General features: G+C 39.6%; 1 protein-coding gene and 1 long non-coding RNA gene across 2 annotated transcripts; both read right to left on the reverse strand.

The window, feature by feature from the left end:
- Positions 1-4,583: 4,583 nt before the first annotated feature.
- Positions 4,584-8,118, reverse strand: LOC113098385 (uncharacterized). Its single transcript, XR_003289002.1, has 7 exons — positions 7,893-8,118; positions 7,681-7,767; positions 6,698-6,782; positions 6,513-6,599; positions 4,998-5,064; positions 4,841-4,914; positions 4,584-4,730 (listed from the first exon to the last, which is right to left on the reverse strand). It is a non-coding gene; the product is annotated as an uncharacterized LOC113098385 (long non-coding RNA).
- Positions 8,119-30,406: 22,288 nt separating this feature from the next.
- On the reverse strand, positions 30,407-59,118 carry LOC113098361 (beta-secretase 2-like). Its single transcript, XM_026263390.1, has 9 exons — positions 58,632-59,118; positions 39,915-40,003; positions 37,675-37,891; positions 37,171-37,302; positions 35,629-35,763; positions 35,179-35,280; positions 34,897-35,046; positions 34,086-34,254; positions 30,407-32,521 (listed from the first exon to the last, which is right to left on the reverse strand). The coding sequence occupies exons 1-9, from the start codon at positions 59,112-59,114 to the stop codon at positions 32,280-32,282; spliced, it is 1,719 nt and encodes a 572-aa protein (XP_026119175.1). The 5' UTR covers positions 59,115-59,118; the 3' UTR covers positions 30,407-32,279.
- Positions 59,119-72,089: the final 12,971 nt, after the last annotated feature.

The following is a 72,089-nucleotide window of genomic DNA, read 5'->3' on the forward strand; positions in this document are numbered from 1 at the left end:
ACATCTGTAGAGCTGCCGGCTGGGCGACACCTAACACGTTTGCGAGATTCTATAATCTCTATGTAGAGCCTGTGTCCTCTAGCGTACTCACCACAGATGGCCTGTAATGCTAGATCAGCTCAGTGTCAATCACGCTTGCTGCGCCATTCCCCTCTACGGACAGGATATGTGCGCTTAATTGCTTCTCAGTTCAGTTTCCCTCTTGTCGAACCCTGTTGAAGTTCCTCCCGCACCCTCTGCAGTCAGGCATGGCTGAGCGCCAGGTCCAGCACTCGTGTGTATGCCCAAGGTCAGCCCTTGTGCTGGGCCAGGTGATCATGTGTAGTGATTCCCCCTTTGGGGTGATCCCACATGTGTATTCTTCCACGTTATGGCTTCCCTCACGGTGATCCTGTGTCTTTCCCAGGTGGGCTGAGTCTACCACAGGGACTTCCATATGTAGCACTGCCCTATGGCCAGTCCATATGTGTAATTTCCACATGTTACCTCCTATGCGCAGGATGTCGTTCCGCAGCGTTCCCTTACTTGGGTACACTTTCCCAGTGTTATCCAATTCTCACTGTACGGAACTGGTGTGGGGGGAGTTTCTGGCTTTCGCAGGGCACTGGAGGGGGTCAGCAATAGTGGCGTTTTCCATACGGATCCCAATTTCATCAGTCACTGACATAACGTCTCCATTCCCTCCTTCAGGGAACAAGGGTTACATACGTAACCGAGACGTTTCATCCAGTGTCGACATAATTACGGATTATAATGATTTATATTGTCTTTTTACGTGTTGCGTTGCATCACATCGCATAAACATAAAACAATGTCTGCATTTGTGATCTGAGAATTTACAAACAAGCATTACTCTGCACTGCTCAAAGCTTTGAATCATCAGTGGCAAATCCTTTAAATAAGTAAATTCACTTACAGACTTTGAGTCAGAACTAAATGAGTCCACTCCACCAAACTACTGTTAAAAGCATAAGCCCCGTCAGACTGGTCGTGGCAGAGGTGTTGCAACAATATATAGTGATATTCTCAATGTTACCCAGAAAACAGGATAGAGGTTTAACTCATTTGAAATACTTCTGCTTAATGTTACACTGTCAGACATGCAAAAGAAATCTAATGTATCTCTTCCTCTGGCTACTGTGTATAGACCACCAGGGCCGTATACAGAATTCCTAAAATAATTTGCAGATTTCCTCTCAGACCTTCTGGTTATAGTTGATAAGGCGCCAATCATGGGAGATTTTAATATTCACGTTGATAATACAAACGATGTATTAGGACTAGCGTTTACTGACCTAATAAACTCTTTTGGAGTCAAGCAAAATGTCACATGGCCCACTCAATGTTTTAATTATACACAAGATTTAATTATATCGTATGGAATGGATCTTACTGATATAGATATCGTACCTCAAAGCGATGATGTTACAGACCATTTCCTTGTATCGTGCATGCTGCGTATCACTGATATTAACTTTATGTCTCAGCTTTACCATCTGGGCAGAACTATTGTTCCAGCCACCAAAGACAGATAACCTGCCTGATCTATCTCAACTGCTTTTTGTACCCAAAAATACACATGAATTAGATGAAATGACTAACAACATGGGCACTATTTTCTCTAATACATTAGAAGCTGTTGCCCCCATCAAATTGAAAAAGGTTAGGGAAAAACAGTATGTCCAGCTATAGACAGGCTCTAATAACTGCAGAGCATATACAGGGCAGATCATATACACAAACTAATAGAAAATAGCCAAAACAATCCAAGGTTTGGATTGGCACATTGGCTAAATTAAGAAATTACCAGGCGCCACCTGATTCAAATATTCCACCAACGTTTAATAGTAATGACTTTGAATTTCTTCACTGATAAAATAGATAACATTAGAGATACAATAGCTATTGTAGATTCTACAGCGTCTAACACTTTTTTCATCCATTGCACCCAAAGATAAACTGCAGTGCTTTACAAATATAGGACAGGAAGAGCTAAATAAACGTATCAGTGTATCTAAACCAACAACATGTTTATTAGATCCTGTACCCACTAAATTACTGAAAGCGTTGTTACCTGTAGCCGAAGAACCGCTTCTCAATATCATTAACTCGTCTTTATCTTTAGGTCACGTCCCAAAACCATTCAAGATGGCAGTTATTAAGCCTCTTATTAAGAAACCAAAACTAGATCCTAGTGAACTGGCAAATTATAGGCCTATTTTCAAACCTTCCCTTTATGTCTAAAATTTTAGAAAAAGTTGTGTCTGCTCAATTGAGCACCTTCCTGCACAAAAATGATCTGTATGAAGAATTTCAGTCAGGTTTCAGGCCCCACCATAGCACAGAAACTGCACTTGTTAAAATTACAAATGACCTGCTTCTTGCGTCAGATCAAGGCTGCATCTCATTTCTAGTTATACTTGATCTTAGCGCTGTGTTCGACACCAATAGATTATGACATACTCATAGATCGATTACAAAACTATACAGGTATTCTTGGGCAGGCTCTAAGATGGTTTAGATCCTACCTGTCCGATCGCTACCATTTTGTTTACCCTTCTGTTTTCAATATACATGTTGCTCCTTGGTAATATTATTAGAAAATACAGAATTAGCTTTCACTGTTATGCTGATGATACTCCGCTATATATCTCAACGAGACCAGATTAAACTTCTAAATTATCTAAACTAAATAAATTATCTAAGCTAACTGAGTGTGTTAAAAATCATTTTCTCCAATTAAATTCGGATAAGATAGAGATATCAATTAATGGACCAAAAAAAAATACACAGAATCTTGTAGATTACAATTTGCAATTAAACGGAAGTACTGTTACTTCCTCTAGTCAAAAATCTGGGTGTTATATTAGACAGCAACGTTTCTTTTGAAAATCATATTTCCCATGTTACAAGAACTGCATTCTTCCATCTTAGAAACATTGCCAAGCTACGAAACATGTTTCTGATGTAGAAAAGCTAGTTCATGCATTTATGACCTCTAGACTGGACTATTGTAATGCACTTCTAGGTGGTTGTCCAGCATCTTCAATAAACAAGCTACAGGTAGTCCAAAATGCAACAGCTAGAGTCCTTACCAGGTCAAGAAAATGCGCATTCTTATTCTTTAGCTTGGGTTAAACTAATTAATTTTACTTTGTTGGATCAGCACCTTTGCTAATGATGTCTCTATTTGTTTCTATGTTTTGCCACGGGAGATGATGCTGACCCTCAGAGGACCTCAGATGATGCGAACCCTGAATCAACAAACGTAACTAACAAATATTGCTACAAGTGTGACTGCATCATATAATAATTATTAATCATAAATAATATTAATAATGTTCATCATCTGGCGGACTAAAACTTGTATTAATTTTTCAAAAAATTCTGTCATACGTGCACAAACTGACAGTCACCACTGTCTTATTTATCTGGCAGTCTATGGGACAGTCACAAGCGTCCCGGTTTCCATCCAAAAAATCTTAAATTGTGTTCTGAAGATGAACAAAGCTTTTACGGGTTTGGAACAACATGGGGGTAAGCAATTAATGACAGAAATTTCATTAACCCTTTAAGAAAAGATTATGACAAAACACCTCTATAAATTAAATTACTGTGTCCGTCATTAACATCTTTCACAGATATAAAATGCTTAATAGGAACTGACAGGTGAATCTGGCATGTGCAACAGAACAGGATTACTGGAAGGACGCTCCGACAGACAGCAAGGATTAGAGGTGAGATGATGACCAGGGAAGTCGTCTCTTTAGGTAAGATTACATTCCCACCCATGACTGCATGATAATCAGCTTTGCCTGCACATACCACGGAAGATGCAAGGGGAAAGCCCTTGTCTCCCCTGCAGGGGCCTTAATTAAAGCTTAAGACAATGGGACTGAAACAATCCACCAACAATCCTCATGATACTCAGTATGATCCACAAATACATGTTTATTCATTATTTAAAATTCTGTTACAAAAATGTTAAGATTTTTTTTGTATTTAAATCAAATTTCCATGTAGCAAATACCTACATAAGACATTATTTGATAATTTCTAAAACTTTGCACAATATGAAGTTTTTGCACAAATTGTTACTATTATTATTATTAACAATAATAAAAGTATAAAAACATCCCCATTCCCTGAAGATCAACACGTACAATATTTCAGCAGTTCTGTTTGTTGGCTCTTGATACGTTTTAACACAATCACATTGCTTTAAAGGAACATCTCACCCAAAAATCTTCTACTCACTTACATGATTTACTAGATCACTGATCACCCTGAAAATGAAAGGTCACAAAGGCGGCATTGCATTGTGGAATTCTGGATTCCACACAATGTGCTATGCTGCACGTTGTATTACAACACTGTATCTTCTAAAATATAAACTGAAATCACAAAAGGGTCAAAGGAGTATAAATTCTCTCTTTTTTTCCATCTTCATATTTTATGGATTTTTTCCCCACTGCCACGGTCACCTTTGACTTGCTGAATGGGGAAACTAAAGCATACTTTCTGCTTTGCAACAACATCGCAAACAGCAGTTGACGTTTTCAGAAACACCACTGAGACGAGAGGTTGTTGTAATATAAACTTTTTTTTATTGCAACATGAATAGCACCCCATAATTTGTTGGAGGACTGAAAGAAAACAACTTGTGCGGTCACTGTATCTCCCTGAAGGCCCTCTTTTCTGAGTACTTCAGCTTATATTTCCTCTTAAACCTGAAAAAAAGAACAGAAAAATGGACACACAAATTAAAATCAAACAGAAAGCACCACTTTAAAATCTTCATTGATTTTATACAAATAAAGCAGTAAAATACTGAACTTACTTGGCTCTTTCTCTGGCCTCAGTGTTTGTCTTCTGTAAACTCTTAAATCTGTCTTTTAGGATGCTGCCCTCTGGCTGCATGACACAGAAACACACATTATAACAAATAACGTAACTGCAACTCAGTAAGAGCTCAAAACAGGCACACTTAAACATACCTTTAGACTGTGAAGAGAGCTGGCAAGTTCATATCTATGCTGAACATCTAGATCAGGTGCCTGGAACCTACAGAAGATAAGACTATCTTTCAATTCCAGTCAAAAGAACAGCAGGTTACAACTTCATCAACCTTTGTGTTTTTGTTGCATAGCTTTTTATGAAGGGCAAGAATAGACAATATGGTGCAGGAATAGACGATCCTAAACAACCTTTTTAAGAAAGACAATATTTGCTCTTTTTTTCCAACAAAGTGTCAGTAACAGTCAGCAAACTGTACGTGGAGAGGCCAAATAATTGTCAGATTACTCAGATTATTATTTATTTATACACCCATATATACATACACACATATGTATGTATGTATGTATGTATGTATGTATGTATGTATGTATGTATGTATGTATATATATATATATATATATATATATATATATATATATATATATATATATTATTTTTTTTATTTTTTAAGATTTGTCTGTTTCCATTAGATGTGTGAACTTTTACTAATGTGACCACACCTGTTAGCATATGGTTAGTGGTTGTACCTCGGTGGCGACATCGGCAGTCAAACAACAACAACAAAAATTATCGGTCAATCACTAGTAATTACTGCTGCAATTAAACAGATATTTTGCATAATAATGACTACATTTTATAGAAAATTAATAAATAACTTTAGAACTAAACCTGAAAGATGAAAATTTCTACTTTAGATAGCTACTTGATTCCAGCCATCCGGTTTGGAACCATTTTCCTTGATATTTAACACCACTTTTGCAGCAAATCTTATTTGATCTCTTATTTAGATCACCACAAAATATAAACTAAATTATCGCTTAGAGATATGTTGCTAATATATAGAACATCCAACTTAACCTGCATACATAATTGCAGTATATAATGCAAAGTAATATATGCTATATAGCAAATTTTGGCTGGGTGCTTGTCTAGATCACTGCACAGGACCCTATATAAAGTACAGTATGTAAGTACTCAAGTAAAGTTATATTTACTATATAGAAAATAATCAACTGCTTGATTGTTTATGTTGCCACAAAACATAAACTACTATAGCCCTGCTCTAATCTACTTAATGTGACTAAGTTATTATAAAGATTTTAACACCATAATTTTCTGTAAATATGTACAGAAAAAGTGTATAGTGAAAAGTGCTATACAAATAAAATTGACTTTTAAATCTACAGCAAAGACATGATATACTTATGCTTAAATATTAACCCTCAAACTAATAATCAGTATTATCTGTATTCTCATCAGACAGTTATTTCAACATCTCAAACCAAATTCTGAGAAAATGCCCTCAGATCCTGGAAGGCCGTTCACACAACAGCCCTCCAAGTCCTATTGTTTTATCTTCACATTCCCAAAGAAATACTGGGAGCGCAAGGATGAGATCATCAGCGGGCAGAAACTCTCTTGAGAAGAGCATAAAGGGTAACAGGACATTATGAATGTAAATCTTACAGGCAGCAGAGTCGTACTGTACTCACGTTTTTGGGCAGGTATGTGGGAATCCAGCTGAAGAATTGGATCCATGAGCAGAGGTTTAAAGTTTTTACCTTTCTTGACTGTCATCTCTGATAAAAAAAATAATAATAATAAAATAGCACTTACAGATTGCAGAGGAAAAAAAAACAAATACTTGATCTATAAAGAGAAAAGGTTTTACACTTACGTGGTTGTGTATCTTTTTCATCCGTTTCACCAGTGTCCACAAAGAGTCATCTTTATTTATTTATTTTTTTTCAGATCAACCCCCTCTGAATGAAGAAAGGAGACAAAACAATCAGTCAGTGCTTGTTTAGAATCTCTTAGCTGACTGACTGCATCATGAACTGATGAGGTGGTGTCGCCTAGTGCAGTGGTTCCCACCCACGTTCCTGGAGGCCCCCCAACACTGCATATTTCCCATGTATCCTTAATCAAACACACCTGATTAAGTTTCATCAGCTCATTAGTAGAGACTCCAAGACCTGAACTGTGTGTTAGACAAAGGAGAGATGCAAAATGTGCAGTGTTGGTGGGCCTCCAGGAACGAGGTTGGGAACCACTGGCCTAGTGGTTCATAATTTAGGCTGTTAACTGGAAGGTTGTAGGTTCAAACCCCCACAAGGAGCAACTGATGAAACATTAATATCAAAAGGTGTATTGTGAAGAGTGCTATTCAAATAAAAAAAAAAAGTTTAAATCTACAGCAAAAACATGATATGCTTCTTAAATATTAACCCTCAAACTAATAATCAGTATTATCTGTATTTTCATCAGTTATTTCATACAACAGTTCATTTAATTTCAGCAATTGTGTGCATGCCTCATATGCTGTTATTTAACTGCAGTATATTATTTCACCATTATATCATAAAACTGTTGTATAGATAAAAAGACTTTGGCCAAAAGAAAATAAATATATACATGGAACACCAAAAAAAAAAAAAAAAAATCTCAAACCAAATTCTGAGAAAATGCCCTCAGATCCTGGAAGGCCGTTCACACAACAGCCCTCCAAGTCCTATTGTTTTATCTTCACATTCCCAAAGAAATACTGGGAGCGCAAGGATGAGATCATCAGCGGGCAGAAGCTCTCTTGAGAAGAGCATAAAGGGTAACAGGACATTATGAATGTAAATCTTACACGCAGCAGAGTCGTACTGTACTCACGTTTTTGGGCAGGTATGTGGGAATCCAGCTGAAGAATTGGATCCATGCGCAGAGTTTTAAATTTTTTAGCTTTCTTGACTGTCGTCTCTAATTAAAAAAAAAAAAAAATATATATATATATATAATAATAATAATAATAATAATAATAGTATATATCAGTTATAGATTGAACAGTAAAAAAAAACGATCACATAGTGTGGTTTTACACTTACGTGGTTGTGTATCTTTTTTCAGATCAGCCCCCTATGACTGAAGAAAGGATACAAAACAATCAGTCAGTGCTTGCAGTTCGCCGTTTCATATCCAAAATGCTGCCATCCAGATTCGATTTAAAAGGCAAGAAGCCTGAAACGCTGCCATGCGCTTATGTCTTCTGGCGGCCGACATGATGTTACAAAAAGGCGAGAAAATGGAAAAGTCGGAAGGGACGCTTCTTCTTAAGCGTTTTTGGTGGTTGGCAAACCAACTAAAATGTGCTTTACCGCCACCTGCTGGACTGTAGAACAAAAGTCTTGTTGAGAAACATAACAGGATAATGAACAGAAAAAATAATGCATGACTTTTGCATTACTTTTTGCATTATGTTTTACTGATTCAGGTTGGTTACAATGTATACATAAACCATTTGTGTGTTTACTTATTAAATGTAGACAGTTCTGAGACGTGTAATGACTGTTTCCATTTCTCTTCCGACACCAATTCAATTCAATTCAATTCAAGTTTATTTGTATAGCGCTTTTTACAAAATAAATCGTTACAAAGCAACTTTACAGAAAATTATGTTTCTACAATATTTAGTAGTAGCTAGTAGTTTGTGCACATTTGACAGGATTTTAGAAAAAATAATAATAATAATAATACAAGACGTAGTCAGATAGACGATGAATTATCAATATTATTAAGTTATTATATGATTCAGTCACACATTTAGCAATAATTGTTAGTTCTGTTTGTTGATTCAAGGTTAGCATCATCTGGGGTCCTCTGAGGGTCAGCATCATCTCTTCTCAGGTGTTCTGGATCCAGACTGGAGCTTGTTTAAATCCTAGTTACCACGGGATGTAAATCCCGTGGCGAAACATAAAAAACAAAATACAGACATCATTAGCATAGCTGCTGATCCAACAAAGTAAAATTAGTTTAACCCAAGCTAATGAATAAAAATGCAACTTTGAACAGATGCAACTACACTCACAATTAAAAAGAAACATTATTCGAATGCTTGGCGAAAGAGATGTGTTTTTAATCTAGATTTAAACAGAGAGAGTGTGTCTGAACCCCGAACATTATCAGGAAGGCTATTCCAGAGTTTGGGAGCCAAATGTGAGAAAGCTCTACCTCCTTTAGTGGACTTTGCTATCCTAGGAACGACCAAAAGTCCAGCGTTTTGTGACCTTAGGGTGCGTGATGGGTTGTAGCGTGGTAGAAGGCTAGTTAGGTACGCTGGAGCTAAACCATTTAGGGCCTTATAGGTAAGTAATGATAATTTGTAACTGATATGGAACTTAATAGGTAGCCAGTGCAGAGACTGTAAAATTGGGGTAATATGATCATATTTTCTTGACCTCATAAGGACTCTAGCTGCTGCATTTTGGACGACCTGTAGCTTGTTTATTGAAGAAGCAGGACAACCACCTAGAAGTGCATTACAATAGTCCAGTCTAGAGGTCATGAATGCATGAACTAGCTTTTCTGCATCAGAAACAGATAACATGTTTCGTAGCTTGGCAATGTTTCTAAGATGGAAGAATGCAGTTTTTGTAACATTGGAAATATGATTTTCAAAAGACAAATTGCTGTCTAATATAACACCCAGATTTCTGACTGTAGAGGAAGTAACAGTACATCCGTCTAGTTGCAGATTGTAATCTACAAGATTCTGTGTAGTGTTTTTTGGTCCAATAATTAGTATCTCGGTCTTATCCGAATTTAATTGGAGAAAATTGTGTGTCATCCAATCTTTTACATTTTTAACACACTCTGTTAGCTTAGATAATTGGGAAGTTTCATCTGGTCTCGTTGAGATATATAGCTGAGTATCATCAGCATAACAGTGGAAGCTAATTCCGTATTTTCTAATAATATTACCAAGGGGCAACATATATATTGAAAATAGAAGGGGACCTAGGACGGATCCTTGTGGCACTCCATATTTTACTGATGATAAATGAGATGACTCCCCATTTAAATAAACAAAATGGTAGCGATCGGACAGGTAGGATCTAAACCATCTTAGAGCCTGCCCTTGAATACCTGTATAGTTTTGTAATCGATCTATGAGTATGTCATGATCTATGGTGTCGAACGCAGCACTAAGATCAAGTAAGACTAGAAATGAGATGCAGCCTTGGTCTGACGCAAGGAGCAGGTCATTTGTAATTTTAACAAGTGCAGTTTCTGTGCTATGGTGGGGCCTAAAACCTGACTGAAATTCTTCATACATATCATTTTTATGCAGGAAGGTGCTCAATTGAGCAGACACAACTTTCTCTAAAATTTTAGACATAAATGGAAGATTTGAAATAGGCCTATAATTTGCCAGTACACTAGGATCTAGTTTTGGTTTCTTAATAAGAGGCTTGATAACCGCCAGCTTGAATGGTTTTGGGACGTGTCCTAAAGTTAACGACGAGTTTATGATATTGAGAAGCGTTTCTTCTGCTACAGGTAACAGCTCTTTCAGTAATTTAGTGGGTACAGGATCTAATAAACATGTTGTTGGTTTAGATACAGTGATAAGTTTATTTAGCTCTTCCTGTCCTATGGTTGTAAAGCGCTGCAGTTTATCTTTGGGTGCGATGGATGAAACTGAAGTGTTAGACGCTGTAGAATCTACATTCGCTATTGTATTTCTAATGTTATCTATTTTATCAGTGAAGAAATTCATAAAGTCATTACTATTTAATGTTGGTGGAATATTTGAATCAGGTGGCATCTGGTAATTTGTTAACTTAGCCACTGTGCTAAATAAAAACCTAGGATTGTTTTGGTTATTTTCAATGAGTTTGTGTATATGCTCTGCCCTAGCAGTTTTTAGAGCCTGTCTATAGCTGGACATACTGTTTTTCCATGCAATTCTAAAAACTTCTAAGTTAGTTTTTCTCCATTTGCGTTCAAGACTACGAGTTACTTTCTTGAGAGAGTGAGTATTACTGTTATACCATGGTACAGTACGTTTTTCTCTAACTTTTTTCAATTTGATTGGGGCAACAGCTTCTAATGTATTAGAGAAAATAGTGCCCATGTTGTCAGTAATTTCATCTAATTCGTGTGTATTTTTGGGTACAATTAGCAGTTGAGATAGATCAGGCAGGTTATTTGCAAATCTTTCTTTGGTGGCTGGAACAATAGTTCTGCCCAGACGGTAACGCTGAGACATATAGTTAATATCAGTTATACGCAGCATGCACGATACAAGGAAATGGTCTGTAATATCATCACTTTGAGGTACAATATCTATAGCAGTAAGATCGATTCCATGCGATATAATTAAATCTAGTGTATGATTAAAACGATGAGTGGGCCCGGTGACATTTTGCTTGACTCCAAAGGAGTTTATTAGGTCAGTAAACGCAAGTCCTAATGTATCATTTGCATTATCAACGTGAATATTAAAATCTCCCATGATTAGCGCCTTATCAACTGTAACTAGAAGGTCTGAGAGGAAATCTGCAAATTCTTTCAGGAATTCTGTATACGGCCCTGGTGGTCTATACACAGTAGCCAGAGCAAGAGATACATTAGATTTCTTTTGCATGTCTGACAGAGTAACATTTAGCAGAAGTATTTCAAAAGAGTTAAACCTGTATCCTGTTTTCTGGGTAACATTGAGAATATCACTATATATTGTTGCAACACCCCCGCCACGACCAGTCTGGCGGGGCTCATGGTTATAACAGTAGTTTGGTGGAGTACACTCATTTAGACCAAAATAATCATTTGGTTTTAGCCAGGTTTCAGTCAAGCAGAGTAAATCAAAACTATTATCTGTGATCATTTCATTTACAATAACTGCTTTTGGTGCGAGTGATCTAATATTTATGAGCCCAAACTTTAAAAATTGTTTTTGTTCATTTACTTTACATTTTTCTGGTTTAATTACGATAAGATTTTTTCTAGATCCTACATTATATTTATATTTTGACCTCACTATTCGGGGAACAGACACAGTCTTAATAGGTTTTACAGCGCAAGTACCTTTAGCATTTAAGCGGTTAGAACAAAACTCATCATAATGGTTATTTGAGAATTGTCTTACTAGTCACATGGAGCGAAGTGTCCTGGAGATGTTGTCAGAGAGAAGCTCCGCTCCAATTCTGCTGGGGTGTAATCCATCAGCGCGAAACAGTCTAGAACGCTCCCAGAAAAGATTCCAGTTATTAACAAATAGCAGTTTCTGTTCTTTACACCATGACAACAACCATTCATTTAAAGCAAAAAGTCTACTGAACCTTTCGTGTCCTCGTCGATACGTGGGCAGTGGTCCTGACACGACGATCGTCGCCGCGGGCGTCGTGCTGCGAACCGTCTCGATCAGGCTCCTGAAGTCCCTCTTCAGCGTCTCCGTCTGCCGCAGCGTGGTGTCGTTAACCCCGGCGTGAAGCACGACCGCTCTGGGGCTCTCGCCGTCCTTCAGGATCGCGGGTATCTGCGCAGAAACATCGAGAACACGAGCACCAGGCAAACAATGAGTGTGCACTTTACCTTCGGCTAACGTAGCACTTACGTGTCGGACGATGGAGTCTCCGATGATCACAGCGTCGCGTCCTGTCTCGCGGAGGGGAGCGAAGCGGTTCTGGATGGAGAGCTCGAAGGCAGGAGGGGGAGAAGTAGTCGCCCGGGACCCAGCTCGCGTCCTCCGCTGTGGATGCACCCAGGGTCCGTGGTGTCCCGGCGTCGCAGTGAAGGACATCTGGGAAGATCGCGTCCTGGGTGCACCGGGCCTGCGCAGAGAAACACACGGAGTAGACGTGGTGGGACTGTTAACAGCACGCTGTATACTTACCCCGGACTTGTGAGCGTCAGCCCGGGATGATTCCAGCGCGGCTCTCCGCTCTCTCAGCTTGGCCTGCCTCTGTTCCAGGTCGCGAATCTGCTTCCCCACGGCCTCGAGCTCGAGCTGCACAGAGTGGAGACATTCATCCGCCATTAAAGCAAGTAACAGTGAGTACAGCAGTGGTAATGTGTGAGAATAGAGTATTAGCAATGTGAGCGCAGTTAGCAGCAACCACGCTTGCTGATGCTAACTGGCTAAAAGCTAATAGCGGACCCGGGAGATCAAAATAAAACTAGTGATAGCGAGGCGCTCTGATTGTTTTTGTTGTAGAATACAATAGAGGATATATTCACGCGTTATATAAACGGAAACAATGATGTATAAAATTGATTTTTAAGTTAAAAATAGTCAATGAAAAGAATATAGTGACGGAGCTCAAACGCAGTACAGCCGTATAACATCTACAATGCTGAGTGTGTTGTACGTAAAATTGCACCAAAATTGCACCAACTTTGCTTTGAATTATAAATGTCTTCCCGTAACATTTATATTCCGGTATTTCTAGATTTTGTGTATGTCCCTTTATTATAGTCTTGGCTTCAGATTTACTTAACTTAACCTGTAGATCTATTGTTTGAGATCTGAGAGGTTGTTTTACTAAAATATCTACCTCTTAATTTCCTTTTACGCCTACATGCACAGGAACCCAGATAAATTATACATCTGTACCTTTATTATGTAATCTAAGGATTCTATAATAGATTTCATTTAAAATGTCATGTCTACATGATTTCCCGTATCCAATACGACTTTTGGGGAAGTCGTGGCCTAATGGTTAGAGGGTTGGACTCCCAATCGAAGGGTTGTGAGTTCTAGTCTCGGGCCGGACGGAATTGTGGGTGGGGGGAGTGCATGTACAGTTCTCTCTCCACCTTCAATACCACGACTTAGGTGCCCTTGAGCAAGGCATCGAACCCCCAACTGCTCCCCGGGCGCCGCAGCATAAATGGCTGCCCACTGCTCCGGGAGTGTGCTCACAGTGTGTGTGTGTGTTCACTGCTCTGTGTGTGTGCATTTCGGATGGGTTAAATGCAGAGCACAAATTCTGAGTATGGGTCACCATACTTGGCTGAATGTCACTTCACTTTCACTTTCACTTAAAATACTCATGAGAGCAGATAAACCAGCCTATCAGAAGCTACTTCTACATTATTTTTATTTCTTTGTCCTATCCACTGTAAGCCTAATATTATTGCTATCAATTTTACTGTATACACTGATAAGTCATCTGTTGTTCTCTTTTTAATATTTCCTTGCATTGTGGGATGTATACTGCTGGGCCTGTGGGACCATTTTCAGGGTTCTTTGAACCATCTGTAAATACAATTATTTTATTGAAGAAATGCAACTCCATATAGTTTTTAACTATACACCAGAACAATTTTTTTTTTCCTGTAATTGCAAGTCAATTACTGGCATTAGAAACTTCCAAGGGGGAACTCCAGAGCATAGAACTGTTGGACAGTATTATGTAAGGATGAAAGAACCTGAGAAACTTTGATCTCCCGAGAAACAGACAATACAAACATACACAGGCATCTTCGTGACACCTCACAGAGTGGAGGTGCAGGGAATGCCTCTCTCACATTTGCACCAGTTCCTCCTCAACCCTTCCTTCCCCTCACCCATCCTCCCCTTTACCCAGCTCACTCAGAATGGTCAAGAGTAGAATATAATGGCCTACATTAATGCAAGTGATATTTACAGTCTTGTTTGGTGTCATTTGAATAGTCTCGGGTGGTACAAAGGTCCCAATCACAATCTTACAAAAGTAGACTAAAATATAGTACAGATCCTAAGAGTTAAAGCTGCGGTAGGGAACTTTTGACGCTCTAGCGGTTAATAAACAGAACTGCTTGCGTCTTGCGGAAGAACATTGTAGCCGGAACTACTTCTCTCTGTTTATGTCTATGAAGAATCACAAAGGTACTGGGTTACTCCGCCGCGGTATCCCCGAAGCAATCTAAAATAGTCTGAATATAATAACTTATTACTATTAGTGATTCAGGACAAGCTAAAAACACGGTTTGGAAAATGGATTCATGGTGTACTCATTTATTATATATATTATTTTTCTACATTTTGAACACAAACAAAGTTACGGACCGCAGCTCTGATTGGTTGTTTCTTACTGGGAGCGATGTATTCCTGCAAATGGCAATAGGACACTGGGAGGAGCCAGAGGAGCTTGATTTTTTCACAGATTATCTGTCTCATATTCTACTGTCTGGACACAATGACAGGTTTAACAAATATGTAAAAAATATATTTTTACAAAAGTTACCTACTGCAGCTTTAAGAGATTTTGCTTACTATAATTGGAGTGCCCTTTTCCAGGGTCTTCCATGTAAATTACCTTCTGTTCCCTTTGAGGTGTAAACTACCCTGGTCTGGGACCTGGCTTAATGCAAATTGCAGTTGTTTGCTCACACCTCCATTTGGGGGATGTTTTTTATATTGGTTTTGATTGCAGCAAAAGGATCTGTTGCCAGAAACCCCATTAGTGTGGTGTGTGTCTCTTCACTTCATACTATGTATTTTCTAAGGTCAGGTATGCATATTTTACTAGCCTAAATTTCGAGGTCATAATAAAATGGAGTCAGATCTGAGTTTAACCTAAATTGAATAACTCAATGCACTGAAAAGACCGAACACACAAGAAACCTTCAGCCAGCACCAGATACCTTCCTTGGACAATGCGTGGTTACACATACTAGAAAAAATAATATTGAAACAGCTCCCATTCAAGGTTTGCTTTATGGTGTTAAATCAGGAGGATACATTTTTCCTATCAGATTTACCTAGTTTGTTGTACCTAGTGTCAAAGTTTTCCTGTGCATTAATGATTTTTTATTTCTTGCTTAGCAGGTCAATAAGAGAAGCAGTGCACTATCCCTGCCTCCACTCAAGCAGTCTCTCTCTCTTACTGTGCTAAATATCCAGACTTTAACTTAGACTATAATATCAATTTCATTATGACATATAACTCTTAATCATTTAAATAGATCAAAAACGTCAAAGTTTCTATATCTCCAATCTCAATTTAGACTGTTTAAAATACATAATGCTAGGAGCATTTCTTAAAATTATTTTTTACGGTAAATGCTTAATTCCCTTAACCTTTGTTATCCAAACAATCTCTTGATTCAGCAAAAGCAGTCTTCATTTTTAGCCACTACCATATCTTGTTTTCATATTATGCTATGCCTATTGACCTGCATGAGTAAAAACTACGATATCAATATCATCTCAGCCTCATAAGAAATTTTTGTCTCAGAATAATGGCTGTCATCACATGGTCTAAAATGGTTCTTGAAAGGCCCTTGCCATTAACTCTTTATAAATAAGCTGTGATCCCCTGGCATAGTTGCATCAAGTTGTGGATGCTTGTCACAACAAGCCATCAAGGCATGCAATTGCTGGTGATCAGGTCTGGAGGAGCTCACATTTTTGAGGCAGATTGCTGTACCTCCTACAGTTCCCCCCTTAATGATGCTCTAGGCCTATCAAGCATCCGCTCAACTCCACTACTGCCGCGTTTCCACCGAAATTACCCGGAACATTTGTACCAGGAACTTTTTTTCCCAGGAACTTTTTTCCCCCCAGACCCCTTGCTTTCTGCGTTTCCACCACGGTGTAAAGTACCGGGTAGATTAGGCAAATAGACTGGTGACGTAGGTCGGCGCGTTTCTCAATACAAAGTACCGCTGATTTAAAAAAAAAAAAAAAAAAAAAAAGGTACGCTGATTTTGGACGTGCATCATTGGTAGTTAGTTCTGACTTCGTGCATTCGACTGGGGAGTGTGATGTCCACGACAACGCGAATCCTGTAATTTTCCTCTCTGTATATTTACAATAAAACGAAATAGGATATAAAATACCACTGCCTCCTTTGGTTTCATTTAAGCATAATAACAACTGCAGAAATGTACTTAGTTCAGGGATATGTGTATATGCAGCCATTACAATGAAACGAAATATTATATTTATAATATTATATTATAATATTTTATTTTCATTTTAACATATAGATAAATTGAATACAGACCAAAGAAAACCTGTTAGATTTACCCCGCAGCTGAATTATGTTATGTTTAACCACTAAAGAGACATCAGAGCCAGCGGCACATATCAGAAGATCTGTCCGAGATGAGGCTGCTCTCTGCGGATACATGAGGACTGAGCTTCTGCTGATCGAGTGGAGCTCACCGTCTACGAGATCGGCGAAATACATTTTTAAATAGGCGCTGTCTTTATAAATAAACCATAGATTTGAGTTTTAAACAACTACATTCTCGCCCGAAATACTTTTAAAATTACATTTCATGACACAATAACAGTAATATTTGAAAATTATCCAAATAAATGGTGTTTGAACTCAACCAATGCTGCGTGAACTCAGATCGCTTTGGCTACTGTTATTTTCCCCTCAGTATATTTACAATAAAACTAAATAGGATATAAAATACCACTGCCTCCTTTCGTTTTCATTTAAACATAATAACAGCTGCAGAAATGTACTTAGTTCAGGGATATGTGTAATGTTATATACAGCCATTGCAATGAAACGAAATATTATATAGACTTGCCTTTTTTATTTTCATTTTAACATATAGATAAATTGAATACAGACCAAAGAAAACCTGTTAGATTTACCACGCAGCTGAATTATATTTTATGTTTAACCACTAAAGAGACATCAGAGCCAGCGGCACATATCAGAAGATCTATCCGAGATGAGGCTGCTCTCTGCGGATACATGAGGACTGAGCTCCCGCTGATCGAGTGGAGCTTACAATGTCTGAGATCGGCGAAACACATTTTTAAATAGGCACTGTCTTTATAAATAAACCACAGATTTGAGTTTTAAACAACTACATTCTCGCCTGAAATACTTTTAAAATTACATTTCATGACACAATAACAGTAATATTTTGAAAATGTTGATTCGAATAAATGGTGGTTGAACTCAACCAATGCTGCGTGAACTCAACCAATCAGAATGTTTAGCGCCAAAGTCCCGCCCCCGAAAGTTCCGGAACTTTGAAAAAGTACCACCTCGCCAGCAGGGACTTTCTGAGGGGCATTTTTTTACCCGGAACTTTATTTAGTTCCTGGTTCCTGCGGTGGAAACACACCGAGTACCAGGCCAAAGTCCCTAGTTCCTGGGTAAAGTTCCTGCGGTGGAAACGCGGCTTACCTTTTCAAATATAACCCCTCCCTTTGGAGCAGATGCCCAGTGGCTGTGACCCCCCTGCAACCCCCCCCCCCCCCCCTGCAAAATCACCTCATGCACATTGGTAACCGCTCTTTCTTGTTGCAACATCCTCTACAGTCTTCTTCCTAGAATCCGGTATTTCCTGCAGCTTAGGAAAGGTGCACTCAAGAACCATGAGAGCCATTGATACCACCTACTAGTGTTAAAACATTCAGACAGGTTAATCACACTAATATTTAAATTTATATCTTCAAACCATCATGCTGAGATTACTCAGTGAAATGTTTGTGAATTCAGTGTAATGTTCTGTATTGGGCCTGTATGATGGTAGAGACTAAAAATAAGACAGATAAGTTATTGGTCATAGAACAAATAGCAATACAATTATTTAACTGTTCAAAATTATTACGTCTATAGCTCAGTGTCTGTATTATGATTTTAAAGACCTCATGTCTCTTCAACAATAGCTCTTAAATTGTTATTCATTATTTATTTTTACAATATTTTAATTCTTAAATGCATTGGAAAGTTGAACATTTAACTACCAATTGCCCTCTTAATGCACTAAATCTGAACTTCTTGTATCATGTCCTTTAACATCTCATCTCATCTCTGTCTATGATTTGACTGAAACACTGTGCTTTACTATAACTAGCTTATCACTTAAGACACAGGCTCAGATAACAGCATTTTAGCTGACTTTGAATAAGAGAGAGAACTCTGAGGGATTTAGGACTGGTAGCAATGCATTTTCATTAACTTTCAACATAATTTTGTTTTACTATCATTTTACCCTATTCCAGCTTAAAACATGTGAAAAATGACATGTATTTTCAAATAAACATCTTTATATTTGTATTTTAACTTTAACTTTACAGTCCTTGTCATTACTTTGACAACAACTTGTATTTATTCATTAACTTAATTCTGGCCATGGCTTTGGAATTTCAACAATAGTTTTAAATCTGTCAGAGGTTATCTGACCCAGATATGTTGCTTTGGGTCATGATGCTAGCATGCTTTATTCAAAGTTAATTTGAAGCCCCCGTTTATGTTACTTGTTTACAACATTATTATCTCATATGCAAACAATTATTTTCTAAATGTATTTATTTATTTTTTAAATGCTGAGTGGCTAAATTTTTGCAATCCAACCGTAAAATTACTATTTTGCCCAAACATCAGTAAATATAGAAATGACAAATTTTCCACTTAGAAAATGTCTCTTGTTATTTTTACCGCTTAAACCAGAGACATGGTTGAGGGCAAGTATGAGAAAAATAAAAAATAAAAAAATAAACTGCTTACATAAGCATAAACATAAGCTGCTAAGTTTTTTCAAAATGCTATTGCCAATTTGTGTGCCTACAGTCTTTTCACCAACCCAGAATTGTGTTCAATATGCCTTGTCCGGGCTTTCAAAACTTATATAAGAACTAGAACAGATCTTGTGATATCATTCTTTGTCATTTAAACCTTCTATGCACAAAGAATCAGATTAAATCATTACTCAGTTACGTTTTTAACAAATAGCCACTTTACACATCTGAAAATAGGCACATACATTTTGAATCTTTTATCTCTCTGGTACTTTCTTTGTTTGAAGCAAATGAAGTTTTTGTTTTAACTTTCCAATCAGAGTCAAAGATCAGACTGACCATTCTTTCAATTAATTCAGAGAATATTTTTGAAGTCAGAGCTTCAGAGCCAAGCTGTTTACAACATTTGCTCTCTTTTGTGTCATTATTTCAATCAGGACAAGCTAGTTACCAAATTTGTTTATCGTATTTCTAGGACAGTTGAAAACAAAAAAAAAGGTTGAGGCGGCAATCTTACCAATGGCACTTGGCTTCTGCGTGATGCGTATTTGGCACCTAAAATCTGGAATAACCTACCTAACATTGTTCGGGAGGCAGACACACTCTTGTAGTTTAAATCTAGATTAAAGACCCATCTCGTTAACCTGGCTTTTACATAACATACTAATATCCTTTTAATATCCAAATCCGTTAAAGGATTTTTAGGCTGCATTAATTAGGTAAACCGGAACCGGAAACACTTCCCATAACACCCTATGTACTTGCTTCATCATTAGAAGAATGGCATCTACGCTAATATTTGTCACCGGAGGTCACCATAACCACCAGATCCCTGTCTGTATCCAGATCAGAGGGTCATTTCAGTCACCCGGATCCAGTATGTATCCAGACCAGATGGTGGATCAGCACCTAGAAAGGACCTCTACTGCCCTGAAAGACAGCGGAGACCAGGACAACTAGAGCCCCAGATACAGATCCCCTGTAAAGACCTCAGAGGACCACCAGGACAAGACCACGGGAAACAGATGATTCTTCTGCACAATCTGACTTTGCTGCAGCCTGGAATTTAACTACTGGTTTCATCTGGTCAGAGGAGAACTGGCCCTCCAACTGAGCCTGGTTTCTCCCAAGGATTTTTTCTCCATTCTGTCACTGATGGAGTTTCAGTTCCTTGCCGCTTTCGCCTCTGGCTTGCTTAGTTGGGGTTACTTCATCTACAGCGATATCGTTGACTTGATTGCAAATAAATGCACAGACACTATTTAACTGAACAGAGGTAATGACATCACTGAAGTCAATGATGAACTGCCTTTAACTGTCATTTTGCATTATTGACACACTGTTTTCCTAATTGAATGTTGTTCAGTTGCTTTGATGCAATGTATTTTGTTTAAAGCACTATATAAATAAAGGTGACTTGACTTGACTTTTTACCATACATTTTTGGGAATTCTGTTCCCTAACCATTGACCTGACCTATTCACTAAAGCTCGGAGTACCCCTGTCTGTAATGGTAGGTGGTCGAGAGTTGGAAGGGCGATTTATGACTAGAATCCCCGTCTAGCATCTTACATTCTTCTCTGTATTTCCTATACCCTTACATAAATGCCCTTTCTGGCTACTATGTGTCTCCCAGCCATAAATTTGCTTTTGCCTTGGCATTCCATGCCTTTTAAGAATGTGTTTTTGTCCTCTTGCCCCCTAGACTGTGTAAATTTCTCACGTCTCTCTCATACACCATTACTCACAAGGTGTGACGCTGGATTATGAAGGACAGGAGGCAAAAGCAAGTTAACAGAGTTTACATATTACAAGTTAACATATTTGAGATGATGGTAGGTTGGAGAATGACGCAGGAACCGCGATGGCAGCACAGTCTGGTGAGTAGTTGAATTGAGTGCGCTTGATGATGACTGCGGTGGTAAATCCAAGTGAGGTGACGATAATCCGTGAGTGAAGGTAATGGTCCAACAGAAACCGAACAGGAGACAAAGCAAGGCAGGAACACACAAATCAGACATCAGGCACGGAACCTCAAACAACGATCTGACAAACAGGAGACGAAAGACAGGGCGTTAAATAGGCAGTTGGAATGAGTAGCACCTGCCGCTGATCGTCTGACCCCACATGAAACACCCACAAGAAACAATCAACATGACGTAACATGAATACAGCTGGAGATGGTGCATTCACGAACCGTGACTGTACCCCTTCTCCTAAGGATGCCTCCTGGCATCCCCAGAATCTCTTACCTGTCGATTGTAATCATCGATAAGGGAGTGATCCAGAATGTCCCTAGCAGGTACCCAACTTCTCTTCTCCGGACCGTAATCCTCCCAGTCCACCAAGTACTGAAATCTGTGTCCCCTCCTTCTAGAGTCCAGAATGCAATTGACCAATTAGGTGGTCTCCCCATCTACGAATTGCGGTGGGGCAGGAACTGGGGTAGGCGGATTAATGGGAGAATAAAATACGGGCTTAATTTTGGATACGTGAAAGGTGGGATGAATTCTCCTGTACGTAGGAGGGAGTTTAAGGCGGACTGCCACCGGACTAAAGATCTTGGTGACAGTAAACGGGCCAATAAATTTGGGAGCCAATTTATTAGATACGGAACGGAGAGGAATATTCTTGGTAGAAAGCCACACTTTTTGACCCACGATGTATATGGGAGGCCTAGACCGGTGGTGATCTGCTTTGGCCTTGGTGCGCGCCCCCCTTGGAGTAGAGTCTTGCGGGCTCTGGTCCAAGTGACACCTCTGGACGAAGGTGTGAACGGAGGGGACCGCAACTTCGGATTCCATACTGGGAAAAATAGGTGGCTGGTAACCTACACTACACTCAAAAGGAGAGAGGCCCGTGGCTGATACTGGTAAGGTATTGTGGGCATACTCCACCATAGACAATTGTTGGCTCCAGGAGGAAGAATTCTTGGAGACCAAACATCGCAACACCCTTTCCAAATCTTGGTTGGCTCTCTCAGTTTGACCATTGCTCTGGGGGTGAAACCCTGAGGACAGACTTACAGTCGCACCCAGTAGTTTACAGAATTCTCGCCAAAATTTTGACACAAATTGGGGTCCCCTGTCGGAAACCACGTCAATCGGAAGGCCCTGGGAGGACGGGAGGACGGTAATAAAATCTAGTGCGATGTGAGACCAGGGTCTCGAAGGAACCGGCAGCGGTTGGAGTAACCCATCAGGGGGCCGATTGGAAGTCTTACCAGTGGCACAAACCAAGCAAGCCAAAACAAAATTGTGAATGTCGCGAGCCATAAGTGGCAACCAGAATCGTTGCTTGACCTAAAATCTAGTACGGTTAACTCCTGAATGGCAAGCTACATTAGAGCAATGTCCACACTGGATAACGTTAGACCTTAATCCCTCTGGCACAAATAAGTGGTTCAGTGGGCACCCGGGCGGAGGCATTACCCCTTCTAAGGCCATTCTGACCTTCGATTCGATCTCCCATGTGAGAGTGGAGACCACTAATGTCTCAGGAAAAATACACTCGGGAGTGGACGGGCGTTCGGAATGGTCAAAAATATGTGACAAAGAATCGTGTTTGATATTTTTGGAACCCGGGCGGTACGAAATAGTAAAGTCAAAACGTCCGAAAAACAAGTGCCCATCAAGCCTGGCTGGAGTTCAACCTTTTGGCGGTGCTAATGTACTCTAAATTCTTGTGGTCAGTCCATACTATAAAAGGAACCCCCGATCCTTCTAACCAGTCTCGCCATTCCTCCAATGCCATCTTAACTGCCAACAATTCTCGGTTACCAATATCGTAATTTCGTTCTGCTGGAGATAAACGATATGAAAAATACGTGCAAGGATGGACCTTGTTGTCTAAGGCAGTAGTTCCCAAAGTGGGGGACGCAGTAGTGGGAGTGGGGGGTCGTGAGATGATTTACAGAAACTTTTTTTTTTATATACTATAACTCAACTGGAGCTTCAAAAACAAGCCCAAAACAAGCCCAATAATATTTGATAATTCATTTTCCGCATTATCATTTATTAACAATAAATGAGCCTTCAACATATTAAACTGAAACCACTGCTTTATTAGAAAAGGATAAACTGATTAGTAAAAAAAGGATAAGAATAAATAAAGATCAGGGAACTGCAACAAAGCGGAGAGAACGCACTTTCCTCATCTCCGATTACCTGTGAGGCTGAATCGGATTGGAGAGAAGGAAAAGGACAAAAAGACAAGAAGGGAAAGACAAGAGCATTAAGGGTAGCTGTAACATATTTAGCTTAATAAAATAAAATTCTCCACTTCGTTGGAGGCATTGTTTGTAGAAATTGAAATACGTGTATTTCTGTAGATCATAGAGCGCGCTGCCTTCACGTTGAACGTGATTTTACTCCAATGAGGGGGATAAGGGGGCGGATTTAGCGGAATGTTTTGATGAATGTTACGCCACAGCAATTATATGATTGCACTGATTTGGCTATATCTGTAAGCAGACAGTGTCAATCAGTATCAATGTACACCATAGATGTAAAGAAAACGAAGTTGCTTGTCATATTTTCCTAACAAGCAACCATATATTCTTTAATAAGCCCAAAAAAACGCAACCCGCAACCCGTGCTGTTTTAACACGACTTACAAAAAAAAAAAAAGCCCAAAGTCGCGTATTATAAGCGGACTTGGCAACTATGATTCTCCGCGCTGACTTACATTAAGAATAAACACAGGTCACGGCTTAACGTGGAAGATGATCTGCGGGTGGCGATCTCCAAAATTAAACCTAGAGTGGACCTGCTTTGCTCCGCGCACAGCGCCCATCCATCGCGGGTCGTCAGCAATCTAATATTGGGGGTCGCAGTCTGAAAAGTTTGGGAACCCCTGGTCTAAGTGAGAACGTTGTGATAACACCGCTCCTACCCCCACCTCTGACGCATCGACCTCCACCACGAACTGACGTGTAGGGTCAGGGGTAATCAGAATAGGGGCTGAAATGAAACGGCTCTTCAGTTTGGCAAACACAGCCTCAGCTGTGTCTGACCACCTGAACGCAGTCTTGGCGGAGGTCAAGGCAGTCAGAGGTGTGGCTAGTTGGCTGAAGTTGCGAATGAAACGGCGGTAGAAGTTAGCGAACCCCAGAAATCTCTGTAGGGCCTTAGGGGAATCTGGACTTGGCCATTCTACCACAGCCTTAACTTTCTCTGGATCCATGCGTATTCCCTCAGTCGACACGATATACCCCAAAAATGGAATTGACTTGTGCATGAAACTCGCATTTCTCCACCTTGACAAAAAGGCCATTCTCTAGCAACCTCTGAAGCACTCGTCGGACGTGCTGCACATGTTCCTGGAGAGAGGAAGAAAAAATCAATATGTCGTCCAGGTAGACATGAATGAACCGATCAATCATATCTCACAGCACGCTGTTGACGAGTGCCTGGAAGACCGCTGGGGAGTTTGAAAGCCCGAAGGGCATAACCAAATATTCAAAGTGCCCTCTGGGGGTGTTAAAAGCGGTCTTCCATTCATCCCCCTCCCTGATCCGAACCAAATGATATGCATTGCGTAAGTCCAGTTTTGTGAAAATTTACGCTCCCTGCAACCTCTCGAAGGCCGAAGACCTCAACGGTAAAAGATAAGTATTCTTAACCGTGATGCTGTTCAGTCCCCGGTAATCAATGCAAGGTCGCAGTGATCCTTCCTTCTTTCCCACAAAAAAGAACCCCGCCCCGCAGGAGAAGAAGAAGGGCGGATGAATTTAGAACCTAGAGAATCAGAAATATATTTCTCCATAGCCTGCCTCTCTGGAACAGAAAGTGAATAAAGTTTGCCCTTAGGCGGAGACTTACCTGACAGTAAGTCTATGGCACAGTCGTAGGGACGAGGGTCTAAGGAGTCTAAGGGGAATGTGGAGTTTGTGTGCCAATGTGCTCTCGGCGGAGAGCGCCTGAAACGAGGCGCAGCACGGATCCTGGTTCTCCCACACCGCTGTCCCCCATAGTGCCGCCCTCCCAGAGAGTTGCGTCAATACGAAGGCCACCTTGGCCTTTTCGTTAGCAAAGGTTCTGGGCTGTAGGGAAAAGTGCATGTCACAGAGGGTTAGAAATGCTCTACAGAAGTTAGGCTCACCCGAGTATGTCTCCGGGATAGGGAGGCGTGGTTCTGGCTGGGAGACGGTCACTGGTGGTATAGGGAGATCAGGCGGTGTGGGTGGCGCAGTGGGAGCTCGAAGAAGATGGAATTGTTGGGTGAGCTCGGACACCTGCGTCAACAGGGCTTGAACCGTGCGACCAGTGTCGTTAAGACTCTTCTCCTGGGAGTCCATCCTCCGAACACTGGCGCTGAGAAATTCTTCCAGAACAGATGGTTGAGTACTCGCTGCCTCAATGTTGGTCAGATCGTTCTGTGACGCTGGATTATGAAGGACAGGAGGCAAAAGCAAGTTAACAGAGTTTATTATGATATTTGAGATGATGGTAGGTTGGAGAATGACGCAGGAACCGCGATGGCAGCACAGACTGGTGAGTAGTTGAATTGAGTGCGCTGATGATGATGACGGTGGTGGTAAATCCAAGTGAGGTGACGATAATCCGTGAGTGAAGGTAATGGTCCAACAGAAACCAAACAGGAGACAAAGCAAGGCAGGAACACACGAATCAGACATCAGACATGGAACCTCAAACAACGATCTGACAAACAGGAGACGAAAGACAGGGCGTTAAATAGGCAGTTGGAATGAGTAGCACCTGCCACTGATCAGACGATCAGCAGCAACACCCACATGAAACAATCAACATGACGTAACATGAATACAGCTGGAGACGGTGCATTCACGAACCGTGACACAAGGTAACTTGGTTTACAGGTGAACTGTAATTATGACACCAGTTACCCTACTTCACATAGAAGTCTGGTGTCCCTCCCACTCATGTCTGAGTGAGTTTATGTCCTTCCTTCTCTCGTACCCCCTCCGCTTACAGACAATCCCTAACCAGTGGGGAAGTCGTGGCCTAATGGTTAGAGAGTCGGACTCGCAATCGAAGGGTTGTGAGTTCAATCTCAGACCGGCAGGAATTGTAGGTGGGGGGAGTGCATGTACAGTGCTTTTTCCAACTTCAATACCATGACTGAGGTGCCCTTGAGCAAGGCATTGAACCCCCAACTGCTCCCTGGGTGCCACAGCATAAATAGCTGCCCACTGCTCCGGATGTGTGTTCATGGTGTGTGTGTGTTCACTGCTGTGTGTGTGCACCTTGGATGGGTTAAAAGCAGAGCATGAATTCTGATTGATCAGGGATGTCACCAAAGAATGATTGCCTGCATTCGCCACCATTAACTGTTAGGGGAATTTACAGTCAAAACACAAGAAACAGGTGTTGATGTTCAATGCATTTTCTAACATGCTGGAATGTAACAATTTTTCAAGAAATATTATAAGTAATATTATTATGACCGCCATTATAGATCTGTGATCAACTACTTCAGCTAATAGTTTAGACAGCCACTCCTATGCTTGCTCATTTTGAAAGTACTTTTAATTAGCTCCCATAGATTTTTACACACTTGAATAAAGCAACATTATTTCTAGTCAGAGGTCACAACCACTACTATGGATATAAGCCGACCAACATTACTTTCCCCGATATTAGTTTTGGTATGGTCATGCCATGGTTTCCCATATACACTAAGCTAGAGTACTATTACAATAAACAGAGGTCAGGCTCACCCTATTCTGCTCGAACAACATCCAGTTGACCTGTATGTAAATTCCATATAAGCCCTTACAATCTAATCACACTTGAACTATTACCAAGTGTTAGCTGGATCTCTAAAGATACCGTTGGGGTGCCCTATGCTCCATCTCAAATTAATTTTAGTCCATTAGTAACCTGGCACAGGAAATGCGGTAACAAGAATACAGCATAATCTACTAGCGTCAATAATTACAGAGTAAAACAGAATAAAATCAATTGTAACCATTTATTTTCAGTCAGGTAAATATCATAACAACAACATAGCCAATTCAAGTTATCAAATCAATAAAAGAGATCAAATCAAATCTAAGATTTTCTAAGGAAAATACATAATATGGAGTGCAGAGACACACACTACACTACGGGCTTTCTGGCTACACAATCGACTCAACACTTTTGCTGCAATCCTTTAAATACAACACCAAGATAAAACATCCCCCAAATTGAGGTATGTACAAACCATTAGAATTTGCATTAAGCCAGGTCCCAAACCTGGGTGGTTTTACACCTCAATGGGAACAGAAGGTGATTTACATGGAAGACCCTGGGAAAGGACATTCCCATTACAGAAAGCAAAATATATCTTAACTCTTGGGATCTGTATTATCTTTGAGTCTACTTGTGTAAGATTGAGACCATTGTACCACTTGCCCTGAGACATTTCAAATGATAAATATGACTTAATTAAAACTTTATCTGAAGCTAGCACTAACTTGGATATAAAATCAGCAAATTCTTTAATAAATTCTGTATGGTGGCCTGTATACAGTAGCCACTACAAACATCATTTACACTTGTTTCTCTAGATAATCTTAAACGAAGCACCATTACTTCAGACAAGTTATACCTGAAGCCTGCCGTCTGAGAAATACTGAACATATTTTTATAAATTATAGCAACACCTCCTCCTTTACCTTTTGGATGTGGCTCATGTTTATAAAAGTAATCTTAGGGGTAGACTAAACCAACTCTGGCTTCAGGGTCTCCTCGCGCAAAGACTTCCACCATTGACTTCAGCCAATTGTTATTGACTTAAATTTCAAAATAAAACTTTACAAGTTAAACTTAGATTCTATTTGATCTAAAATAAAATATGCTATATAAATAAATATTCTCCATGAGAGCAGAGCCCAAAGCTCTTGGCCAGTGGTGTTTGAATGATATAAACATGAATCACCCACGTGCTCTCCCGCCAGCCATCCCAGCTCTGCACAGGAAAAAGATTTTACTCTATCATTTTGTTTTAACCAAACATCATTTTCAGGGCTCGAAATTCACAGGGTAGGAGGGGTAGTGATGTTGGAGGCCCACAGCAGTAAAAAGCACACTCTGGTTTTCCACATACATGGTTTAGGTGATTTTACAAGTTTATACACTTCTTCCTCTCCTATATAAATGAGTGGAATTGTTCCTCAGGGATCTATATTTTGTCTTATATTCATCATATTTGCAGATGTCTTGACTCCATAGCAGATGAATCAATTTTGTCTTTACTGTTCCAATACTTATAGAGGGCACTGTATATATCAATTAACTGAATGGTCTGTTAATTTATTTATTTGTATTTATTTATTTACTTTACTTTTTTCTCTCTTTTTTAGTAATGCTTTGCTAAAAAAATATATGTAGAATAATAATGCTTCTGCAATAAAAAAAAAAAAAAAAACATAAAAAAAAAACATTTTGTATTGAAAAACACCACAAGCTTGAAATGTATGTGTTAAATGGGAAGAGATAACGAAAGAACTGAAAAGAAAGGGGGTAAAAACATGAATTGATAATCAATGTTTGGTTCATGTTGTAATGTGAACTTATACTCTAAGTTAACAGAAAATGACATCAAGAACCAGATCCTCATCTGCCTGTGTGTACGTCTCATACAGACTGATGCCACAAGAGATGGAGAACCTTTCCGTTTCAATAAAATGTTACACAAACAATTATATTCTATCATACTTTCTTTGTAAATTTCCACTATGGAAGAAGAAAGGAAATGTCTAAGCTACATTTTTCTATGTGAAAGCAACTAGGGACTGTTAAGCACAATATAAGTAGTCAAATCAAAATTCTGCACTTCACCATAACCCTCAAAACCTAAACAATGTTAATTGTTAAAGTTATTTTAATGCATTTATGGCAATAAATAATTTTTTCATGCTGATATGGTCTAAAACTTTGAAGCCTAGGATGTTTGAAACGTTTTAGAGGATGCTGTATGCCAGAATATATAAGCATTTTTTTTTTACTACTGATAACAGAATACTGTCTCTATTGTACACATCTGCCTACTACAGTATCCCATGGGACTGCAAGCCACATTCTGAACAATCTCTGCTTCATTAATCAATGTGTCGGCGCAGTTAATGGAGTTATCAAGAGTGAACGAGCCAGTAAAAGGACTGAAGCTGCAGGATGATTAGAGCTGCTTTAGGTTCATTAGTGGCTTCATGAAGCAAACCTGCTTAAAACAGCAGCAGAGAGGCTGTTACATAACTCACATGACTTGTGTGCGCACTCCCTCTTGAAATATTCCATGCTGATTTCAGAGGAGAATACAGCATGTAGTATATATAAACATAGCATATTTAAACTACTCTTTTAATGTAATTACATTATTCAATATAGTTTTAGCAGTAAGATAACATTATATTTGCAACATTGCATGGCCGTTTCTCAACATTTTGGTTTATTTATCTGGTAAATTTCTCTACTGTTTGGTTGGCACACCATCAGCAACCACCCGATACACCATAGAAAGCACTAAGCAATGAACTAAAAACCACTCATATTGCTCCTTTTCTTTAGAAAATACAATCCAGTTATTTTTTTTATTTTTTTTTTTTACAACTTAACATCAGTTAGTAATTATTTTGCCAATACTTTATCCCAAGCAATATATGATAAACAATACTACAGGTATAGTTCACTTAGAGTACTCACTAAAGGCAGTAAACACTACCGTGAAAGCAGATTTCATTCCAAACACTAAACATTGGTCAGTAATTATTTTTGATCATATACTTACAACTTGCTAAATCAGATAAGAAGAAGAAATTTGAAGGTCCCAAACGAAGTAGCTACCTCTCAATTCAAACCATGGGTATTTTGAATCGATACAGAAGCATGAGCCATTATTTATAATGATCACATGCTGTATTTATCCAGTCATGGTGGTTGATACCACAAATATGCAAATAAGGACATTAACCCAGGGTTTAGGAATGTAGTGTAAAATGTCACATTTGTGAAATACCTATGATTAATTGTTAACCCCGAGTATAAGCAGTGTGAAACATGAAGTAGGAGAACACAGGATTGCATTTATCTGGGTTTAGAACGAACCATCTCATGTGCAAAGCCTTAGAAACTGATAGAGATAACAATTTAATCAAGATTCCCGAACAAATCAAGTTAAAAAATTTATTCACCAGGTAGGACAACACATGTAAATTAAAGAATTAAGAAATAAAAAAATCAATCCAAACTCAATTACACAGATTAAATATAAAATCATAAAAAATATCAAAGAGTAAAAAATGTATACCTGGGATTACACAGACAAAGAGTTTTGACTACACAAATTCGAAAATCAGGAAAAAATATGATGGAATAAATAACAAATTGGAATTTTAACTCAACACAAATCCAATGACTGGAGGGGTCAAACGTAACTAGGGCAAAATTTTATTTTTAATAAAAGGTAGATATTACACAGACTTCAAAGCAGAGAAGAGTTTCCCAATTTTTTTAAATCTTGATTATTCTGATCTGATGTACCAATCACACAGACCCATTTAAAATGATACCAAACATAATGGAATGAAACAATTGGTCTCTTTCACTAATAATTGCATAGCTTAAGCATAATTATATGCCATTTCGAACTTCTCAGGAAAACTTTCCACTTAATTCACAAAACATGTGCATGCACAACAATTTGTTCTTAACCTCTTTCTAATGTTAGTGAATTTGGAGTATTAAAAATGAGCAGCTGTGAACATAAAGTTAGTAATTTTCAAAAAACATGCCCAAAGCATTTCCATATAAGGGCCTTACGCAATACTTTTCCGTTACAGCCTTTCATTACTTGTCAAACTTATGCCGCTCTCTCCAAACTCTCTCTCACCAAATCCTTGAGCAATGCCAACTGCACAGACCTCGAAACTCAATGAACACCTTTCATATAAACCCAGTTTACAGACCTCTGATTAGCCACCTGTACATACATGTCTGCATTGTTATTCAGAGAACCATTTTTTGGTGAATCATTTGTTCGTGAAGAAGTCTGAATGGAGATTTCACGCACTCATTTGCTTGTACACACACTTACTGAATGAATTACCCAATTAATTCACTCAATATTCTATAAATGTGTCATACAGACTGTCTGAGTGAACTTTAAGTGGAAGGAACAATGAACTCTCCTGCAGTCTTTGCCCAGTGAAATGTGAAATCAGGTTTATTATTTTATTGTGCATTGTTCGTTTTCGTCAGAAGTTCCTGAATACAGGTCACATCAGAAAACTGCTTTATGAAAAGAAAAACAAACAAACAATATAATCGTAGTTCATACAGCTTCTGTGCTACATTACAAGTCTTCTGAAGCCATACAATACCATCCGTCCTCAATGCTTTCATTGTACTATATAAGCAAGAGAAGCATCATGCTATGTGAATAATTCGTATTTTACGTGTTTGGAACTGCATAGAGGAATATGACAAACTTCTTTTTTGGGTGAATTATTCCTTTCAGTGCACTGCTAGTAGGGACAACTAAAAGGAAGCCTTAGCCTCTACATAAGAACAGTAAATAAACTTACTTCATTGAACCATAAACCTCATTTAGGCCCCTGAGAACCCATTGTTGATTTCCAGCAGTTTTATTAACACTATTACATTGAAGACTATAAAAAGGGCAGCATACATTGGAGAAACACTGGAGCATCAACATCAACATTTACTCCACTTCAATGTCATACTGATACTCATATTTTGGCACTTTTATTATATATATATTTATATATTCTTTTTTTAAATCACATGTATAATCACGATTCCTTCATTCTTCAGTAGTTTTATCCTCTTCATCTTCAGTCCACAAGTGTCAACAAATGTCCAAATCCCAACATCTTCCACCCAGACAAACAGGAATAAATGTGATCTGGCAGAAATCGCACCAGAGCTCAGTGTGGTGTGTTCACCCCCGTTACCTGCTCTGAGTTCCCTTCAGCCCTGTTTTGCTGATTTGGTGCCTCCTCATCTTCCATTGACGCCTGACGTCACTTGATGCGATGCCGCACCAGCGAGGACTCATCTGTAATCTCACCATCTCTGTTCCGTCGGCAAGGCAGTATGAGCAAAATGAGGAGTATGATCAGAACCAAGGCACATATGCCCATCAAACCGTACGCCATCACCCACATCACCGGCTCCCTAAGAGACATGCCACTTGTACAGTCTGACGTAGTGTCCTCAGCTAGGAAGGGCCCGGCGAGCTCTGCAAATGGCACACCACCTTTTTCTGTTGGAAGGACAGAAGAGGTATTTACAAAAGTGAGCCTAAAGATAGGTGCCCTTAGATCCTAGACCTCTGAAACTCAAATTACATGAGGGCCACTGGCCAGGTGGTGTTCTATGCTGTACGTATGCACATTTTTCTAGTAGCTCAACTTTCTCAGAGTATTTTTATTTTGGTAAACTTCTCCATTACATTCCAAAGCATTGTATCAAATTCTAGTAGTTATTATTGTAAATGAAAATCATAAATAGGTCATGACTCAGTTATTTATTAACTAAAACTGCAGTTAAAGGTCAAGCTGTTTAAGCCTATTAAAATTATTGAATAAGGAATGTCCTCATTTGTTTGTCACCGTCTGTAAGGGACAGGCTATTTTAGGTAAAATAATACAGATTAAAGGGTTAGTTCACCCAAAAATGAAAATAAGCCCATAAATGACTCACCCTCAAGTTATCCTAGGTGTATATGACTTTCTTCTTTCAGACGAATCCAGTCAGAGTTATATTAATTTTTATTTTTATCTTTCAAGCTGTTTCATGGCACTCAGCAGGTGTTGCATGCATCTGTCCTAAAGAAGTTAAATAAAAAGCTCCCATCCATAAAAAAAGTGTATAACACGGCTCCAGGGGGTGAACAAAAGTCTTCTGTAGCAAGTAGATGCGTTTTTGTAAAAAAATAAAATAAAAAAAATCACTTTAATGTAGCTTGAGCCAGTTGTACACGGAAGCAGCTCTGGGCTGATTATGTATGAGGTTGGCATTGCGCATGCGCCAGTGAGTCTCATAAAAACCAACATTTGTTAACAGGAGCAAAGGAAGCAAAGTTTCTTTACTTTAGCAAAGGAAAACCAGTCTCCTCTTGGCTTATATTGAAACTTCTAATTAGTGGTTATTTTGTTTTGATCTCTCCCCTGAGCTTCAGTGTTCATCACTTCTGTGGTGCATGCGCAGAGCTGACCTCCATATGACATCCGCCCGGAACTGCGATAGGCTACAGGAGGACTTTGTTTTTGTTTTTTTACGGTTTTTTTTAATTATTTTGGGCTGATGCATGCAACACCCACTGAGTGCCATTTTTTTTTTTAATATAACTCTGACTTGATCCGTCTGAAAGAAGAAAGGATGATTAGGATGACTTGAAGGTAAGTAATTATGGACAAATTTTCATTTTTGGGTGAACTAACCCTTTAATGCCCATGCATCTTCCCCAATGCTGTAAAATAGCAGTTTCAAATTATATAAAGCCATTTTATATTTTATCACATTGCCTAATGTTTTGTTAGTTAGTGTATATGTTTAAGTTTTGATGTTTAATGTTTTGATAGTATATTTAATGTACTTTCACTCAAGTCTTTGATTTGTGTAATTTGTACAGTAAGTATATTTAAGTAGACTAATAATGTGTGTTGTGGTAGCTAATATTATGTTAAAAATAGTTTTCAGGCTCTATCTTTAACTTTACATCGCCAAATCGTGATGTAGACACTCTTGTACAGGGGTAACTAACAGAAACAATTTCTAGATTTGAATTTTAAATATTAAATCTAAACACATCTGAACCCACCTACCTGCACAAGTGCTAACAGCAAAGCCCACCCTCTTTTGTGCACGGTCAAAGATGACGTAGAAGCCCTCCATTACTGTGGCTCCAATGACTAAGCCGTTTGCTGACTGGGAGATTCCGAAACGGAAACAGTCCAATGTGCCATCAATACTGGTGACTGGCTGGATGTATAGCTGCATAGACAAAATCTGATGTCAATAGTGGAGCAATAATGTACAGTCCTGGTTTCTGGTCATTTTAAGAAATTATGTAGCATCACAACAAAAACTACAAAGTATATCAGTAATTAAGAGCCAAAGGGTCCCATGTACAGTACAGTACAATAGAGGCCAATATAACGACAATGTATAAACTGTTCAAAAGATGGGCAGTCTATACCTGTGCACTAGTAAAGTTTCCTCTTTGTCCACTATATAGGCTATTCTTATCCAGAAGTTATAGCTGATAAAATTATCTTTGTACTCTTTTAAAATATAGTTATGTCTGTTTCATAACCTTCTCACACAAGCAATCATCAATTTTGCTGTTGTTAAAGTCTCCAGTATTTTCTTGTTGTTCCAACTTTTTTGTTTGGCTTTCTACTGTGAAACAATGGCCTGGGCCAATGTTGCCACCTTGTGGAACAACTGAATAGTGAAAAATCAATTCAATATGCATGTGCGACCTGTGCATGTAAAGTACATTTACAAAAATCAGTTGGTGCAAGTACAGTACACACATGCTAATCTGGTGACAAAATTTGAATCAAGAACACTATTTGAGAGACCCTTGCATGCAAAATTAAGTGTACACTGAGTTTTAGGGAAAGTCTTTACCTGTGGAAGAATGGTGATGCGGAAGGACTGGCTGGTGTTCATTGCTCTGAGGTAGATTGAGATTTTCGGAAAAAGCCTCCATGGTGATTCGCCTCTCATCCAACATGCAAGCTTGGTGCCATCAAAAAATCCAGCCGAGAAATCCTCAATCTAGCATAGCAGGAGAGAACAGAGTTGCACACAATCAGTTGTAACTGAGGAGTCATTTTTGAAGACTGAGTCCCTTAAACATGCATAGGATTGCGTATGAGGCAAGTCATTTGCCAAAATGGAAGGTCATACCAGTGATGATTGCATAATGGCCTCCACCACAGCACTAAACACAATTCCAGGAAGTCGCAGTAAAGTCGTCCCACTATCCACAATGGCTTTATCCGAGTTGTACTGAATGAAATGACCAAAGGGAAAGAAAGATCAGTCAAGGCCTCCATCAAACAAAAAGCAATACCTGCTCTGCTTCTCTCTTAGCACTATTTTTAGCAGTGATATTCTCTGCCATATATCTTACTGAATGCCTGAGTTGTCCCATTGACAGCCTTTAAAGGTACAATTTCAGCTCACCCCTACAGCAATTCCAGTCACGACTCTTCAATGTGCTCACAAGATCAGATAACCACTGTGTTTTTAACTATGTCACAATCTAAAAGGATGGACTAGATTTTCTGGTTGAATTGGCTTTATTAAAAATAAATGCAAAAGTGCATACTTTCTTAGCTGGACTGTGTCATATACCTCTTTGCAGTCTAGGTTTAAATTTTGGGCTCCAACTTCAAGCTTCAAGACTTCCACTTGATAGTACCATTCTTCTAGGACTGGTGTGTACCAAACTAAACCTCGGAACAACGTTGGCTCAACTCCTCCCATGATCTGAAACAAAACACAAAGACATCAAAGCATATAATCTGAGGAATATCATCTTTTTCCTTTGTATATACTAAAAATCTTCCAAAATATTAACAATGAATTAAAATTAAGGCAAAAAAACTATAGATGAACAATGTTTAAAATTTTAATTAATAGTTTTACCAACTGATTAGCCACAACACATTGTTTTACAGTATATTACAAGTTATCTGAAATGTCATGCTTAAATATGCAAATGAGGTATTATCTAATAATAAATAAATAAATAATATGCACACATTTGCATACATTTTGAGAACTGAGAACTGAATTGGATAAACTGGTGTAATCAGAATTAGCAGGTTCTCTTTTGGAACTAACAACACCATGATCTACCTGTTTAGATTACATTTAGTTTATATTTAGCAATATCAGACAAAGCACAAAAAAATATTATATTAATTATAATAATAATTAATTAAATAAATAAATAAATAAATAATCTCAAAATACAACCAAAACAATAAAAAAAAGAAAAAAAAGAAAAAAGAAAAAATCGATTCATATCGGGTTTTTTGACTTCTGCAAATAGCATCCAATTAAGAGGCTAATCAAATATTTCCAAAAACCTTTGGACATTGTTCAGTGGTGGACACAGGACACACCCCTCCCCACCGTGCTTCCCATCTGCTCCTGTCTGCAGACACATGGCCACCTCTTCTTCCAATGCTCCCGTATTGCTAACAGAATGTGACAGCAGCAGGGGACTCTCTTTAGCTTAATTAGCTTCTCACTAATGAGACACACTGTCCTAAATAGGAGGCAGCAGAGGTGTGAGACGCAGAGATGCACTGTGCTATTATGTTTCTTCTGTAGTGCTGAGAAACCCAATTGCATCTATCCTTGAGAGGTGTGAACTGATCTGATTTAAGAAAGCAGGAAGCCTGAATGCTTCCTACGGCACCAACTCATATGATTAAACTCCAGTTTACCTGTTAATAACATGAGATCCCAGTCTCAAATGTTTTGCGAGGGGTCAATGTTGATCAGGGTCACAGATTTTGTAGACTATGGGACCAAAGTCTGGCCACTTTGATTAAAATTATGGACAGTAAACGCTTATATAATCCTAGTCTAACCAGAGCTTTCTTTTAAAATACAATTTAAGAACTGAAACAGATCCTACAACTACAATAGACAGACATACAGACAGACAGACAGACAGACAGACAGACAGACAGACAGACAGACAGACAGACAGACAGATAGATAGATAGATAGATAGATAGATAGATAGATACTACTTATGCTTGAGGTCCTGTATATAATACATTAATAGTTTTCATTTTAACTTGATCTAATTGGTGTACACACTATAGCAGTTAATTTGTAAATAATTTGGATTGTATATTTTTGTAGTTCGGTACACACCAGACTGCCACCCGCCGGGTCAGCTGTAGTGCTGGCAGACACTCCTGCTCCACACATCTGGAGAGAAAACACATCTGGAATGCTGGTCTGTCTCACAACAGAGTTGAAGAAAGGCTCCACTGATGGATCAGGCTGAAATAAGAAAAATACAAAATTCATCCAAAGGAATCTGAAAGAAAATTGTAAATACTTATTTTCAAACAATAAAATACTAACGCCTGAACAGTATAAATCAATATTTTATTGAGTATTTAGAATTCATTGGCAAAAAAAAGAGAAAAGTTTTAAGCAGTTTAACAAAACAAAATATTTACAATTATTATCCATTACTTTCTGAAACATGGCTCTTAATAATAGCAAATATACCACTGATGTTTGAAGATCTGAGCCACACCTTTGTGACATCATAATTTAACATGAGCTTAATCAAATAGTAGCATATATCTATAACAACACACCTTTTCTCAATAAAACACCTATGTAACACATGTTTATGTGACATACCCGAGCCAGCAAAGGATATGCAAGTCCAAGAATTCCCTGCCAGTTGATTCCAGGCAGAAAGAAGCCTTCTGAGGAGATGATTGCGGCTATGTTGATAGTGATGGTACCACTGGGCCCTTGAGGAATGGTGATCCGGTCAGTTCCCAGTTCCCCCTCCCATTCTCCCTGTGTGTATTTTACTGCAACTCCACTCCCGGAGCTCTGATATGTACTGGAACTGAGCAAATCATCATGACATTGATTCATCACTGGTGAGCTTACAGACATCAATAACTGACACATTAAAAGACTGCAATATAATGAATGTCTGTTTTAACTGGATGCTCTGTTATAAAAGAATGTGATGTAGTGGTAAGGTGTATTTTGATGCTACGGTGCTCTGTTGTAGTAGAATAGGGATGTGATCTTACAGTGCTCTGTTATAGTGTTGGGATTTAATGATTTTATCTTTCAATGCTCTGTTACAGAACTGTATGATGTAACTGAACTATACTGTAGTGGAGAATGTTGAAGGGATGTGACGTTACAGTGTTCAGTTAGTGTGTTATGTAGGGATGCGATCTTACAGTGCTATGTTAAAGTAGTGTTTGATGTAAGGATGTGATCTTACAGTGCTCTGTTATAGTAGTGTGTGATGTAAGGATTTGATCGTACATTGCTCTGTTATAGTAGTGTGTTATGTAGGGATGTGATCTTACAGTGCTCTGTTATAGTAGTGTGTGATGTAAGGATTTGATCGTACAGTGCTCTGTTATAGTAGTGTGTGATGTAAGGATTTGATCGTACAGTGCTCTGTTAAAGTAATGAGTGATGTAAGGATACGATCATACAGTGCTCTGTTATAGTAGTGTGTGATGTAAGGATTTGATCGTACAGTGCTCTGTTAAAGTAATGAGTGATGTAAGGATACGATCATACAGTGCTCTGTTATAGTAGTGTGTGATGTAAGGATTTGATCGTACAGTGCTCTGTTATAGTAGTGTGTTATGTAGGGATGCGATCTTACAGTGCTATGTTAAAGTAGTGTGTGATGTAAGGATTTGATCGTACAGTGCCCTGTTATAGTAGTGTGTTATGTAGGGATGCGATATTACAGTGCTATGTTAAAGTAGTGTGTGATGTAAGGATTTGATCGTACAGTGCTCTGTTATAGTAGTGTGTGATGTAAGGATTTGATCGTACAGTGCTCTGTTATAGTAGTGTGTTATGTAGGGATGTGATCTTACAGTGCTCTGTTATAGTAGTGTGTGATGTAAGGATTTGATCGTACAGTGCTCTGTTATAGTAGTGTGTGATGTAAGGATTTGATCGTACAGTGCTCTGTTATAGTAGTGTGTGATGTAAGGATTTGATCGTACAGTGCTCTGTTATAGTAGTGTGTGATGTTAGGATTTGATCGTACAGTGCTCTGTTATAGTAGTGTGTGATGTAGGGATGCGATCCAACAGTGCTCTGTTATAGTAGTGTGTGATGTTAGGATTTGATCGTACAGTGCTCTGTTATAGTAGTGTGTGATGTAGGGATGCGATCCAACAGTGCTCTGTTATAGTAGTGTGTGATGTAAGGATTTGATCGTACAGTGCTCTGTTATAGTAGTGTGTGATGTAAGATTTTGATCGTACAGTTCTCTGTTATAGTAGTGTGTGATGTAGGGATGTGATCCAACAGTGCTCTGTTATAGTAGTGTATGATGTAGGGATGTGATCTTACAGTGCTCTGTTATAGTAGTGTGTGATGTAAGGATTTGATCGTACAGTGCTCTGTTATAGTAGTGTGTTATGTAGGGATGTGATATTACAGTGCTCTGTTATAGTAGTGTGTGATGTAAGGATTTGATCGTACAGTGATCTGTTAAAGTAATGAGTGATGTAGGGATGTGATCTTACAGTGCTCTGTTATAGTAGTGTGTGATGTAAGGATTTGATCGTACAGTGCTCTGTTATAGTAGTGTGTTATGTAGGGATGCGATCTTACAGTGCTATGTTAAAGTAGTGTGTGATGTAAGGATTTGATTGTACAGTGCTCTGTTATAGTAGTGTGTGATGTAAGGATTTGATCATACAGTGCTTTGTTATAGTAGTGTGTGATGTAAGGATTTGATTGTACAGTGCTCTGTTATAGTAGTGTGTGATGTAAGGATTTGATCATACAGTGCTTTGTTATAGTAGTGTGTAATGTAAGGATTTGATCATACAGTGCTCTCTGTTATAGTAGTGTGTGATGTAGGGGTGTGATCTTACAGTGCTCTGTTAAAGTAGTGTATGATGTAGGGATGTGCTGCTGCAGCTACAGCAAAGTTGCTGCTTCCAGTATCAACCAGGATGTTCAACTGCAACAAAAGAAAACAATGTCATTATCTTATGTATTAACATGTATCACTGATTTGTGGGTATTTTTGTATGCATTAGTTGTAAATAGTTCCAGAGGAATACTGCATTAAGTGCAGCTTATGATCATCTGTGATATATTTTTGATTACCACAGAAAAATAAAAACAACATACCTCAGCTACAATACAAGCACACTGTGTGTAATGTACAGTAATGTACTTTTAATGGAAGTCTAGGGGGCAAAAGCAAAAAAAATGTCCAGCTCCTTTTTATTTTTGTATTAAAACTTGTTGAGCAGTAAAATTGTCTAAATTATTTGGACTGCAGATACATTGTTGGTAATGCATTAGCAATGCAACTCCTGTGGGTGGAGTTATCACCATGTAAGGATTGTTAAATCACACCCCTGTTATCAACAGTAATAACCAACCAGCCAACCTTGGAAACAAATAGTTTTTATGTTTTTTGAGTATGTTAAATATTTTCCAAAGGTTAGCAGGTCTGCACAGTATGCAACAATACAGTTCTAAAGGATCTATTTATACCTTGGTTCTCTTTCAAGCATTTGCTCTACATTGCGGAGCATTCACAATGAGAACCCTTCCCCTTCTCCAAAATCCTAAAATCTTATACTATAATGCCAGTTCAATAAACTGGCCAACTGTTGCTAATATATGCAAATCACATGCAAATGCTGATAAGCCTGTGGGCAGTATAAAATGCGGCAAGAGCAGGAATTGCCTCAGAATCTTCTCTTTTATACTGGCGCTACTGTCGAAGATGGAACAGAAGAAACTATAATTTCTTCAGCATTAAATGGCTACTTTCTGTAGGTTCTGCGCAGGCCCCATCAGCCCACCAAACACCCATGAGCACTGCGTTGCCTGACTAGGCCATGCTTAGGCTTCCTTTATCGACTCAGACTATGACGTCTTGTACCTGCAGTTGGGAAGGAAGTTACCATTCTTCCCAGACGCCCATGAGCATGTGCACCCCCAATCAGCCCGCATCCACACTCCCATGCAGTCTCTCTTCTCCTATGTGGATGGAGTGGAAGCCCATCGAGGAGACTGTACATGCGATGTTATTGCTGCAGGTTTTCCAAGCCAAGCTCCTGCAATCTATGGACAGAGGCAATGTCACCACTGAAGCATTGAAAGACCTGTGTAGGGCAACAGACTTCATGCTGATGGCAATTAATCACACGCCATTGGTCGATCCATAGGCTTTATAGTGGTCCTTCGTGGACAACTAATGGTTAACCCTAGCTGACCTGAAGGACTCTGACCGTAAGACGCTCCTGCCTCTTTGGTGACACCGTGGAGTCAGTGATGGAGTGTTTCTCTGAGACTCAAAAGCGTGTGAAGGCGATGTGTCATCTAATGCTCTGACACATGTTCCAGCAGCATTCAAGGTCATGCTCCTCATCAACACCCCATGCAAGGCATCAGTCTATGAACTTTGTTGCTAGCAATAGCGACCGGAGGCATTTGGCCGCTATGTCAGTTCCTAGATGCATGGACAGCTATTCTGAGCATTTCGCACTGGGTGCTGGAAATAATAGTGTGTGGGTATTCTCTTCAGTTTAGACGCAGACCACCCAGTTTCAATGGCATGGTTCTGTCACTGACACTGCTGCAAAATGCCCCTGTTTTGAGACAGGAAATTCAAAGTCTGCTTGCTATTGTGTGGTACCCAAGAGAGATGGGGGACTCTGTCCGATTCTGGACCTTAGACCCATCTAAGTGCAAATTTTGGATGACGACACTGAAGCAGATCCTGGCACAAATCGATCCTGGGGGGTTTTCCATCTGTAGATCTGAAGATGCATTCTTTCCTATTCAGATATCACCACACCACAGATGCTTCCTGAAGTTTGCTTTCGAGGGCATGGCATACCCCAGTACTCAGTGTTTTATATCGGGCTGACTTTAGGTACTGGCATAACTGTCAACATTGAACATTGAAAATAAGGGAGATTTCCCGGAATCCATCCCCAAAATAAGGATTTTTTTTTTGTTTGTTTGTTTGTTTTTACAAGATTCTTATCCACAAACTTAAAAAAAAAAAAAAAAAAAAAAGCACTAATCATTAACAGTCTAAAGAGTTTATAACTACACAATATATATTAAAGAATGACAGACCAATTTATATGTTAAAAGTGATTTATTTATGAACAAGGTAATATTTTAGGGTCCAATTCTCACTATTAACTAACCATTAAATATGACTTTTGCCTCAATTAACCCCTTATTTGCTGCTTATTAATAGTTTATAAGGTGGTTGTTAAGTTTAGGGTATTGGGTAGGATTATGGATGTCATGCAATAAATGTACTTTATAAGGACTAATAAACAGCCAATATGTTAATAATAGACATGTTAATAAGCAAGTAGTTATTAGTGTGAATTGGACCCTATACTTAAGTGTTACCTAATTTAATATTAATAATAATTTTGTACTGCGAAACGTAGTTTTTCCTGACAACGACAAATTTTGCAGTAGGCAAAATTTGGACCTACATGGCTGCTTGTCAGGTAATTGAAGGTGGATTCCCATTTACTCAAATATCGGCATAATGTTCTCGGTTTTGGTTGGTGATTAATTCTGTGATTTTGGCATTCGGCGTCCTGATCCATCATCGCAAATCACACTCATCTACTCTACTCTCCAAGTTCACTTCCCGCTACTTTTTCCCTCTTCCTCCTGTCCGCTGGCGCCGCTGCAACTGTCTTCTTCTTCGATGGTAGCCTAAGCTACTGTATACTGCCACCTGCTTTATTGGAGGTCTAGAAACCCAAGTGCAAGCCACTTCACAGACACAGATAGTTGCGTGTTCTGAGTTAACACAGAGTGTAAAAATACGGGATATTTTACGGGAAAATATTAAAAAGGGAAGACAACGGGAAAAGAGCTAAAATACGTGAGGAACCCAGAAAAAAACGGGAGGGTTGACAGCTATGGGTACTGGCGGCCCCCACTTGGCGAAATCAGGAGGGAACTGCTGTCTCAAATGAATGGCTCGTTAAGGCACCCCAGCCTGAAGCTGTGGAGCCTACATGTGCGGCTGCTTCAGGGATCCTAGAGGAGCTAAGTACTCTGACTCCCTGTGTTCTTGACACGCTTACACTTAAATGGGGAGTGTTTGTGAAATTTCTTAAGGAAGCGAGGAGATTACATCCCCCACACACACCTTCGGTGCTGCAATGGGACCCAGCGATGGTTTCTAAAAGCGCTCTCTCTTCCCGTTCACACACTTGGAATCTATCGCTATAAAGGAGCTCTCCCGCAAAACTGCTCTGCTTCTCGCTTTTGCTTCGGCTAAGCACATAGGAGATTTGCATGGACTCTTAATGTGTGACTACTGTGTTCATTTTCAGCCTGGAGACTGCAGTGTTTCTCTCCAGCCCAGGCTAGCCCCTTTAAAGCGCAAGTCATTTCTTTGTGTGACACCAAGGCTCGGAGCGTCTTTCAACAGTCTGACCAGCTCTTCGTGTGCTTTGTGTGCTTCAGTGGCTGTTCTAAGGGACAAACAGTATCTAAAAAGAGGGTTTCTCACTGGATAGTGAATGCTATCAAGTCTGCTTATGCAAGCCAGGGACAGGAATAGTCTCTCAACATCAAAGCCCATATTACGAGGGCTATTGCCTCTTCATGGGCCTGGTCTATTCAGGATATATATCAAGCAGCTGATTGGTCTTCACAGAATACTTTCGCCAGGTTTTAAATGTTAGTCTTGTTCTCTCAGGGAACCAAGATTTTGACATTTTTAACTACAGTTTTCAGTTCAGTTCTGATGGCTTTTCACATATGAGTATTTATTTTTGTGATTTGGAATTTTAAAAATCCAGTGCACTTTCATTAAAACTCCAGTACACTTCTGTACACTGCAGAAAACATGGATTATCAAATGTCTACAAATTTATTTTGAGAAAAGTATAATTTTTATGGATTGAACATTATTTAGTGCTATGAACACAAGTAAAGTCGGTTTCATTTATACTGGATGCCAGAGGGCACCCTCATGCAGAAAATCCACATATGCATCACACAAATAAAACAATAAAAACTTAAATGCAACAATGTATTATTTATCTGTTGTTCAAGCCATAATGGGTATTTTTATATTAATTATGTACTGTACATTTATAATCAATTGCTAATCGCCTTTTTCTTTTTTTTTCTTTTTTACAGTATTTAACATATTTTCTGCCTCATTCTGTAATAAGAAGTTACATCAGATCACAAAAGTAAATGGTGGGGGGATCGAGCGGGATTTTGTATTGCTGTCTCTTTTTAATGATAGGCCTTATGTCATGCTGTCTAGTCTCTCTTTCCCTGGGTGTCCACTAGTGGGCTCACTTCCCCTTAGGCACTTCACCGTAGGCACTAGATTTCCTCTAGTCTGGTCTTGTCATCACAGTAATTGCACTCCTGTTAATTGCACCAGGTGCAGCCACTCTATTGTCATTAGCCTCCCTATAAATTCCAGTCTTTTCCTTTTGTTTGTATGGAGTCCTTTCCATTCGTATGTTCAGCCTTCTCGTCTTCCGAGATTCATCCTTGTCTTCTCGTCCTCCGAGTTCCCGTTCCTTTTCCTTTCCTGTTCCCTCTTTGGTTTATTTGTTCAATTGTTTTTGGACTGATTTTTGTTTTTGACCTTTGGAGTGTTTTTGACCACGATTTGGATTATCCCTTAATAAAATACCTGCAATTAGATCTCTCGCTCTCCCTGTGTCTCTCTGGGCAACGATCGTCACAGAAGGACTCCATCAACGAGATCCAGCGATATGTCTGTTCATATTTCCTCCCCAGCCACCGAGCGGGAGAGGAATGGTTTTGAGGGTACCCGCCTGGTCGTGTTCCGTGGGACCAGGGGAGGTTGCTCAGGAGTGAGTGGTCAAGAGGAGGTCCGGCATCGCTCTCCACTGTGGCCCCCCGTCGACCCTGGGTTCGGATGGGAGCCGCCGTCTCCCCATTGTGAACGGAGAGGGGAGAGGAGGCGCAAGTCTGCCGAGCCAGCGCCACTGCACAAGATGGCCACCAGTCCAGTGCCGCTACAGAAGATGGCCGCCAACCCAGCGCCGCTCGCAGAATGGCCGCAGACCCAGCGCCATTGCACAGGATGGCCGCCAACCACCATGGGGTCCAGCGACACTGCACAGGATGGCCATCACGAGGCAAGATGGACGCCAGCACAGTGCCACAGCACAAAGTGGTCAACAGCCCAGTGCCACGGTGCAAGATGGCCGCCAGCTCAGCGCCAACACCCAAGGTGGCCACGGAGATGTTTTTGGATTATTTCTCCATGCTGTCAAAGATCCTAGAGATTCCCAGGAGTGTTCACGTTACGTCTGCGGATCCAGAGACTGTTCACGTCACGTCTGCTGAGCCAGCACCACAGTACAAGATGGCCACCAACTCAGCACCACTGCACAAGGTGGCCGCCAGCCCGGAGCCACTGCAGAGGATGGCAGCTACAGTGGGCTTTCCTGAGTTGAGTCAGGTTCCCGTTGACTCTCCAGAGTTAAGTCAGGTTCCGGTTGACCTTCCAGAGTCGAGTCATATTCCCATTGACCCTCCAGAGTTGAGTCAGGTTCCAGTTGACCCTCCGGAGTTGAGTCAGGTTCCAGTTCACTATCGAGAGTCGAGTCAGGTTCCTGTTGACCCTCCAGAGATGAGTCATATTCCAGTTGATTCTCCAGAATCAAGTCAGATTCCTGTTGACCTTCCAGAGTTGAGTCAGGTTCCGGTTGACCCTCCAAAGTCGAGTCAGGTGCTCATGGACCTTCCAGAGTCAGGGTTAGTCACCGTCGACCTTCCAGAGTCAGGGTTAGTCACCGTTGACCTTCCAGAGTCAGGGCTAGTTCCTGTTGACCTTGCAGAGTCGAGTCACGGTCCAGTTGATCCTCCTGAATCAAGTCAGATTCCTGTTGACCTTCCAGAGTCGAGTCAGGTTCCGGTTGACCCTCCAGAGTCGAGTCAGGTGCTCATGGACCCTCCAGAGTCAGGGTTAGTCACCGTCGACCTTCCAGAGTCAGGGTTAGTCACCGTTGACCTTCCAGAGTCAGGGTTAGTCACCGTTGACCTTCCAGAGTCAGGGCTAGTTCCTGTTGACCTTCCAGAGTCGAGTCACGGTCCAGTTAATCCTCCTGAATCAAGTCAGATTCCTGTTGACCTTCCAGAGTCGAGTCAGGTGCCCGTTGACTTTCCAGAGTCGAGTCAGGTTCCGGTTGACCCTCCAAAGTCAAGTCAGGTGCTCGTGGACCCTCCAGAGTCGATTCAAGTGCTCATGGACCCTCCAGAGTCAGGGTTAGTCATCGTTGACCTTCCAGAGTCAGGGTTAGTAACCGTTGACCTTCCAGAGTAAGGGCTAGTTCCTGTTGACCTTCCAGAATCAAGTCAGGTGCCCGTTGACTTTCCAGAGTTGAGTCAGGTTCCGGTTGACCCTCCAAAGTCGAGTCAGGTGCTCGTGGACCCTCCAGAGATGGGTCAGGTGCTCATGGACCACTGACCTTCCAGAGTCAGGGCTAGTTACCATGGACTTTCCAGAGTCAAGGCTAGTCACCGTTGACCTTTCAGAGTCAAGTCAAGTCACTGGTGATCTTCAAGGACAGTGTCAAGTCACTGGTGATCTTCAAGGACAGAGTCAAGTCACCGGTGATCTTCAGGGACAGAGTCAAGTCACCGGGGTTCTTCATGGGAGGATTCAGGTCACCAGTGATCTTCATGAACAAGGAAACACCATGGGAGTACCAGAGTCTCATAATTTCTCTGTGGATCTACCAGAGCCTCTCCACGTCTCTGATGAACTACCAGAGTCTCTCCATGTATCTGATGATCTACCAGACTCTCTCCTCGCTTCTGCAAAACTTCCAGAGCCTCGTCACGTCTCAGTAGAACTCTCTGAGCACCCGGTCTCTGAGCATCCTGCTGTGGCCACGGAGGCAACCCTTAACTTGTTCAGGTTTTTTGTTTCAGACTTGCCTAATCAGACTTATCCTCCTGTTTATTCGGCCACATGGAGATGGTGGTCTTCTGCTCTGCCCTGGGCGGCATCTGGTTCAGACGCACGGATGTGGTGGTCTTCTGCTCCGCCCTGGGGGCCATCTGGTTCGGCCGCACGGATGTGGTGGTCTTCTGCTCCGCCCTGGGGGGCGTCTGGTTCCGCCGCACGGATGTGGTGGTCTTCTGCTCCGCACTAGGGGGCGTCTGGTTTGGACACACAGATGTAGTGGTCTTCTGCTCCACCCCGGGGGGCGTCCGGTTCGGACACACGGATGTGGTGGTCTTCTGCTCCGCCCTGGGGGGCATCTGGTTCAGCCGCATGGATGTGGTGGTCTTCTGCTCCGCCCCTTGGGGCGTCTGGTTCGGACACACGGATGTGGTGGTCTTCTGCTCCGCCCTGGGGGGCATCTGGTCGGCAGCATGGATGTGGTGGTTTTCTGTTCCGCCCTGGGGGGGCGTCTGGTTCGGCCGCACGGATGTGGTGGTCTTCTGCTCTGCCCTGGGGGGGCGTCTGCTTCGGCCGCACGGATGTGGTGGTCTTCTGCTCCGCCCTGGTGGGCGTCACGTGATGTCCTTCTTGGACTTGTGTTTTTGTGTTTTGTTTTTTCTGTCTGTCTTCCTCCTATGGACCTCACAGAATAATTATTGTACCCCATGCCTGCGAAAGTAGATCTCTCCTGACTGAAATTTCCCATGGAGAGCTGTCGAGAAGTGATATCAGATCTGAGACCCATACTTGGCCCGGCCAGTGCCACATTAAGATGTCCTGGAATGTATACTGCTCTGCGTGAGAGGACTTTGTCCTGGAACCACACAAGGATCTGGTGCGCTAGCTTGCACAAGGGTCGCGAATGCAGACCTCTCTGGTGGTAGATGTAAGAGACCACTGTTTTCAGTGCGCCCCAACACATGGTGACCTCTTAGGTCTGGGAGGAAGTGTTTCTTCCATCTTCAGACAATTGATATGTCATGTTAGATGGCAACAACTCCATAGACAACAGGCAGGGTGGCAACTCATGAAAATGAAAAATTGAATCTTGAAAATAAAAATCTTTTCCCGGATTCACAGCAACAAGGAGCTACCAGTACCAGCCCTGATTCAAGATCCAAAATTCCTTCCACATGTCTAAGGCATGGAGGCATCATCACGTGACCATGATAGGTTGAAGTGGATTCCCCCTCAGGGAAAATCCTTTGGTCCTGAGCCACCACTGTAGGGGCCTAATGTACAGAAGACCAAAAGTTATCACTTTGGACGCAGCTGCCGTCAGACTTGCTTTACAGTGAGTGAATGGCCTTCTCTGACTCTCTCTGACATGAGGATCAACTCAATACGATTAGGGGACAGACGTGCCTGCATAGTGGTCGAATCCCTATAGCACGCCAGGATAAATGGTCCTCTGTAATGGAGAAAGCACACTTTTCTTGGTGTTCGGTCTCAAACCCAGCTCCCCCATGAGGGCAAGAATGACATCTTGATGTCAAACTGCAATCTGCTCTGATTCAGCTAACATCAACCAATTGTCGATATAATTTAGTATGCGTATGCCCTGGAGTCACAGTGGAGCCAGAGCAGCATCCACAAAGTTTGTAAACGTGCGGGGTGACAGTGCAAGGCCGAAAAGAAGTACTCGATATTGGTATGCTTTGCCCCGAAAGCAAACCTAAGAAACTTCCTGTGTTAGGGAAGGATAGAGACATATAAATCGTGACAAACTAGTCCTTGGACCTGATTTGAGATTCGAAATGCTTGATGGTGATCTTGAACTTCAGTCACATGACTAAGTGGTTCAGCTGACGCAGATCTATGATCGGATGCAACCCCCCATCTTCTTTGGAACTATGAAATACTGGCTATAAATCCCGGCTTTCCCTTTTTTTACACTGGCTTCCAGTTACATTTAGGATTTATTTTAAAGTACTTTTACTCGTATATAAGTCACTAAATGACCTAGGACCGAAATATATTGCAGATATGTTCACTGAATATAAACCTAACAGAGCACTCAGATCACTAGGATCAAGTCAGTTAGAAATACCAAGGGTTCACACAAAACAAGGGGAGTCCGCCTTTAGTTACTATGCAGCCTGCAGTTGGAATCAGCTTTCAGAAGAGATCAGATGTGCTAAAACACTAGTCACATTTAAATCTAGACTCATTTATTGAATGAGCACTTTGCAATGTCGAACTGATTGCACTATATTTTCACTGTTTTATTTTATTTTATTTTTTTATGTAAAATCATTTTCTAACTGTTTTTAAATGTTTTAATCATTTTAAAAGTTTAAAATTTCTTGTTTTTTTGTTATTATTTTTCTTCATGATTATTTTACTTTATTTTATGTAAAGCACTTTGAATTACCATTGTGTATGAAATGTGCTATATAAATAAACTTGCCTTGCCTTGCCTTTTGCGAGGAGGCACCACCTCGATGGCCTTTCTTCCTTAATAGGGTATTCACTTCCTGTTCCATAACCAGAGCCTGCTCGGGTCTGACCAATATCGGAATGACCCTGTTGAACCTCGGCGGTGGCGAGCCGAACTAAATATGATAGCCTTTTTCTACCGTGTGCAGGACCCATTGAGATACATTTACTGTTCAATAATCTACAGAAGGAATCAGTCTCTCGAGACTGACCTCTGGTGTTATTGAGGTTACCTCAGTAGGGGCCGCCCTCTGAAGTCCTGACCCACTTGCGTCAGGACTTTTTGGCCAAGAACCTTTTATCCTAAAGCATGTTCCGCAGATCCAGCTTAGGCTGGGAAGTCCCTGACCCAGAGCATTGCTTCGGCCTCCAGTCACGACACAGGAGAGCACCCCTGCCTAGCAGCCCCTAGAGCTAGAGAGCGGCGAGGGAGGAACTGCTGAAATGTTACCGCTTGTTTACTGACCTCCCCGTACCTGTCAACAACTGAGCTGACAGCATCGCCCAGGCAAGCCAGAGGGCGCAAGAGGGGTTTCAAGGAGGAAGACCTTATCTTTTCCTCTCATATCAGATAAGAGTGAGATTGTAGTGAGATCAGCAGTTCTCCTCAACTCTGCTATGTTATGTTAAGCTCCTTGCCCTCATCTAGCTCATTAAGCAGTTATGCCTGGTATGCCTGTAACACAAACATTGTGTGCAAACACGCACCAACTTGACCTGCTGTTGTGTACCCCTTGCCCACCAGAGCTGATGTTGTACGCAGTGGCTTGGAGGGCAGTGCCAGAGTCTTCAAGGATGATGCCGTGCCTGGAGACAGATAGCTAGCTGCCGTCTGTTCAACCCAAGGCATCGCCCTATAACCACGCTCAGTAGAGGTGGTGGCCAGCTGTGCTGTGGCTTGGCTTATGTCTCGGCAGGCCAATTGATGTTTAACTTGGCTACCGCACGAGTCACCAGCTCCTCTAACTAGGGCACTAGAGGGGGCCTCATCAATGCTTTCCACGTCAACCTCCTCGGAGCCCTAACCACGGGAGGAAGTAGCCACAGAGCGGGCTTCTGAACCCAGAGATCTGGCAGATCTAGTGGGTGAGGAAGAAGTTAGTGATGTACCTGTCTCCATCCCTTCCAGCAGATCTAACTGCGAACCCCACGAATGCACCTCCACTCCACCTCGAAAGCCGACTCTGCAAGCTTCGCTCCCAAACAGCCGTGCATAGATCTCTCTACTCGTGATGTAGCATGGGCAGGGAGGTACACACGATCTAGAGCTCTGTCTCACTCCCCTCTTTATGTTTGGTTTTACTAAATGCCTTAAACATGGAGCTTATTAGGGGGTTGAATTTTGACCGTAAATAGACTCACAACACAGACTGAGACTGACAACACAAAGAGCGCTTGCTGAAATTACAGAGGGCTAACAACGGCAGTGCTGCACATGCTTTTAAGCTTCCTGGTAGATGACGTCACCCGCCTATGAAATCTTGCCTTTCCATTGGGCTCATTACACATGTGATTCAGAGTGTGGTCACACAGAGGGCGTTTCCCATAGTGTTCAAGCAGCTCGGGTTCCTGAAGAGTAACTAATGTTTAAGGTTATGGTAATTTTGCATATGTGTAATATAGCAGAGATTTGAGAATATATGTATGTAATATATCAGAAATTAATAATAATAATAATAATAATAATAATAATAATAATAATAATACATTGTCTTGTAAGCATCAAAAAAGATGAAGAAAAGAAGAATCTGACAAATCATTATTAGATTATATATATATATATATATATATATATATATATATATATATATATATATATATATATATATATATATATATATATAAAAATCAAATGCTTGATTTTAATAGATTAGATTATAAATGAGAGTGGGATGTATGAACCATTTTGTGCTATAATGAAGTTTAAATTATACAAAGCTGGGGTTATATAATATAATTTATAAAAAAAAAATAAAAATAAAATATATATATATATCTAAATGTCAACCACCTAAATACCATCAAACACTGCTGGCACAGAGCCCTCCAATTTAGCCTCTCCGCGCATATGTTTCTGTTTGAAACACAGTTGGAATAATGTTGCTGGAGCGCTGGTTCAACGAGGGGGAACTAATGAGATAACAGAGCTGTGCCATCTCACCCAGTTGCCAAAGAGGCCATTATGGGCATTCCTCATCGTTAACGCCATCATTATATACTCACAGATCTGCTCCACTGCACTGATCCTAACAGCTTAATTTAAAAACACTTAAACCCAGGAATGCATTTTAATGGTGTGTCTGAATTAAACATTATGGAAAATCTAGAGTTGTTATTAAGTAATGATTTTTACATCTGTTTTAAGGAGGAGAAATACTGAGAAAGGCCCCAGCTTTTTGAAGTTGAATTGCTTTTTTTCTGTGGTGTTTAGAATAAATAAAATAAATAAATAAATAAATATTAGATACTGGTTATCTGGAAATGCTTAGAAATTACTATAGTTATTTGGCATTTTTACTCTTACTGCATAAAAGATCTATAAAAAATACAACTCGTCATAATCATGACCATTAATCATGGTTTATATTACTGGTTTGTTCATGATTACAAGCGTGTGTAAGGTCAAGTCAAGCACAATGCATTGTGGGATACAGTGCCCATTTGCCATTGTAGCAAATACAATAAGTAATCCAGTTATGCATACAGGAAATTTGCACACTATCCACATGTATAACGCAAAATCATAATGATCAGCTATTTATACAGGTTATCATCCTAGGTATATTTTCCTTAAGGTATATTTTAGTATACTTTTAAAAAAGAGTATTTATGGAAATAGTGTTCTTAATATACCGAATGTAATGGTTTCAGACCCTTATCTAATTTATTATGGTTTAAATGTATACAAAATGCAATTAGTAAAAAAAAAAAATATATATATATATATATATATATATATATATATATATATATATATATATATATATATATATATATATATATATATATATATATTTATTTTTTTTTTTTATTTTTTTTTTACTCAAGTAGCCTAGTATGTTATATTATGTTATCGTCTTTGAAATACCTATAAAGTGTAATACCAAAAGTACTGAGAAGTATTTATGGTAAACTAAAACATATTGTATAGTCATCTATATTCAAATTTGTATGTCATGTATTTGAATATATCTGTAATACATTTGTAATGAGGGAGTTGCAAGTTAAGACTTCTAAAATAGCCTACATTAACTTTAAATGTAACATAAAATAACACACTACAGTTAAATTAAAATTAAGTACTATACATCTGATTTAGAATGTTAGTAAACACATCAAAATAACCACTGTTAGGAAAACAAAAGCTTATTAAAGCCTAATGATTAATACTTTACTTTAAAGTAAAATTTTTATTTCCCTCTGTGAAAGAGTAAAACTTTTTAAGTGCGTTAAACCTTTAAGTGTGTGTATATATATATATATATATATATATATATATATATATATATATATGCAAGTACAGTTTTTGGAAATCTATCTAAGTGCACGTTCAATACATTTAAGCACACATCTTTTTAACAAGGGTTAAAAATTAAAAATCATGGTTATTCACATTAATAAGTAAACTGATTAGATGATAGATGAACGAGCAGAAGTCTATAAATTGTCTGCTTTGTAAAGTATTGTGGAAACAGAATGAATAGTATGTTTTGCAATCATAGACCTTGTTTTTGCAGGGAGCGAAAGAAATTCAAGAGGAATAATCTTCTTATTGTGTTTAGGGACATTTCCCAATAAGCAGAAACTTGATCAGAAACTTGTTATCGTGTATAATTCCTCATTCCTCGCCAGCTTTAACTCAAGATGATTATTAAGCACAAATGCTCAGACAAACAGCACAAAGTACAACCATTGTTTCTCACTCAGCTACAATCACGGTCTTCAAAATAATAAAAATGTTTTTTTGGGGGGGGTTACTCAATACCCATGCAAATTTTATTAATTATTTTTTAAACAATTTAAAAATGCTCTCAACACACAGCAGCCACTATAGCACTGTACTGATGTTGGCTTAATTTTATAAAATTTTTCCTTTTTTACTCAAAATATTCCCATACATGTTAACTATATCAAGAAATATCTAAATTCTCAAATATGTGGAAGTAAATGCTTTTTGCACCTTTATGGATCATGTTAGTGGTCTATAATGAGAGATGGACAAAGTAGCCTAATTTTATATATTAACTATGCATAAAACCTGTCTTTTTTACTTAAGTAGCCTATCAGATAAGGGTGTCATGCCATAAAATTTGAATTTAATAAAAATTTTGTAAGTTACAAACAACATTTAGGCTACATTATCAAAGAACATAGACTTCAAATTGGCCATTGCATTCATAAGCTCAACAGAATCGTGTGTGATTGGCAGGGCAGGACTTAGGGGGGCAGGGGCCCCTGGTCTTGGGGTTATGTTTGGGCCCTGTACCTACACTACAAATGCCCTTATTATGGAATAATACAAAGTATGGTTTGAGGTTTGTAAATAGTACAATTAATAAGCAACATTTCTAGGCTATAGAAAAAGTTTAAATGTAATATTAAATATTCAATATTCAAAAATATAATAAACAGGAACTGTTCTATCAGATGACAGATTGAAACCCTGAAATAACTTTGAGCGCAAAAAAAAAAAAAAAAAAGAAAAGAAAAGAAAAGAAAATAAATAAGCTGGCTTATTAGACCACTGAGCAACAGTCCAGTTCTTTTTCTCTTTACCCAAGGTGAAATGCTTCTGACATTTATTTTTTTCTGGTTCAGGAGTGGCTTGGCTCTAGGAATGTGACAGCTGTGGCCCTTTTCCTGAAGAGGTCTGAGTCTGGTGACTCTTGAGTGTAGTCCACTCCTTGTGAAGTTCTTGAATCGGCTGTTCCTGACAATCTTCCCAAGGCTGTGGTCATCCCTGTTGATTGTGCACTTTTTCTTACCACACTTTTTCCTTCCAGTCAACTTTCTATGAATATATTTTGATACAGCACTCAGTGAACAGCAAGCACTTTCAGCAATGAAATTCTGTGGATTACCCTACTTGTGGAGGGTGTTGATGATTGTCTTTTCCATAATCGTGGTTGCATGTTCTAAACTAGCCCAATAGGTACCCAGTATTTATACTCAAAATTAATCAAACTAATCAAGCTCAAAATGTAATATTCTAATTTTTTAGGTACTGAATTTTCCTAAGCTGCAAGTCGTAACCATCAGAAAAAAACCTCTTGAAATATTTAAATGTGTGTGCAATGAATCTAGAATATATATAGATATAGAATATAAAGTTTACTTTTTTAAATTAAATTACAAAACATAAAGCACATTATATGATATTCCAATTTTTTTAGATGCACCTGTAAATCAGTCCACGACAAGGCCCTGGCACACACATGCTCCTTTTGGTGCTGGGAATCTGGCGCATGCCCTGCTTGCCTCTCCCCGGCCTGTATACTCCTCCTAACTGCGCTCCCATGGCTCCTCTACTGGTGAAGCGGCTCTAATCACCCCTATCGAGGTGGCTTAGCTAATTGGCAGGCGCTCTGTCACTGGGAACGCATCTGCTACCTGTTTGTACCAATTAGCAGATGTGAGCCACTCCAGTCCAACGCCTCTTCACATGCGACAGATTCTGCAATTAGTGGCTCATTTAGAGAGAACGCCTCAAATTAACATGAGAGTACCCTTAATTACATATTCGCAGAGGATGCAGGAAGATCCTGGCCTCTCGCAGTTCACCTTACTCATTCAATTGTGATGAGATGTGAGAATAAACATGATATTCAATGACACTGCAGATTTCATTATGTTTCCAGAGAGACATGCTACGTGACGAATTATGATCACTTAAATTCAAGCTTGTTTTAGCTATTCAGAGAGAGGCATGCAATTACAGTTAGGCCTATAGCAGGGATTTAAGTGCTTTTACCTGACAATAAAACAATTTATGCATCAGCTTATAAACAGAATTTAGGTAGTGGTGTTTGCTTTGGTTGAACCCACCATTTTCAGCATTAGAGATTTCAACAAAGCTGAATCAAAATGCATTTTAATGTTTTTGGAAAAAAGTCTTGAAAAAATGAAATAAAATAAAAAGCCTTATTAAAAGATTGAAAATAAAACAAATGGCATATTATTTCTTCACAAATATTGTAACAAAACTGTTTCATTGCTTTGGTTATAAATATTTAAAAAAAAAAAAAAAAAAAAAACTTTCATGCGCCAAATCAGCTAGCATGCAGACAAGGTTACCATATTTTTCGGACTATAAGTCGCACCTGAGTGTAAGTCGCATCAGAGGAAAAACACATATATAAGTCGCCCTGGACTATAAGTCGCATTCATTTAGAACCAAGAACCAAGAGAAACATTACCGTCTACAGCCGCGAGAGGGCGCTCTATGTCTTGCTCTATGCCATGACGGTAATGTTTTCTATTGGTTCATGTCTCTTAGTTCATTTCTCTCGGTTCATGTCAAATTAGTTTTGATAAATAAGTCGCACCTGACTATATCAATCAATCAATCACCTTTATTTATATAGTGCTTTAAACAAAATACATTGCGCCAAAGCACTGAACAACATTCATTTGGAAAACAGTGTCTCAATAATGCAAAATGATAGTTTAAGGCAGTTCATCATTGAATTCATTGATGTCATCTCTGTTCAGTTGAAATAGTGTCTGTTTTAATTTGCAATCAAGTCAACGATATCGCTGTAGATGAGTGACCCCTATAAGTCGCAGGACCAGCCAAACTATGAAAAAAAGTGCGACTTATAGTCCGGAAAATATGGTAATTGATTAGTTCAGGCTGTCATTTTGAGTAACTCCTAAGAGTGTAAATGATATGAATGTTATGAATTAATAATTGGTGATATTTTAAAAACATAAAAAAATAAAAGAAAAAAATTAACTTTTGCCTTCAGAAAGAAATTCTTGCATTCTTGCAGTTACACCAGTCCAGCTAACATACATGTGTGCATTATTCGGCATATTTATTAAAGTTATTATGAATCATAATCTGTATCAATCACAAAATGATTTGTATCTACATTCTGCTAAAACTGGAAGTGGGCTTAAAACTGAAGTTATTCAAACTGGATGAGAAGCCGTTTTAAGTGTAATTCTGAATTGTTCGTAGTTTTGAATATAAATATGCTAACACATACAAAGTTGACTGTCTCTTTCAACTAGGGTTGTAACAGATTATCACGGTATGATAATCATCTCAGAAAATATCACGGTAATACAGTTTCACGGTATACGATATTAAAACAATTAGATTTTTTTTTTGGTTGAACAACTGTTTGAAAGCATGTGTTTATTCAAATTTCATTAATCAAAAACAAGAAAATTTAATCACTGATTATTTATAAGTTTAATAACTTATATTGATCATTAATTATACTTACAAATTAATAAATTCTGGTTTCTGTATATAGATTCTGTACTTTTATGATTTAATACAAATATACTGCATAAAATGCATATAAATTTAACAATTTAATTAATGTTTTAAAACCTTTACTCTTTAATGTTTTCGCAAAAGGCTGCACATATTTCCCCTCATATTTCGATGTGGGTTAGAGATTAGAGATAACGACCTCTGTCTCTGCTGTTGTCCCTGCTGTACGTTTGGGTGGAGCAAGGGAACAGTTAAGTGGAAAGTTGTTGCGCAGGTGAGATTCTCTGTCTGTTATTTCCTCCCAATACCGTAGATAAGCAAATGTACACGGTATGATAATGGTACATGTTTATATCATGGTATATCGTCATACTGGTACATCGTTACAACCTTACTTTCAACATATCTTCTGATGTTTGTGCTACAACTAGTAAAAGAAGAGATGGGGTGTCTACAGCTGTCAGTTTCATCACTAATTTTGTGCTATCCCTGGCTCATCTGCTATCCAGCAAACACAAGGACTGACTGTGTAGGCTGAATATTTCCCTATTATTTTATAGGTTTCATTATTAACTTTGAAGCCATTATCAGTGCCTTTCCGAATAAGGTATTTGCTTTGGGCATAGCCCTTCAAATTATTAGCCATATTTAAAAAGTGCTTTGAATGAGTGCTTTGAATGATAAAGGATAAAATATTTTCACTCATGTTACACGCTATGGAAACTAGTCAGGTAAGACTGTCTGAGACAGACAGTACAGTCTAATCAATCGATTATAAGATTCACCTCAACTACACATACACATTTTATAAACACATCTAATATTAATTAAACACTTGGAGTTTTGCAGGGTTTTTGATAAGAAAGAGAAATTAATAACAGCAATACCAACAAAGCATAAAGGCTGTACAGAGAAGTGTACACACGAGTCTGCTTCAGGCCCTGATCTGAGTCAGCTGCTCTCATCAAGGGGTCCACTGTCATGTGAACCCATGTGAGTTGGCGCTTACATATTCTCAGCACAAAGATCAAGGGCTCTTTGGTCTCCATCCTGCGCCCAAGGCATCTCATAGAAACTTTCACATCACATGCTTCATGAACTGATATGCTTTTAAAAGCTGAAACACTGCTTTGAGATCAGCCTTATCCCACAGTACACATCAATTCTGATGTTTAACAGCTGATCACAAACCAAACGATATGAACACATTTTCTCAAAATTATACAAATTTAACTCTTCTAACTTGAATCTCCCAAAGTCATTTTAATGGACGTATGAGAGGTTAATAGTGATCAGGTCAGATCCTCTCAAATTCGCACAAGTCTTCTTGCAGTGTAACCAAAGTTTAGCACACATGTTGTTGTGAAACAAATTATTATTAGGCCTTTTTTTCTCTCTGTTTTTTTTTTTTAGTGCTTGTCCTGTCTCTTTAAAATGAATAGCCTAATGGCTGATTTGACGGATGTTTAGAAGGCCTAATCTAATGCAACGACATGCATTTGTTCGTGCGACCTAAATGTTCAGATACTTTTAAGGCCACTGTATAATAATGCAGTCTAAATATTTAAAAGTTCCGATGTAACATTATCATTGTCTTAAATGGAGACAGTATCAAAATTAATAAATGTCCCGTTACAAAACATGTCACTTCATACAGAAGGAAAAATATTTTTCAACATTATCAAAATATTCAAGATAAATATTTACATATTTTGAGAGGTATCAACATGTTGAAAAATGACATACCGTTTGTCCCGGCGTCCCAATGACCATCTGCATGTAATATCCCCTACCAGAGTCTCCTTTTAAATTATTGATCATGTCCAGAAAGTTGACAATCCCAGCTGGATCCGAAGCCAGGGAAAGTCCGCTCTCCACTGCGCTTTCAATCTTTCGCAAAGGCTTGAGGTCCAGCTGCACAGACGCGTTGAATTTCCCCGCAAACATTTTTAAAGGTATTTTAAACATTGAATGGGACGTCCAGAAGGAAAGGGAAAGTAGCAAAAGTCCGTAGAGCCACATCTCGCCAAACTTCACGTTGACCAGACAGACAACACTCAGCTTTGCTTCAAAGTGCAGAACTCTGTCATCGATAGTTCCATTCTCAGTTATGGGAATAATATTCGGCAGAGAGTCTGTGAACCAGACATATGCTGCAAGGAGACAAATGTGTGTAATGTGTTCAACTGATAACTTCCTGAAAGAGCATATGACGGATATGACGAGCATATCCAAACATTCCAGCGTTTGCTGGGACCAGAGGCACAATAGAGGGAAATAGGCTACTAGGTAGGCTACTGGGATGTGTCTCAAAAGCTTGTGTGCTGCGGCTGCTACACAGCAGTTTTGGCCGGCTATAGGCTGAGAACGCGATGGTGGCACTTAAAATGCAAACTAAGAAGAAGGGCGTTCTGTATGTTTTGAGAGTCAATCTGCAATGCATAGGGGAATTTTTTTAGGAGAGGTAATGTTTAATCTGGCTGTTAATAAGTAGCCCGTTCTAACTAAACAAAGCAACATATTTATTACATGCATTTCTGTGAAAAGCCCTGTAGAAATGCATTTGAATTGAATTCAATTGAATTTGATGATAACTATTTGCTTTTCCAAAATAATTACAAATGCTTTTAAGGCAGTGCAGTTTTAATTAAGTAAAGATATAATTTTAAGTAAAATCTCTGTCTGTCTGTCTGTCTGTCTGTCTGTCTGTCTGTCTGTCTGTCTGTCTATCTATCTATCTATCTATCTATCTATCTATCTATCTATCTATCTATCTATCTATCTATCTATCTCCAGGTATGCACTGTTTCCATTGAAAACTACACACACACACACACACAAAGAGAGAGAGAGAGAGGTTGTACGAATATCCATAACTCTCCTTCCATTCAGTCTATTGTGTTGCAGTACCATTGATAGTCAGATGAGGGCATAGTTTACCGCTCCCCCATCTAACAAACTGTGCGTGAATGAGAGAGATTATCGGAGTGAGCAGGCTAATTGTTTACAGTCCAAATCGCCTTTGCTGGAACATTGCTTCCTAATCTTCGCCGAACCCTGATTGAAGCTAGATTTGAGAGGCAAGACAGAGAACTGGTCAGAGCTAACTGCACCGGTCTCCTTATAAGACATACAGCACAGCACCACTGCCATTTTAACACATCCCCTTCAAACACTTTTGTGTGTAGAGATGGTGGGTTGTATAGCATTTTGTATTTGGTGTGATTTTGGTGATCCTTATATTTTATATTAACAGCATATGCTCTCTTTCATTGATAATACCACTCTCATGCCCTGAAACTGACCACCTGTTGTACATTTCTGCTACTCGACCTCAGACATGGCACGTTCCTCAATAAAATAATCTCCATGCCTTGCACTGTTTACTGAAGCATCTCTAAGATCATAATGCTTGTCTTAGACGCGGTGCATCTGTTGGCATCTTGCATGGTGATATTGGGTATTGTGTAATTAAAGACAAAAAAGAGGAGTTGGACAATCTGCAGGGATTAAGGGGGAGAAATGAGGGGGATGTGTGTGGTAGTGACCTGTCCACAAAGTTCATTTCCATCTTGTCCCAGCCTGCACCCTCTAGTTTGCAGGTGATGGGGCAGAATTTGTGGGTTATTAAAGCAATGATCCAGTTCCAACTGCATTTACATTTTACATTAAATGCAATTACATTTCCTGTGAAAAAGCAAGTTTCAAAACCCTTCCATAAGTATTAGAACAATGCAATATTTCTCTCAAATGTACACAAATCCACGTAATGACCTCTTTGAACAGGACTAAAAAGATAAATCCTTTAAAAATATAGTACCATAGTAATTTCTTTTTGCTTTGCATGTACTAATATGTTAATCACTGCAGTTATCTGAATGTTTAAAGCTCATTTTATGTTGCTAAATTGAATAAGGCAGTGTTTCTGCTAAACGCATGTTTATAGACTCATCATTAGTAACTGGTAAACTCTCATTGGTTACGTCTCTGAGAAACAGGACAACACATCCAGTTGACTAGAAAATCTGTCTTGATGACTGGGAATCTTCACACATTTAGTCTTGAAGGTGTTTATACTTTCAAACTTTTCAAAGTGGACCAAACCTGCTTGTTTGAGACTGTACTGTAAAACACATTTAATACACATTTTCACAACACATTTGCTGTATAAAAGACAATGTAACATATATGACTATGTTTTTCTCTATTCCCACTACCTTCCATGTTAATTGAACTCAAATAAAATTGGGACTGTTTACCTTTATTTCAGACCTGATAATACAAATGAAATTTTTTAATATATCAGTTGTTTATTCTAGACAGCAGTGACATTAAATGGAGAGAAAACATGCTTCACACATTTTTCTTCTGAGAATTAAACCCCAGTGATCTTTCACATGTCCTCTCTAAAGTTTCAGAGGGTTTAGGATGATCAGATGCTATCGACATTAAGTTCAGAAGAAACATCTGTTTTTACGACAATATATGCTATAATTTAAAAGTATTGCTAGACCAATAGCCTATTTACTTTTTAGTTATAACAGATAACTTCATAAAGCCTAGACTTTGAAAGACCAATCTCTGTTTTATCAATCTAAATTTTATTTATTCTGGCTTCATCTTTAGTCTAGCCTTCTCCATGACATGACCACCATCACCAGAGATTTAAAAAAAATACAAATTAAATTATTTGTTACTTATTTATTTTACACATTTAAATTAAATTTAAATGCAATCATCTTTCATGTATCCTTGGAAGTTTCAGAGAAGATCTCAACAATGTCTGGCTTGTCAAAATACCAAAATCTGCAACAAAACCTACATTCATTTTACAGCTCTGTACTCTCGTTTATGTCTGTTTACGATTTCTCATGCAGAATCAAATGGACACATTATAAAAAATGACAGGGAAATGTTTTTTTACACAAACAACTGAGAACTGAAACATAACTGACAAGCTTTCTTTCTTTCTTTCATTCTTTCTTTCTTTCCTTTCTTCTTTCTGCTTGCTTGTAGGCATTAACGTTCACCTACGCCAGGTTTTCAGCATCCAGTCTGTTTTTGGTGTGTAACTGTCCGTTCTGCAGTGTGCATCGCTGCACACGCTGCACACTTCCTGACGACCCGCTCAGCTGGCAGGGTTAAGCTCACCATCCCTGTACCTGCCAGCTTGCTCTCTTAAGGGGCATTGCCTGCTTGCCATCTCTGAGGTATCACCCTCGCCCGCCATCTGTGCCCCGACAGACGCTTGTACACCACACTGCGCCGCAGCTGTTCCCAGGACAGCGGGAGGTCGAGTGGTGAAGTCTTGCTGCCACCCTCACTGCCTCCCGGTGCCCCCTGGGGCTGGAGCCTTTCTGCATTCAGCATCACAAACACCTTCTGTGATATGACTGCGAGGTGTGTTGATCACCGGCTTCTTTGAAAAAGAACTAGAGGACAGAGAGGAGAAATGTTTTCGGTAGGCTGCAATCGCCATTAAAAGTTAAATCCACTTAGACACCACATTACATAGGCTACTTTCACTCTGCAGTTATATGTGGCCCAAATCTTTTTCCTCCATGTGACACATATGTGCTGTGGATGACAGTGTGTACGGCAAAAATCACCTTAAATCTGGGCCATTTTCTTATCTGGCTCAATTTAATGTGACTTAACACGATTTACCCTTGAAGAAGATGGAGGACAGGGAGTATTGGATGGTTGAAAGGATGAGGTGCTGGACAAACGAAGTTAAGGTTTCACTGGTTAGCATGGCCCTGTTAACCCCTGCAAGTATAAATAAACAGTTGAAGCCATGGCCCATCACAAAGACTTGTAAAAATATAAACATCTAAAAGAAACATTACATTTGTAAACAAAACACTTTTTGCTTGATCACTGTAGTTTTAAAGCGCAGTGTCATGTGAAAGTCTGAAGCCATGTTATTAGTATCATTGATATGCTATCATAGTTTTTGTTCATTTACATACTTTTAGTAATGTGTTTAATTTCAAGTATTAAAAAGGTGTTTTTAAGGTTTTGGTTTTAGTTTTAGTTAACAATAATATCAGTATAGTGCATGTGTACATAGAAAAGCAATGGAAAATATGACATACACAAACAGGTGTCAAATGTTTATTTTTTTATTTTTTTTTGTGGGGACATTCTATAGGCGTAATGGTATTTCTACTGTACAAACCGTATTTTATATCACTCTACACCAATCCTACACCTAAACCTGCCCATCACAGGAAACTTTACATTTTTTAATTTTCAATACACACCATTCTGTCTGAACTATAAACTTGTTTCCTCATGGGGACCTAAAAATGTCCCCACAAGGTCAAAATTTACTGGTATTCCTATCTTTGTGGGGACATTTGGTCCCCATAATGTAAGGAATACTAGACACACACACACACACGCACAAACATGCACAAAAACACTTTCTTTTTGAACAGTCCTAATTGGAGCAACGGTTCTTTTCTCCATTGATGGCCATTCAAATGTTGTTACATCTATTACCATAAACATGCACAACTCCACAACTTTTGTCTCTATTTGTCTCTATTTCATTCTTAAATCTGAATAACATCAGCATATGGTGTTTCAGATATGTGGATCAATTTGGAATCACCACCTGTTCAAACTGTCTGATATAAGCCACACGCTATTAATTATGAATATACAAAAATATTACTAATATATTATCAATATATAATATATGAAATTATTAATATATAAAAATAATTGTATTTAAAACTACACTCTTAAAAATAAAGTTGCTTCACGACGCCATTGAAGAACCTTTTTGTCTAAATGGTTCCATAAAGAACCTTTAACATCTGAGACATTAAGAGTGTAATACAAAATAAAATAATAAACTGTAATTTATCTACATTAAAATTCAAAATCAAGACTCTTATACAGAATATAACTTCACAAATATAAAATCACACTATGAATCATGTTTAATTATGTATATCACATTAATTAACCACATAAAAATGTATGAGTTACACAATAAAAGTTTACTACTTCAAATTGGATGTTTGTTCAAATCTCCAACCTCTAAGTATGAGCAAAAGTAATATGGATGCCTACCTTTGCAGACAACAATAAATATTACTCAGTGTCCCCTAAAGCTGCCTGCCGTTTCAGACATTGAATTTAAATTGAACATAAATTTATTCAATCTTTAGAGGTAAAGTTATATTCCAAAGAAATTGGCGCAATGCTGCAATAGACACAGTAGAATTACATTGTAACCTCAGTGTGGTGGATGATGGGAAAAAAGTGTCAGGTGTTATTGAACGCTGGTGTCTGTCCTCCCCCCAGAGGCTGAATGGATTCTGCCGAAATTATCACTGTCAAGGCCAATCCAATAAAGGTGCAGCCTCTTCTATAAGCCCCTCTCCCTTTCAGACATTTCCCTTTCTTTCTCCCTTATACATCTTTGTGTGTGTGTGTGTGTGAGTGTGTGAGTGTTAAATTTAAACCATGTGATCTGCTTTCCTCCTACCCAGTGTGTGTTGTGAGACAGTGTTCTGGTTCAGATAACAACGCTGTAATGAAACAAGGGAGCTCCCAGGCAAAGCATGCACACATGCGCGCGCGCACACACACACACACACACACACACACACACGATAGCAGTGCTGTAGCAGGGAATAAGAAACTGCATAGTGTGGTTTGCCCTTGGCTGCGTGTGAGTGATTGTGCATGGAGAGTGGGGAATAGAGAACCAAGGAAGGAAAATAGGGGGGACTTCATACATTTTTATGACCACACGAGATAAGGTCAGTTGTGTGCCACCGTTACTAGGCAACAGTGCAACCCAGTATTGGATTGAGCTGTGAAGCTGAGCAGTCAAATTCGCGAGCTTTATTGGACTCACCTTTTTATTATTTTATTTTTTTTATTTTAAAGTTGTTCATGAGCAGAATGGCACACTTTATTCTAATTGACGAGCACAAAAAGATATTCAAAACAATAATGAGTGTTTCTATCACCCACACCGACAGCTGCTTTCAAAATCTGAAATGTGAAATATACTGGCTTCACAAGGAGGTGGGAAGGCATTAAGGCACATTTGAAACCAGCAACCTGTCTTTTAAAATACTCTTCTAAGGTACACTTCTATTAAGACAAAAGTATTAGGACACATCCCTTAATAATTAAATTCAGGTGTTTCAATCAGACCCATTGCCCATAGAATATCAGGTGTTTCTCAATCTCAAGGATACTTCCTTGGTAGGACTGATCCTTCCAAGTCACTTCCTTCAGAGGCTAGGTGAGACTCTTCTTTAGCATACGGAGAACACGTAAATGGAACAGGCTAGCAAGTGCACGTAATTGCGTCATTACGTCAGTAAAAAGGTCTGTTTGAATAACGCTGTGAATGGTATCATTAAATTACTTTGGACAACTTAACTAGTTATTTATAAAAGAAATGCCGTTGATGCAACCAATTGTTAAATGACAGGTCTGGTTCAGCTAACCATTTGTATTTGTATAATTTACAATATCAATACGGTAGTAATTTGTACTGGCATTTAAACGTCAAACTTTACTTATATTTACTACAGTTATAACAAATGTTTGGTAACGTAAATAAAAACCGTTAACGTTCGACATTTTTTAATTTCTGAACTAACGTTAGATAGCAAAGCTGCACGCATAGGATTGTGGGTGATTTGAGAGCGTGAAGAGCGCGAAGGATACACATATGCATCCTTTCCTGTGTATGGGATATTCTTCGAACGAAGGACTCAGTCCTTGGTTTAAATTCCGAGGATCCTCGACATTGGAACAGTCCTTCGACGGATGTCGATGACGTAGCATCCTCGAAATACTGGCTTCCGAGGATCCTTCCTTGACATTGAGAAACACCTAGTGCAGTGCACTGGAGACAGTTTACCCTGAAGCAAAATCCCGCTGCAACATTTACTTATTTGATATACAGTAATTTTTATTATTTGACTAGAACAGGAATTCCTGTATTATTATTATTATTTTTATTATGTTTTAACTCTATAAAATAGAGCGATAAATTGTTAATTACAGTTTTACTGTAAAACACACAAAAAATTATATTTGATAATAATGGTAATAATAACAATACTAATAATTTAATTTTACAATATGTCTTAAATTCACACTGTCAAGCTTTTGAAATCCTTGAGATTTAATATTGGTGTAATACTGGTAAAATGCTATAGATGTTTATGGAAATTATGCAAATGCGTAAATAAAGTTAACCCTAGTGCAAGGTGCATACTCAAATGCATGTTAAATTCGCAACACATGCAGTCATGGAGTTTGTAGCATTTACTGTGAACCGAGATGATCTGAGATGGTGAAAACACCAGATCATCGTAACACAGTGTCTTGCTTTACTCTAAACACACAGCACATCAGACAATACAGTTATTTAATTCAATTACATCCTTTGACTGGATAATTGTACTAAGCTATATTGCAATTATTGCTCAGTCCCACTTATTTATGTATTATAAATTTAACATTTAATATAATTCATTATCTTTTAATCAGCTCTTAAACCCCCTGCAGTTTTTCACCCCATTTTTGTAACCCTAAACAATACTAACTAGACTAAATATTTGATTGCGTTTTTTTATTTATTTTTTTCATTTCCAAGATGATAGACATGATGCAGCAAGATGTGGTCATGTGACAACATTGTAGCACACTACATTTGAAGCGTTTATTAAAGAATGTTTTTTTTTTTCACAGACTATTTTTATTAAACAGTAAATGGTATATAATATGCAGTTATTTGCTATACAATACTACTATTTAGTATCATTTTCAGTGATCTCACAAAAAATAGTGGATGTCTTAAAGCGCAATTTGTGTAATAATGTTTTTGGGTTCTCAGTGATTCAGTTATTGTCCTGTAATGCAGCTAAAATGTAAATTTAGCAATGTGCTAAAACTGTGAAAAAACAACAACAACAAAACAAAAAAAACAACGCATACAGCCCTGTACTATTCTTGTTTCCCCAACCCCGCCTTCCCACCACTCCCTCACCATTTCTCTCTCTCTCTCTCCTCCCCTCATTTTAGCATTCTAACACTCTCAGTGCCCTAGTTTAGTACTTCAAGGTTGGCCACATATATTCTTCCCAATGCCTTGCAGCCAGCCAATGGCAAGCCAGCAGCGGTTGCAGTAGAAGGGTGGGGCTATCGTGTCATACAGCAGCACAGCAAGTGACCAGTGGGAGGCAAGGGGTTGGGGGGGGGGGGTCGCTGCTACGGGAGTGTGATGCTTGTTTTAGTGTGGCAGGTCACATCGGGGAAGAACCTGAGAAGAATAGCCGGCTTGTGTGTGAAGACCACAATTACAGGGGCTGAGGGTGGAAAACTGACAGGCTGGATCATCAGACTTCTACTCCCCAGGGAAAGTGTTTTTGTTTAATGCAAGAATACTGTATATTAGGCATTAGATATACAAATAAATCATTAAAAAATATTGCAATACTGTCAGGGTAATAATGGTTAACTAAAACTAAACCCACCAAAAATTAAAATAAATAAATAAATAAATAAATAAATAATCTTTATTTGAAATAAAATTTAACTGAAATGAAAATGCATGTATGTATATATATATGTATATATATATATATATATATATATATATATATATATATATATATATATATATATATTGTAGTAAGTTTGTGTGTGGCAAGGAAAAGGACAAAGGGGTCGGCTGGACTGCTGACGTATTTATTTAACAGAAAATAAAGAAAATTGAAAACACCCAAACGGTGACTCTTATTCTGACACACTCAGTAGTACTTTCGGTTTACTCCTTCCGGTTTTCCATCTCCGGTTCGGGTCAGCAGTCCGTCTCTCTCTAGCTTGCATCCGTTTCTCCTGCCGTTTTATACCCTCTCCACACCAATTACTAGAACGAGAAACACGTGCTGATAATTTTTGCCCAAACCACTCACTTACCGCTCGTCTCCTGATTCTCTCTCCCGCTGCAGACTTCGCTAAACCACGCCCCCCCTGCCACATACCCCCACCGCCCGACTCAGCCCCCCCCATTTCTGGAGAGGAAGTCGGCCACCGCCATCTGAACACCCGACCTGTGGATCACCTTGAACTTAAAAGGGTGAAGAGCTAGATACCAACGAGTGATCTGCGCGTTGGTATCCTTCATGCGGTGGAGCCACTGCAGCGGAGCGTGGTCCGAACAGAGGGTGAACTCCCGTCCCAGGAGATAATAGCGGAGGGTGAGGACGGCTCATCTGATGGCAAGGCACTCTTTCTCGATGGTGCTGTACTTAGCCTCTCTCTTCGAGAGCTTCCGGCTAATGTACAGCACCGGTCGTTCCTCCCCCTCTATCTCCTGGGACAGGACTGCCCCCAGCCCCCTGTCCGATGCGTCTGTCTGCAACAGAAAAGGGAGAGAAAAATCAGGAGAGTGTAACAGCGGCCCGCCACACAGAGCAGCCTTGACCTGAGTAAAGGCCTGCTGACACGGCTCCGTCCACTGGACCGTATCTGGTACCTCCTTTTTAGTAAGGTCAGTCAAAGGGCTGGTGAGGTCCGAATAATTAGGAAAAACCGTCTATAATATCCCGCCAGCCCCAAGAACTGTCTTACCTCCTTTTTGGTCTTGGGTCGTGGGCAGGTCGCAATAGCGGCAGTCTTATCAATTTGGGGACGCACCTGCCCATGCCCCAAGTGGAAGCCCAGATACCTTACTTCCACACGCCCAATCGCACACTTCTTTGGGTTGGCCGTGAGCCCCGCTCCCCTCAGCGACCTCAGGACAGCCCTCAGATGCTGCATATGCCGCTGCCAATCATTACTAAATATAATAATATCATCTAGGTAGGCAGCTGCATATGCAGCATGGGGCCATAGAATCCTATCCATGAGGCGCTGGAAGGTAGCTGGGGCCCCGAACAAGCCAAACGGAAGGGTAACAAATTGGTGTAATCTGAACGGCGTTGTGAAAGCTGTCTTTTCTCTGGACAATGGAGACAAGGGGATCTGCCAATAGCCCTTTGTTAAGTCCAATGTCGAATAAAAATGAGCCGTGCCTAGCCGATCAAGCAACTCATCAACCCGCAGCATTGGATACGCGTCGAATTTCGACACAGCATTCACCCTGCGGTAATCTACACAGAATCGGACTGAGCCATCCGTTTTCGGAACTAAAACTATCGGGCTCGCCCAGTTACTATTAGATTCTTCTATTACCCCCATGTCAAGCATAGCGCCCAATTCAGCCTGAACTACTTGTTTCTTGTGCTCAGGTAAACGATACGGCTGACTGCGAACTACCACGCCCAGCTCGGTCTCGATATGGTGCTGAATTAGGTTAGAACGGCCCGGTAGGGGCGAGAAGACGTCGGCAAACTCTGCCTGCAATTTCGTTATATCAGTGAGTTGGGACGGCGAGAGGTGATCTCCACCTGGAGCCAGGGCGAGGGATTGTGGTTTGATATTCGCCTCTGGCCCGAGATCATCCTCTACGCCAATCACCGTTGCCAACATCAATGATTCCGCCTCATTCCATTTTTTAAGGAGGTTGAGGTGGTAGATCTGATGGCACCTGTTCCCATCGGACCGTATTACCTCATAATCGAGATCTCTGACCTGTCGTGCGACCTCAAACGGTCCCTGCCACTTAGCCATTAATTTGGAGCTCGACGTTGGGAGTAATACAAGTACTTTCTCTCCCGGTGCAAATTTGCGTAACCTAGTTCCCCTGTTATACAGCTGGCTCTGGCGGTCCTGGGCTTGTAAAAAATTCTCCATTGATAGCCGCCCCAATGTGTGGAGAAACGGAAGCACTGTCCCCTCCGGCAGGCACAAGCGGGGCCCTTGGGCACATGAAGTGTCCCTGGTCGATCGGGGCGGGACACAAGGAGGGCCGGGTGGACGGGTCCTAGGGAGAGGGACAGGGCGAGAGAGAGAGGGGGGAGAGAGAGAAGGAGAGAGAGAGTTAGTAGGTGGGGGTGCGCCGACCCCTGGGCACGCCACCATGTGGTCCTCCGCCAGATGGTTGGCCGAGTCCAGCGACGTGGGGCGGTGGCACTGGACCCACTCGGCCGTCTTCTTGGGAAGCCGAGCGATGAACTGCTCCAGCACCACCAGGTTGACGACATGCTCTACGTCATTTCCCTCGGTCAGTAGCCACTTGCGGCAGGAGTCCCGGAGCTGTTGGGCCATCGCGAAGGGCCGGGCGGCCTCGTCCAAGTCCAGGGACCGGAAGCGCTGGCGATTTTGCTCTGGCGACCGGCCAACCCGCTGGATAATGGCCCTCTTGAGGTCGTCGAAGACCAGAAGGTTCGCCACCCGAAGTTGTTGCGTGGCCACCTGGGCCTCGCCGGAGAGCAGGGGAATGAGGTGTACCGGCCACTGCTCGCGGGGCCACCCGCAGGCCTCCGCCGACTTTTCGAAGAGCTCCAGGAAGGCCTCCGGATCGTCCTGGGTCCCCATCTTGTGAAGTGGCAGGTGCACTGGGGCGGCCGGCGGCCTTGGCGCGAACCTCCCGATCAATCCAGCTCCGGAACCTCTCACGGTCCTCCTGCTGGGCCGGAACGATGGCCTGGAATCGTCTCTCCTGATCGGTCCTCAGGTCCAGCAGGGCCTGGTGTTGTTCTTGGTGCAGAACCGCGAGGGAAGCGATGATATCCGCAAGCGGCGTGGAGGACGGGTTTTGCATGGCGGTGGCGGTGGTCCTTCTTCCTTCCCGGGTTTCGGCACCAGTGTAGTAAGTTCGTGTGTGGCAAGGAAGAGGACAAAGAGGTTGGCTGGACTGCTGACGTATTTATTTAACAGAAAATAAAGAAAATTACAAACACCCAAACGGTGACTCTTATTCTGACACGCTCAGTAGTACTTTCGGTTTACTCCTTCTGGTTTTCCGTCTCCGGTTCGGGTCAGCAGTCCGTCTCTCTCTCGCTTGCATCAGTTTCTCCTGGCGTTTTATACTCTCTCCACGCCAATTACTAGAACGAGAAACAGGTGCTGATAATTTATATATATATATATATATATATATATATATATATATATATATATATATATTATATATATATATATATATATATATATATATATATATACTGTGAAATATCTATTACAGTTTAAAATAACATAACTTTACAATAAAATGTATTCCTGTGATGTAAAGCTAAATTTTTATCAGCCATTACTCCAGTCCTCAGTGCCACATGACATGATCCTTCAGAAATCATTCTAATATGCTGATTTATTATCAATGTTGGAAGCTGAGTTGCTTTATTATTAGTAGTTGTAGTAGTAGCAAGCTGTGATACTATGATTCAGGATTCTTTGATGAATAAAAAGTTACAGAACAGCATTCATTCAAAATAATCTTATGTAACAATATAAGTCTTTACTATTGCTTTTTATCAATTTAACATATCCTTGCTGAATAAAAGTAATAATTTTGTTTTTAAAAAGCTGTACACACAAGCAAATATATACATATTAATTTTAAAATTAATAATTTATTAAATAATTTATAAAAATTAATATTTTTTATTATTATTTTGTTTTCTATTTTATTCCAGCTAGTTGCCAACATTTGTCAAAGAAGAAAAATAAAAACGATATAATAAAAGTAATAAAAATGACAAAAACATTTAACAAAATTACTCAATCTAAAATTAAATCACATGGAAAATATAAAAATAAAATGTATTAAAATAATAAAATATATATATAAAAGTACCTAAATTAAATCTCTACATTTCCTATCCTGGATCTCAATTCTTTAAAAACAACAAATAACTTACTAAGACATTCCAGTCACCACTTTCTAAAAATCTTTCCCTGAACAGTACACACCAATCATCTTTCACACTTTGATTCACAATGAATGTGACACATTTGAATATTTAATGCAACCTGCACGGTTTACATTTGAAGTATTTTATATATATATATATATATATATATATATATATATATATATATATATATATATATATATATATATATATACATATACATATATATATATATATATATATATATATATATATATATATATATATATATATATATATATATATAAACGCGCACACACACACACACAACACTCCAGCAAATACCATCCAGGCACTGTGCATGTGTGTGTTTTCAATTTAAAATCAAGTTGTTTTTGCATTTCTGGTTTTATACACTTCACCTTTAAATGAAAAC

Source organism: Carassius auratus, unplaced genomic scaffold, assembly GCF_003368295.1.
Source record: "Carassius auratus strain Wakin unplaced genomic scaffold, ASM336829v1 scaf_tig00216545, whole genome shotgun sequence".
Lineage (NCBI taxonomy): Eukaryota > Metazoa > Chordata > Actinopteri > Cypriniformes > Cyprinidae > Carassius > Carassius auratus.

Bases quoted from the DNA above. Each gene is read 5' to 3' on its own strand.
- LOC113098361 (XM_026263390.1), bottom strand. From the start codon at position 59,114: ATGCTCGTCATATCCGTCATATGCTCTTTCAGGAAGTTATCAGTTGAA. The intron at 37,892-39,914 runs GTAAGATCACAC...TGATTTGCTCAG, and splicing joins CACTACTTTAACAGAGCACT to TTCCAGTACATATCAGAGCT. The intron at 35,281-35,628 runs GTATATGACACA...CATTTCATTCAG, and splicing joins TAAACCTAGACTGCAAAGAG to TACAACTCGGATAAAGCCAT.